The 72089-nt window shown below is 35.8% G+C and overlaps 1 protein-coding gene, 1 long non-coding RNA gene and 1 other non-coding gene across 3 annotated transcripts; 2 read left to right on the top strand and 1 right to left on the bottom strand.

The window, feature by feature from the left end:
- Nucleotides 1-28276: 28276 nt before the first annotated feature.
- On the top strand, nt 28277-28383 carry LOC133813451 (small nucleolar RNA R71). The gene has a single exon (XR_009884462.1). It is a non-coding gene; the product is annotated as a small nucleolar RNA R71 (small nucleolar RNA).
- Nucleotides 28384-33219: 4836 nt separating this feature from the next.
- LOC133793037 (probable inactive chitinase-like protein LaCIC) lies at nt 33220-35072 on the top strand. Its single transcript, XM_062230764.1, has 3 exons — nt 33220-33684; nt 33816-33969; nt 34514-35072. Exons 1-3 carry the CDS (start codon nt 33282-33284, stop codon nt 34908-34910), a joined length of 954 nt encoding a protein of 317 aa, XP_062086748.1. The 5' UTR covers nt 33220-33281; the 3' UTR covers nt 34911-35072.
- A 1706-nt stretch (nt 35073-36778) lies between these two features.
- On the bottom strand, nt 36779-37715 carry LOC133778351 (uncharacterized). Its single transcript, XR_009869097.1, has 3 exons — nt 37667-37715; nt 37048-37175; nt 36779-36915 (listed from the first exon to the last, which is right to left on the bottom strand). It is a non-coding gene; the product is annotated as an uncharacterized LOC133778351 (long non-coding RNA).
- Between the last annotated feature and the right edge of the window lie 34374 nt (nt 37716-72089).

Consider the following 72089-nt stretch of genomic DNA (forward strand, 5'->3'; position numbering starts at 1 on the left):
AATTTGAGTACTTATTCTCGTGGCATTTTAAGTTACGGTGAATTCACAGAACCAAACCAAATCAAAAGCAAGGCAAGCTACATAACTCTTAGTTGGGTAAATAGTTACAACTATGCTCGGGGGCTGGAGCGACTGTTTTTCTATACCCCAATAAGTTTATGACACACAGGCCTAATGCAAAAATTACAATTATTCTTCGAGAACCTTTGTCACCAGTTCAACGATCAGATCTCCACTCGAGACTCTCCCTGCCTGGACCGTCTCGGCAGCTAGGGCCACCCTAGTTGGTTGAGCAGCCTCGGTAGATGGGGTTGCCTCGGGTGTTGGAACCACTTGGGTAGCCTGGGTAGCTCAGAGATGTTCATTGAAGAGGAACTTATACTTCTCGAGCTCCTCGATGAAGTCCAGATTCATGCCCTGATTGTGATACTAGGCCACGTAAAAGGCGTCCTCGGCGATGGACTTGGTCTCCTGTTTGAGCTTCTCCACCTGGCACACAGCAGACCTATTCATCTCCATGGCTTGGAGGGTCTTCCTCTCGGCTAGCTCAGCCCGACCGGTAGCCTCCTTAGCCTGCTCCTGGAGTTGAGAATTCTCCAAGGCTACTCGGGCGATCTCAGTACTAGCTTTCTTGGCTTCCTCCTGGGCTCGTTTCATGTTATCCATGGTTGCCTACTTCTCCCTTTTGGTCTGCTGTAATTCCTCGAAGATTTTCTGGAGAGTCTCCTCGAGCTCCCAGGAACGTTTTCGCTCGGCCTCGAGGGCAACGTTGGCTCAGGCAAGTTCTTCCCGAGAACCCTTTGTCTTCTTCTTGAGGGAGGCAATATTGTCTTGGGACCTCTGTAGTTCATATGATTTCTCCATCATAATGTCTCCCAGGTGTTGGCAGGCTAAGGCAGACTGCAAAACAAAAAAAAAGGAAGCGACAAGACAAATGTGTTAGCTCAATAACATCTGTGTATATCGAACCCAAACACAGGAGTGAGTTAACTTACCCAGATAGAAGGGTACCAGCATGAGTCCATGAGAGATGCCTCGTTACTATCGCCAAGTTGAGAGAAACTTCGGGTGGTCAACTTGCACATGGTGGAGCTAACCCCTGAAGGAGTTTAGCGGCAAGAAGAGCAACTATGCCCCATAACTTGTCGGAGAACTGGGTCTCCAGCTCGGCTTATCCTATTAGAGGGATGATGGGCCTTTCTCGGGGTGGTTTAAGTTGTCGGAAGGCCTCGACTGTCTCGTGCAAGGCTTTGTTGCCTTCTTCCAGCCTTGCTTCAAAATGTTGAAGCATCCTGTTGTATTGCTCCAACAAATCCCTCTCGTACCTCTCAAGGTATACCAGGAGACAAACTCGGGGTGGCATCGCCTCCTTCTCCGAGTCGGGAACCAATTCTTGTTCTGGTTCTAAGACCTCCTCCGATCTTGTCTCTTGTACGCCTCATCTGACCCAGGCGAAGAGGGGATCTCCACCACTGAGGGTGCGACAACTGCAAGGGGCTCCTCAGGGGGGTGAGGAAATTCTCTGCCTTTTGGCCGAAGGGGAAGGATCGAGTTGTTCCCGAGGACATGATCCCTCTCCTTCTGAAGAGCTCAAGGGCGCTCCCAACCTTAGGTTGCACGATGCAAGACAAATGGTTATCATACATACTACACAAGGATAATATAACAAAGTAAGCTACTTGGAGCCTCACCGTGAGCTGAGCCTCGGTGCAAGCAGTGACGGGGTGTGCTATCCTATTCCTTGCATCGTAGCTAATGTTGGTGCCATCTTGGCAAAACCAGCTTGAGGTCAAGGATGTCACTCGGTCTAAGGGTACGAACCCACGGGAGGTAGGTTGCCTCCTAGGGTGGTGGAGATATGCATCCACGAGATCTTAGTCTTGGAATTCTTCCCTAGTCTAAATCCGATGTGATATTTGACCACATTGGAGGAGGGTTGGGGAAGCCCATACATAACCGGGGCTTATCCTATCACCTACTCAGGAAGCAGATGATACAACGAGAGGTGAGTTACCTGAGTTCAGGTGGGAAGCTTCCATCCCCACTTGAAGTTATGCCTCGAGCTCCTGGTCCTCTTGAGCCTCTCGCACCTCTTCTATGGCTCGAGCGTTCACCAACCTTTCCTCTGCCAATCGCCTGTGAAACTCCTTTTTGGCCAGCCCTTCTATATAGTTGATATGGTAAGACGGCAACTCCTGAGACCTTTTAGAATGGCAGTATTTGGTCAACCCCAGGTTGCTTATCCGTTGTTCGACACTGAGGAGCCCTGACCCAATGAGATTCGGCTCCGTTACCAGGACGCTAAGGTCAAAGTCTAGGTCGAGAAGAGCCTTCATCGCCTGGAGGTGATCCTTGAAGAGTTGTACGTATGGGGTTCGGCGGAAAGGACCTAGTCAAAAGAAAATTGCTAATTTTCAAATACAGAGGCCCCAACGAGGCAAAGAATGACTGTTCGGAAAGATACTCACCTACTCGGGTGAAGTCAAGAATTAATGTTGGGTTATCGCGGGTCGAGAAGTCGTCTATAAAGAAGAATGCATATTTGTAATCCCGAGCGTGATTCTCATTGTGATAAGGAGCCTTGTAGCTGAGTGATGAAGCAGAATACTTCACCAGAGAGTAGTATCCATCCCGCTTGGATCCCTTCTTCTGGGGGGTGGCCCTTAGACTGTAAAATTACAGGATCTCTGATGGTGAAGGCTCCTGCCATTTATGTTTCCAGAACAGAACATACATCCCCGTGAGCAGTCTATAGTCGTTAGGGGAGAGCTTGAAGGGGGCTATCCCCACGTACTTCAAAAATTTAAGGAAGTAATGCTTGAGGGGTAGGGTAGCCCCTGCCATCAGGTGGTCCTGGCCCTAAGCACCCAGGCCATAGACGTTGCAGTGCCCCCGCTCGGACTCCCGGCAAAGGCGAACGAGGCATTTGTTCCCAACTGAGTAATACCTCATGATCGCCTCTAAAGCCTTGGAATGTCGGAGCAGTGTGCGATAGTCTTCCGCTTCGAATGCCTCACCCTCGTATTTTTGCGAAGGGTGTGGAACGGGGGCTTCGTTCACCACCTCTACGGTAAGCCCCGAATCTTCACACCTTAAAGGCCTCACCACCGCCTGGAGGTCGGGGCTGACGGTTCGCTCCCTGTCCAGCGCTCGGGCCTCCGTCCCTGCATTGCCTTCGGAGGTATCTCACGCGCAAGCCATCTCCAAGAGTTCCTAGTCGAATAGATAAAATCCGTGTTCGTGCAGCTAGTGGATTTCCTCGAACATCTGAGACAAAAAGCCAAGCAATTAGCATTCTGACCAAAGGAAAAATGGCAAAAACACAAACGAATCTAGGAATACTACTTGAAAGGAAATTGAGAGTTTTGGGGATACGAGACTTCCCTGACACTTAGCGATGGGTTGGGGAAGGTAAACCTACTGAAATCTGGAAAATTCCCAGATTCTGGCTGCCGATCTAGGAACGCAAATTAGATAGAAAACTCGTGAAGGTCATTTCGAGAGAGCCTAATGTTAAAATATGCCTAAGACGACTTGTGAAAATGAATAACAGACTATGGAATTCTACACTAATGCCATTCCTAAACATATATCGAAAAACATCACACACCAAAGAAAATGGATTGAAGATGCTTACCCTAGATAAAACAGAGATAGGTGCTGAGGCGAGTCCTAACCTTGAAGTACTGCTTGTCGTCTGACCAAAAATAAAAAGATTCACACCAGTTGTCCAGAACTCTGGGAAGAGGTTGAAGACTAGAGAGAAGAGTGTGTTGGAAGGTCTCATGATTTTCGAATAGCTTTAATAAGAGACTTAAGGTTTTTCTGGGTTTTTTATACCTAGTAAAACATACCAGAGAGGTAATACTCCCATGACCGTCGAATGAGTAGATTTACTAGAATAATCCAACGATCAGATTTCGAAAGGCGTGGATCACAATCATTGTTTTCTTTGGGATAGGACACCTTGGGCCCAGAGTAGACATTTGGGATATTGAGGTGACCTCGAATTTAATGAACGGACTGATTGCCCCAATAATGAGGCGTGGACACATGGTTCTACTTTTAAGAGTGACATCAGCGAAAGTCCAAATGCTTACTATCTGAGGACTCTTCAAAATTTCCCTCAGTATAAAGTCTCCGCTGTCCGAGGACAAGTAGAGACTTGGGGGGCAAATGTTGTTTGTATTTTCTCACAACCAACATATGGCAGTCCCCAGTGGCTGGATGTGGTGTACGTGGACATCCTCAGGGTATGTTACTTCCTGAGGCCTGTAGTCGGAGAAATGGTCCTCCTAGGTTAGGATGCGTCTGAGGAGGACAATAGGTGCCTCGGTTAGTTACTCGCCCGATTTTCGGTCTTGGACACGGAGCTTCTCTAGCTCAGAGAGCTAAGGCAAGGAGTGTTGTGTCTCGATCGCCTCCCAGGCCCGAGGATTTAGTTCTCGGACCTGGGAGATGGAGTAACGTGTTAGGGGGTGCGGATTCCCAAAGTCAGAAGATTGTTTGACAACCTTTGTGGACGATCCGTCAACAATGTTGTCAAGGTACGATTCGACAATTCGCATGCCCACTACGCCGCCTGACACAGAAATACGTACAGCATGCCCTGACAGTCCCAGGGGCATGTTCCTCATAAAGTGGTTACCTTTCTACAGTGGGTCCTGCAAGTCTCGCCTGTGCCATAACCTCTATTCATTGCAACCCAATGCACTGAAGTGCATTGATCCCCCAATTATGGGAAGAATGGGCATTAGTTGTTTATGATTGACATTAATGACCCCAGCCACTATAAATAGGGCTAGGAGTCTCATTGTAAGGGGTTCAGTTTTTTGGCTGAGAAAAATAATTGTACTCGGAGCAATCTAAATGCTGCCTGAGAAGACATTGTAGAAGCTTGCAACCATAAGCTTGCAATCTCCCTAATACTAAAGACTCGTGGACTATGATTCTTTTATAACCTGAACCACGTAAATACCTGTGTTCGAATAGCTATTTCTTTAACCTCTTTTGTAAACGTTGATAGCGAAAAAGACAGCCAACACCACTATTTCTAGATCATCGATAGAGGCTAAATATAGAGCAATGGCCAACACCACGTGTGAATTTTTATGCTTGCTTGCATTGTTGAACGACTTCGGCATCTCTCATTTCAAACTAGCTGTATTATATTTTGACAATCATGCAACAATACACATATAAGATAACCCTATATTCCATGAACGAACTAAGCATGTCTACATTGATTGTCACATCGTTCGCGAACGAATTCAAAGTGGCCAATTGAAGTTGATACACATTCCCTCCTAACATTGTTGATATCTTAACAAAGCCTTTGTTTCCTTCTCATTTCCAAGAGTTATTGTCCAAGATGAGTCTCATCAACATGTACATCTCATCTTGAGGGGAGTCTTAGAGTTATAATTAAATTAATTATTTAGTTAATTATAATTATAGTTAGTTAGAACTAACTCTAACAAACTCTCCTCATGTAACAACTTATATATACATTACTTAGGCCGATTTGTTGGTTTTCAATCAAATTCATATTAAATAAAGGAGAAATCTTTTTTCTCTAATATTTCTCAATGGATTAATTGGCCCTTTACGAGGAATCGATTGTCTCTTTCCGAGAGGGTGTCGATTTTCGATTTTTGTTTCCTTTTGTTTTCACTACTTAAAACCTTGAAACTGTATAGCTTGGTGCAAAATGGTATTAATGTTGTAAAGTTATTTTGATTTTTTTTTTAGTTTTTTATGTGTTGTTGAATGATATATCATACCACAAAATATATATACTAAGTTGAAAAATAATATATCAACAAAACTTATAAAATTATTACTAAAAAATGTATATACTATGCTAATAAAATTATATACTATCATTAAAATGTACATACTATGATACAAAATTATATATACTAGTTAAAAAATAATATACCAACAACTCATATAAACTTTAAAAAATCAATATAACTTTAAAATAAAAATTAATTAAACAAAATTAATATATATCAACTCCTAAATAAATAAATAAATGATAGAAATTAATAATTTAAGTAATTAATAATATCAAAAAAATCATTTATCTAAAAATATTAAAGTGGAGACATTAATTTCATGATGTCATAGTTTTGGCCTATTTACTATAATCTTTCTACATAAAATCAGTTGCCACCGTCACAGCTATAAGATGGGCCTTAAGCCACCATGGCCCATTGGAGGCGGCGGCCCAAATCATGGCCGTGACGTGCGTCTTAGTGGTGTAAGTGAGGTCAACCGTCGAATGTAAAAGTCAGCCATGTGTCTACACGCGGGCGTTTCAATTGTCTTTAGAAATAAAAAAGTAAAAACGTATGATGCCTAATTAGGTAGATCTTCTCATATATTTTTCTTATGAAAATAAAGATTTGTAATGATGGGAAAACAAAACAATTGAATTAATTACGTAGAAGACAGTACTTGCCAAGTAATTTTCATTGTCTGTCATCACAATTAATTATTTGAGATAAGGCGATGAATCTCGTGACGTTCATTGGAATAGAAGTCAATTTTGCCCAACTTATAGTATATATCGTATCCATATCCAAGGTAGCCAGTCAAGCAAGGTAACGTACTAACGTTTATTTAGCTTAGTACACTTGTAAAAAGATAGTTGGTTGGAACATTTCAAATGATGGACATTGTCCAAGTGCAAGGCATCGTCAAAAAATATATTTAAAACTTTCTACTCTCAAGGGCACTAGCTTTGTACTATGGATCTGCTTTTTTAAAGGCCATATTAATTTGAGCCAATCACCTTCAAACCTTACTAGAAAAAAGTATATAATATATATATATACATTATTGTCTTTGATTTATATACTTTAAATGTCATTATATATGTCAGTCCATAATTTCAAAAAATAAAAAGAGGAGAATTTTACGTAAAGTGAAAAATAAAGAGTGTATTTGACTCCCCAACTAAAAAATTATTTTTTTGTTTTTAAAATTTAAAAATTATTTTCTAAAAACAACTAAGAGTGTTTAGCATTATGTTCATAAAACAATTTTTAAAAACAAAATTACAAAAAATAAAAAAATTTAAGAACAACCAAAAGTTATTTTTAATTGTTCTCAACAAAAATTTATCAATTTTTTTCTCACATAATCTTTTTAATTATTTTTATTTCATATCATTTTCTATCTCATTAATTTATTTATCCTCATTTTCTCTAACATCACTTTCTCTCTCATCATTTTTTATCTCATTATTTTCTCTCTTATTACTTATTATCTCGTTATTTTCTCTCTCATCACTTACTATATACTCATTTTTTCTCTCCTCATTTTTTCTATCTCCTCATTTTATCTCTCTTTTTTTTTTCTTGCATCAATTTTTTTATTCTCAATTTTTCTTCCTCAAAATTTCTCTTTTTACTTTCTCAAAATTCCTCAATTTTTCATCACTTTTTCTTTCACACTATTTTCATCTCATTATTTATTACAAACTTTTAAAATATTTTTATCTTTTAAATATATTTATTAATTTTTTATTTAAGATCTTTTTTTAAAAATAAAACTAAAAAATTATTTTTAGAAAAAATTAACCAAACACATATTGTTTTTTTAAAACTACAAAACTATTTTTCTGAAAACACAATTTTAAAAACAAAAAAACAGAAAACAATGTCAAACAAGCCCAAAATAACTTTTTCAATTTATTTTTATTGACACGAGATTTTAAACATGTTTACTGTTCATTAAAAAAATTCCAAATATATTTTATTAAAAAAATCAATTAAATTGTTTTTAAATAAAAAATAATTATTAATTACAAAAATATTTAGACATAAAATTAAGATAAAAAATTATAAACAAAAACTAAATTTAAGATACAAATAAATGCGTTCTTCAGTTAAATTCATTTATAAAACTCAGATTCAAATCCCAAAATTAAAATAAAACATCTTCTTAAATTCATCCTTAAACCCTATATTAAAAACCCATATTCAAAATCCATCTCAATATCTAGATTCATCAATCATACAAAATCCAGATTCATCAATCAATATACTTCTCAAATCTGCATCAATATTATACAACAACTTCTACTAAAAACTTGAAACCTAGCATCTTCAAATCAACAAACCAAGGCAAAAAAGAGAAGAAGATGATAAACCAAATCAACTAACTTTCTATATCTATCTTCGCATACCATGTCTTTTCTTTCTCCCAAACCATCTCTCTTTCTTGCATAGAAACTCTAAGATCAGATCTCGGCAGAGACCCATTCTCCTCACCTCGAGTGTGCCTCTGCCAGCTCTGAAGAATGTCTTCCTGACCTCGAGTGTGGCTCTGCCGTCTTTCTTATGTCGCAGCCACCGATCTGAAGGTGACACCATGTCATTGACTTGAAAAAGAAGAAAAAGGAATGCTTTATCGCAGATCTGGGTAAGAGACCGAACTCCTTCCTCCAACAACAAACCCAAAGCTACGTTATAGATTTGGGTAGGAGACCGAAGCTCCTCCATCTAGGGTCAGATGGGAAAGAAACCAAAGCTCTTCTATCTAAGATTGAATGGAGGGATATCGAAGAGCTTCAAGAAGAAAATAGAAAGGGAGGAAAGAGAAGAAAGATTGAGCTCTATTGCCATTGTTATGGAGCCATGGATCCTTGGGACCAACTGGGTTAGGCAAGAAGAAAGGGAATAGAGAGGAGAGAGAGATGAAAATAATTTGAAATAGTTTTTTTTTAATTTTTATTTTAAATAAATTTAATTTATTTTTTATTATAAAATATATTTTTAATTATTTAATTGATTCATTACTTAATAAAACTCAATGATATTTTGGTCATATTTAAAATAAGTTTGACCAAAATCAACTCCAATGTACTATTTTGATCTGTTTTACAAAATATGGAGTCTAATTTATTTAACAAAACACAGGAGCCGATCGAATATTCTTGTAAAACACAGGAACAAACTGGTATTTTTCTTAAATATTATATATAAAATGTATCTTTGTGGTAAAGATTTTTTTTCATATTTTAAAAAAAATAAAAGATTGTTTTCATATATTTTGTGTCACATTAGCATTAATCACGCATATATATATATATATGGAGGACTTCTCAATGGTTACTACCCATAGATGGGTACTAACAATTATGATGATGTAGAAACATAGTGACTTGGTACAGTAATCTCATGACTTTGTATGTTTACTCCATTATGATAATATGACAACATAGTGACTTGGTATAGTAAGTGACTTGGTAGATCTGTTAATTAAAATTATAGGAAGATATTAAACGGTTTTAGCATTAAGCCACTTATTCTAGAAACTAATATTCTATATCATGATTTATATATCTTTATCTTTATATATTATAAATGTGAGTTTAACAAAACTTGTTGTTTCCCGCTATATTAAACACTTTTTCTTATTGTTTTCTAACACTATTAGTTTTAAATTAATCTAAATAAGTTAAACATATTAAAATCATAATAATAAAGTCATCTATATAAAGTAAATAAATTAAAGAAAAAAATAAATGAGTCATAATAATTTCTAGGGGTGTTCATCGGTCAGTTTGGTTGGGTTATAACATATTTTAATCAACCCAATGTAAAATCGAGTTGCAAAATCCAACTCTAATTCGTCCAATTAAGAAAAAAAAGTTTAAACCATCCAATGTTTTATATGGTTTGATCGTGTGAACCCTCCCCAACCAATCTTATGTTTTTTTTTAAATGTTCAAAGAATTAGATTCAACAAACTAAAACTATAGTTGTAAAGACTCAAAGAAAAAAAAATATTTTTTTTAATGGGTGGGACCCACTTTAAGTGAAAAGAGTCAAATGACTCTTTCCTTTTTTTTTCTTTTTCTTTCTCTTTTCCCAACTGCTCTCTCTCTCTCTCTCTCTCTCTCTCTCTCTCTCTCTCTCTCTCTCTCTCTCTCTCTCTCTCTCTCTCTCTCTCTCTCTCTCTCTCTCTCTCTCTCTCTCTCTCTCTCCCTTTCTCTTTCTCTTCTCTCCATGGCACCACCACCACCACCACCACAAAGACCCAACCTCTGGCAACCACCATTTTTGACATGCAGCGGCTCATTGGATTAGCCTTACTCTGGCAACCTCAACCACCAAGCGGCGTCACCCAAATTGCCATCAATTGTTCGGAATAGTCAGTCAAAGTTTTGGTCCATCAACTTTGACTGTGTTTTCCGGCCAACTCCGACCACCCCTCGACGAGTGGTTGGTACATTTGGAACCAGCGTGGAGAGAGGAACAAAACCCACTAATCCATTCTAGTCAACTCACCGTTTTTCTCTGGAAAGATTTTGGGTATCTTCGCCACTTTCCGGCGATATCCTGACGAGTCTGAGCACTTTTTGGACCGATGGTTCGCATGAATATGATCTACCTGCCAATGTGTTCATTTTGATGCATGCCATGCATATATTCGCCGACATTTCTAGTACACCGCTCACTGCCGCCACCAACCGCTACTGTGCACCGCTTGGTTGAGGTTTTAGAACTTGAAATTTTAAATTTTATCATATTATATGTCGTTGGACAAGATTTTGAATAAGGAATGCAATGATGATAAACGTTTGCTCATTTGGTGCACGTAGTAAAAACGTGATATTAAAATTGGACTAAATCACTCTGGGATCATCGTTAAGCTTAGGAGCGTCGCTTTGGGCTCAGATTGAAAATTCTAAGGAGGTAGGGACTCAACTTGACTATTTGACTTATTTTACTCATATTAGATTGCATTAAACATATTCCAATTTTGATATTTATAAAAAAAATAGAAAAATTAATCAGCATGTTTTCTGATCTATTCTGAGGGCACTGAGTGCCAAATATATTTTTGTTCACTTATTTTATGCAGGTTATGATTTTTGGGTTTTATTCAAATGCAGCTATTATGCTGCCCAATTTTCTAAAATATAAAAGGAATATGTTTCTTTCTTTTCATATTTACCTTCATTTGGTTATACCGATGAGAACCATAGTGATCATGATTTGTGCATGTTGTTGTTTCACGACCTAGTCTCTGTTTCATCATTGGTAGATCAGGTGTCCACTCACCTGTGGGTGTAAAGACCTAGCATCTATATATAGGAAGTGTTCTGAGCCTCCCCCTTGTGGTGGTTATTAGGTCTGGCTACCTGGTTTAGGATGTCGGTTTTTCTATGGTGGGTAACAGGAACTAGGGATCTAGTGGACGGTGTGATGTACACTTGTAGCTATGCTCTTATGATTATTTGTGGTTTCTCTCTAGTTTGGTTTATACATGATGGTGTATGTTTTGTTTTCAAATCTAACTATGTAGGGGTTGTATTAAAATTTTGGGTCGTATGTTATTAGTTGATTTCCTACTGGGTTTTATAAGCTCACCCCTATATCTCTCTCATTCCCGGAGCCTAGCGACGCGAATGTGGATAAGGTGAATTATTGATGGAGCTAGTGTGTTTAGCCTAAATCTATTTAGTGCCATTGTCTTATCTTTTGAACATTATATATGTATTTGATTTGGAACCTAATGATCGGTATATCTGAATTAGTTATGTAATAGCTAGGACTGAGGAATGGTGGATGCTAAGTATTATTTTGGATGTTTATGACTTATTAAATTTAACTGTTTGGTGACTACATAAATGTGGGGATATTATTGTTCTATGTATTATGATAAATGATCATGCTTTTATCACTAATATTTTTATATATAATTATAGGAGTTATTCCATTATTTTGACTTATAATTATTGTACTATTTTATATAAACAAAAGGATCATTTATAAAGACTATTTTTCAACAATGGTCAAAGTTTGACCTTTGACCACCCAAGTTATGGATATTACAAATCTGCCATGACCTAAGGCTCGGGTCATGACAGAAAAACGTTATTAGAGAATCTGGTTTAAATACCTCGGAGTGTGTCACCAAATAGATTAAATTTATTTTATAATAAAGTATTTTGATCTATAAAGTCGTATGTATATAGATAGCATCCATTCCTCACTAACTTGTTATCTTTTGATATACTGACCTAAGAAAATGCCTCCGAAAGGAATGACAACAAGGAGAAGGCTTGGTGCCAATGTCCATGAGGCTGATGTTCCCTCTTTGCTAGTTGCATTCCCTATGAACCCCATTCTTGAGGCTTTAAGAGGCATCCCTTCCCAACAGATGGATCCAACTGCCCGACTGAGCCATCCATTCCAGATCTTCCATCGAATTCAAATGCCTAAGTCTAAAGGTGGACAAGATTCCATGGTGGCTGAAAGATGGTCGAGGCAGATAAAAAAGAGTTTAAACATTATGGGAACACCTAAAGAGTATCATGTTAATTTTAATGTGTCCAAGTTGAAAATGAGCGCACCAGATTGGTAGGAAGCCTTAAGTAGAATGAGAGGAACTGATGGGATGACTTGAGGAAATTTTGAGTAGGGTTTTCAAAGAACAACATTTTAACCCATCTCATAGGAGGACTTCATCAGATCATTTGATTGCTCAAGATCAATTATAGGTTGATGAGATCACAGAATGACTAGATAATGATGGATGTGAGTGAATGAATTCTACATATATTTTGTAGAGTTGACCTTTTATGTTTATCTCGGTATCATTGATCAGTCTCTTTTGATTGAAAAGTTCATGACTCGATTGAGGACTACAACACTTGATGAAACCATTACCCTAACCTTTACAGTCACGAATGAGTGTGTGATGTTAGCCTTGTGAACTAAAGTTCATTATAAGGAAAAATGATGGAAAAAGAAATATAACCAAGAAGAAGGAAAAGCCTCTAGTCAAGCCTATGCTCTTGGTGATGATGATGTATAAGGAGGAACAGGGCAAGGAGTTGTGGATGGTATGGTTCTTATCTCACACTCTTGGGCTCATGTATTATTTGATACTGGTGCATCACATTCTTGTATATCATTAATGTTTGCTAGCATGTTGGGTTTGAGTTGGGAAACTTTTAGTCCTACGTTGCAGTTGAGTGTACTTATGGGAAGGCATGGTGAAGTATCAACCATCTACAAATCGGTTTGTATTGTGTTTGAAGGGCATATGTTATTAGGAAACTTGATAGTGTTACCTATGTGACAAGTTGATGTGATTCTTCGCCTGGATTGGTTGTCTAAGTACCAAACCATTGTTGATTGCTCACGCAAAATAGTGACTCTTTTAACTCCAAGTGGAGATTTCCTTGTATATCGAGCCAGCATGAATGCAGTAAGGAAAAATCCTATCCTTAAGGCGTGTATAGGTGGGCAAAGAAACTTAGAGTGTTATGGGAGTCTATTTGCAATTGAGGATGAGTCTAGGCCTCTAGACAAGTTTCCATGGATATTAGTGGTTAATGGCTTTCCAGATGTGTTTCTTGAGGATTTTCCAAGACTACCACCTCATAGAGAGATCGATTTTTACATTGATTTGATTCTGGGACTCAACCAGTTTCTATTGCACCTTATCGCATGGCACCTGCAGAGTTGGCTGAATTGAAAAGGGAATCGGGTGAGCTAATGGATAAAGGTACATCAAGAACATTACTTCCCCATAGGAAGCTCTAGTTTTGTTTGCCAAGAAAGCTGATGGATCCTTGCAACTGTACATCGATTATAGGAAATTGAATCAGAAGAAAATTAAGAACAAGTATCCTTTGCCAAGGATAGATAAATTGTTTGATCAGATCAGAGATTCAAAGTGATTTTCCAAGATTGATTTGAGGTCAGGCAATCATTAATTGAGGATTAAGGAAGAGGATATTCCTAAAACTGCTTTCAGAACGCATTATTGACACTTTGAGATTTTGGTGATGCCATTTGGATTGACGAATGTGCCTACATCATTTATGGACCTTATGAATAGAATCTTTAGATCATCTTTGGATAAGTTTGTGGTTGTTTTTATTGATGACATTTTGGTGTATTCCAAGACACCTGAGGACCATGCAGAACATTTAACAATTGTGTTGCAAACTTTGAGAGACCATCAATTATATGATAAGAAAGAGAAATGTGATTTATGGATGACCAAGGTCAAATTCTTAGGGCATGTAATATTTTAAGAAGGCATTACTATGAATCCTGCAAAGATAGATTCTATCTTGTAGTGGGAAAGACCAAAGAACGTTACTAAGGTTCGAAGTTTTCTTGGGTTAGTAGGTTACTATCGTCGCTTTGTGGAGAACTTTTCTCGAATTTCTACGCCTTTGACAAAGCTAACAAGAAATGATTTAAAGTTCGTGTGGGATGACAGTTGCGAAGAAGCTTTCAGATAACTTAAGCAAAGATTGACTATGGCGACTGTTCTCATTGTGCCTAATAGTGATGAACCATATGTGGTATTCACTGATGCTTCTGGTACTGGTTTAGGAGGAGTTCTCATGAAAAATGGCAAGGTTGTTGCCTATGCTTCATGCCAATTGAATCCACATGATAAGAACTACCCTACACATGACTTGGAAATTGTAGCAATGATTTTTGCCTTGAAAATTTGGAGATGTTACTTATATGGGGCAAAGTTTGAATTATATTCTGATCATAAGAGTTTAAAGTATCTCTTTACTCAAAGAGACTTGAATTTGAGGCAAAGAAGATGGGTTGAGTACATGGAAGATTATGATTTCACTTTGCAATATCATCCTAGAAAAGAAAATGTGGTCGTTGATGCATTAAGTAGAAAACCTCATGGCACTTTGGCTTGCTTGGCTCTTGAGGATTGGAAAAGAACAATCACGGTGGGTGGTTATGAATTAGAGTAATATGAAGGAAAAGAGATTGTTTGTGTTTCAAACGTAGTGGTTACACCAGTGCTACTTCAGCAAGTTAAGCAATTTCAGTGGCAAGATGAAAAATTGAGACTTATCTGGAATCGAATCCGAAACAGTGATCAGTTAGATGGATGGACAGTAAATGCCGAAGGATTCTTATACCATAAGGGAAGATTGGTCGTTGCAAATATCCTTGATCTTAGAGTCTGTTATGATCGAGTCTCATAAGTCTAAATTTGCTATACATCCTGGAAGCACAAAGATGTACCAAGGCTTGAAAAGACAATACTCGTGGGAAGGTATGAAGAGAGATGTGACTAACTTTGTAGCTAAGTTTATGGTTTGCTAGCAGGTTAAAGCTGAGCACCAGAGACCTTCAGGGTTGCTTCAACCTTTACCTATACCAGAATGGAAATGGGATAAGATCACGATGGACTTTATGACGGGATTACCATTAACACCATTAAAGCATGACACTATCTGGGTGATTCTTGATCATTTGACCAAATATGCTCATTTCATTCTAGTTAGGAAGGATTATAAGGTTTATAGACTAGCTCGACTTTATGTGGGTAATATACTTCGACTGCATGGGTTTCCTTCAAACATTGTTTCTGATAGAGATCCTCGATTTACATCAAGGTTTTGGTGAGTATTGCAAAAAGCTTTAGGAACTAAACTTAACTTGAGAACCGTTCACCACCTTAAGATATATGGACAATCTGAGAGGACTATCTAAACTTTGGAGGACATGTTTCGTTCTTGTATTTTGGATTTTGGGGGTGGTTGGGGAGAACACTTGTCATTGGTGGAATTCACTTATAATAATAGCTACCAAGCCAGTATAGGCATGGCTCCTTATGAGGCCTTATATGGGAGACCATGCAGATCACCTTTGTGTTGGGCAGAACCAGATGAGCATGTCACAATTGGACCTCAAATTATCGCTAGTACCACTGAGAAGATCAAAGATATCCAAGAGAGACTTAAGGTTGTTCAAAGTCAGCAGAAGAGTTATGCCGATCTCCACCGATGAGAAGTTGAGTTTGAGGTTAGTGACTATGTCTTCTTGAAAGTTACTCCTATGCGTGGTGTGATAAGATTTGGAGTGAAGGGTAAGCTAGCCTCGAGGTATATTGGACCTTTCGAGGTTATCGAGAGGGTTCACTTATCGATTGAACTTACCAACGCAGTTGGGGCATGTTCACAATGTGTTCCATGTATTGATGTTGAGGAAGTATACTCTAGACCTATTGCGCATCATTGAGTAAGAGGCTATCCCTCTTCAGGAGGACGTGACATATGAAGAACAACCTATCATAATCTTGGCGAGAGAGTTGAAGGTGCTAAGGAACAGAGAGATTCCAGTAGTCAAGGTCTTATAGCGGAACCATAGATAAGACGAAGCTACTTGGGAGTTAGAGTCGGAGTTGTATGAGAAATATCCTCATTTGTTTAATTTCAGCTTGAGATTGTACTTTGAAAATTTCAAGGCGAAATTTCTTTAAGGAGGGAAGAATGTAAAGACTCAGAGAAAAAAAAATTAAATAATATTTTTTTAATGGGTGGGACCCACTTTAAGTGAAAAGAGTCAAATGACTATTTCTTCTTTTTTTTTTCTTTTTTCTTTCTCTTTCCCTGACTGCTCTCTCTCTCTCTATCTTCCCTTTCTCTTTCTCTTCTCTTCTTTCTCTTTTCTCTCCACGGAAACACCACCACCACCACAAAGAACCAACCTCTGGCAACCACCATTTTTGACATGCGGAGACTCATTGGATTTACCTTGCCCCGACAACCTCAACCACCAAGTGACACCGCCCAACTCGCCGTCAATTGTTCGAAATAGTCAGTCAAAGTTTTGGTCCGTCAACTTTGACTGTGTTTTCCGGCCAACTCCGACCACCCCTCGAAGAGTGGTTGCTACCTTTGGAATCAGTGTGGAGAGAGGAACAAAACCCACTAAGCCATTATGGTCAACTCGCCATTTTTCTCCGTTGAGATTTTGGGTATCTCCGCCACTTTCCGGCGACGTTTCGGCGAGTCTGAGCACTTTTTGGACTGATGGTTTGCATGAATGTGATCTACCCACCGATGTGGTCATTTTAATATATTCCATGCATGTATTTTTCGACGTTTCTGGTACACAGCTCACTGCCACCACCAACCGCTACTGTGCACCGCTTGGGAGAGGTTCTGGAACATGAAATTTTGAATATGGCCATATTATATGTCGTTGGAGAGGATTTTTAATAAGGAGTGCAATGATGATAATCGTTTGATCATTTGGTGCACGTAGGAAAAACATGATATTAAAATTGGACTAAATCACTCTGGGATCATCGTTAAGCTTAGGAGCGTCGCTTTGGGCTCAGATTGAAAATTCTAAGGAGGTAGGGACTCAAGTTGACTATTGGACTTATTTTACTCGTATTGGATTGCATTAAACATAATCCAATTTTGATATTTATAAAAAAAATTAAAATTGCAAATTAATCTGCATGTTTTCGGATCTATTCTGAGGGCACTGAGTGCCAAATATATTTTTGTTCACTTATTTATGCAGGTTATGATTTTTGGTTTTTATTCAAATGCAACTGTTATGCTGCCCAATTTTCTAAAATATAAAGGGAATATGTTTCTTTCTTTTCATGTTTACCTGTATTTGGTTATATCGATGAAAGTCATAATGATCATGATTTGTGTAGTTGTTTCACGACCCAGTCTCTGTGTCATCATAGGTAGATCAGATGTCCACTCACCTGTAGGTGTAAAGACCTAGCATCTGTAAACCGGAAGTTTCTGAGCCTCCCCCTTGTGGTGGTTATCAAGTCCGGCTACCTGGTTAAGGGTGTCGGTTTTTCTATGGTGGGTAACGGGAACTAGGGATCTAGTGGACGGTGTGATGTGCACTTGTAGCTATTCTCTTATGATTATTTGTGGTTTCTCTCTATTTTGGTTTATACATGATGGTGTATGTTTTGTTTTCAAAGCTAACCATGTAGGGGTTTTATTAAAATTTTGGGTCCTATGTTATTAGTTGCTTTCCAACTGATCTTTACAAGCTCACCCCCTATATTTCTCTCATTCCAAGGGCCTAGTGACGCGAATGTGGATAAGGTGAATTATTGATGGAGCTAGTGTGTTTAGCCTAGTTCTATTTAATGCCATTGTCTTATCTTTTGAACATTATATATGTATTTGATTTGGAACCTAATGATCGGTATATTTGAATTAGCTATGTAATAGTTAGGAATGAGGAATGATGGATGCTAAGTATTATTTTGGGTGTTTATGACTTATTAAATTTAATTGTTTGGTGACTACATAACTGTGGGATATTATTGTTCTATATATAATGATAAATGATCATGCTTTTATCACTAATATTTTTATATATAATTATAGGAGTTATTCCATTATTTTGATTTATAATTATAATACAATTTAATATAAACAAAATGATCATTTATAAAGACTATTTTCCAACAATGGCCAAAGATTGACCTTTGACCACCCAAGTTATGGATATTACAAATCTAGCACGGCCTAGGGCTTGGGTCGTGACAATAGTATTCATTTTCTAAACTTAGACATATTATTATAAATTAAAATTTTAAAACATTGTTCTAAATTCATTGTTAAACATTTAAAAGAAATACTTAATAATACATATAATATATGTAATAATATACGTGATATTTGTATGTATAAATGAAAAATAACTCTTAATCGATTTATTTGGGTTATTCGAGTTATATTGGGCGGGTCGGTATAGTTCCTAAACCACTCAATATAATAATTAGGCGGTTTGAATTTTTGTCGGGTTATTCGGGTTGCATTTTTGTTGGTTTTTTCGATTTGGTTTGGGTGGTTTATTCGGGTTTGGAAGTTTGCAAAATCTTTTGCAAACCCCTAATAATTTCTCATCACATATTTTAAAAATTCATATAAAAGTATTTAAATTACTCTATCAACTATGTTTTCAAAACTAAAACCGAAATATATTTATGTGGTTAAATTTATTTATATACATATTTTCTTATGGATTTATATATTTTTGGACCATGTGTTTTGTCTCATTACATGTTCGGGCGATGTGTTTTGATAAATTACTTTTTGGACCCTGTATTTTGGATTCTATTTGAACAATTTTACAAAACACATGTCTAAAAAGAAAATTTTCAAAACACATGATCCAAAAAAATATAAATTATTTTCTTATTTTCCATTTAGTTTGATTTTAATGAGAACTTACTTAATTTAATTATTATAACATTTAATAAATAATATATATTTTTATATATGACTTTTCGTTGGCTTTAATTTTTTTAAAAATATAAATAATTAAAATTTGATTAAATAAACTTTTTTAACTTACAGTTTAAATTTAGAATTTTTAAATATTTTTTTAATATTAAATTCATAAGTATTTTTTCTTAAAAAAATTACAAAAAAATATTTAATTTAAAACTATAATACACTATATCTTTCTATATAAAAAATGTGTATCTAAGGGATTTTTTGTTTAACGGTGTTTTATTTTAAAAAAAAATAAATTATTTTATTTTTTTATCTTTTTAAAACTACAAACAATGTTGTGGTTTAATTTGTTTTGAATATGTTTATGTCATTATTTTATAATATTTCACATAATTTATTTTATTTAAAAATTTTATGACAATTTAAAAAATATAATAAAAATAAATTAATATATTTTTTAAAATATTACTTTTTCCTAGTATATATATATGTTGTCTGTGTTTTCACTAAATGACACGTGGCACAAATTAAGAGTAGTTAGGGCTACATAGATGCTAGTTAATGTTCTCCGAAACTTGTTTAAAGCTCCCCGGACTAGTCCACATCATGACTCACCACCACCGGAGGAGTAAGTCCTCCGAAAAGCATTACCTCCCGAGAACATTGTCAAATTATACTGCTCCTAGCCTCACAACAAGATCGCCTACTCCATAATCTCCTTCGGGCTTGCGAGAACTCTCCTCCGAACCAGGAGGACAGTTCCCAAGTGTTAAGCACAGTGACCTTGGACCACAAACAACCTTTTGACACTTACTGTCACATGGATCGTGGTGTCGACTCCCTACAAGCGACAAAAAGGATATCCCATGTTGCCACCTAACATGGTAAAACGTGCAACTACCACCCTGACATTGTCAGGGGCATTTTCCCCAATAAAGTCACGGGCTGGAATTCCTCGTATTGGGCCCACCGAGATACGTTGAGGCCCACCAGCTCATTCAATAAACAAAATGTGTATTTATTTTGTAACTAACCTCTATTAAGAGATGATAATTATAATCAACTCCAATTAATAATCTTAATTGCCCCAGCTACCTATAAATAGGGCTAGGACACACATTGTAAATGATCTGAACTCTAGCTTTCAGAGTGAGTACAAATACTGCCTGAAAACCCCAAGAGAGCTTGAACCATGAAAGTTCTTCATCCTATTACAAGTGACTTGTGGACTAGAGTTAATTAATAACCTGAACCATGTAAAAATATGTGTTCTTCTTTCATTACTTTAAGCTTTTCTATTATTTAGTTATTAGCAAAAAAAACCAGTCAACAATATATATGAAAAATTATTGGGTACTAATCAATTTTAATCATTACGTTTTTTTAGTATTTTCGATATATAGATAAGTTGTAATTCTATTTTTTTTTTTACATAACTATATATAATGTAATTACAGGGGACCTCCCACAAATTTTCATGAAAATCCGGATAATTTAGGATTTCAAAATCAGAATTCAAATATCTTTTTGAATGCACCTATAAATATTAAAACAAGCACACGTGCAACAACTTATTTAAATCTTGATTTCGGTATCCTAAATTATTTAGTATTTCATGAAAATTTGTGGGAGGTCCCCAATAACTACATTATAGACTGTGATATAAAAAAAAATTAGAGTTGGAACTTATCCACGTACCAAAAACAATCACTACTATAATAGTACCCTATATATATAGCGACTACAACACATCCACTTTTTTGACAACACTGGTGCATCATTTTTCTATTTTCAGCACTTGGATAGATATAATTGGTGGACCCAAAACGGGTATGTTTAAAAATTTATACTCGCAAACGCACGAATCGTATTTATAGAATAGTTTTCGTGTAAGCACGAGATCGAACCCAAGGGAGTTGTCTAACATAAAAAAGAAAACTATTTTAAGTCAAAAGTAATAAATTCTAACCTAGTTCCAAAGATTGATGAGTTTTAATATTATGAACATGAAATAAAAGATTGAAAAATAAAGCTATTTAAGAGAATGAAAATAAACCAATAATGATTTGACAATAAGTGTTAAAAGAAAAGATTATTAAGATACTAGAATCCACAAAATGTAAGTTTAATAATATTTATTAGTATATTGATTCCCAAGTTTTAGTGATAGTTAAAATAATTTAAACTATCATTTTCCAAAAATATTATAATTTTAAGCACAATTTTCTTATAAAAAGATAGGATTTTTCTTCACTTTTCAAAATTATAATTTCAAAGCATTTAGTGTAAATCAATCTAATGAAATAACAAATAAATCAATGAACATTATTTATAATGCAAAACATAATATTTTTGTTCTAAGCATGGATGTGTACAATTTAATGACACATCTTACACAAAGAATATTATGTTTATGCACTAATGAAGAACAAAGTGTAAATATATTCTAACAATCTAAAATACAAGATATTTAAGATGAAAGAAATATATGTAGAAGAAAAATCCATAAACTTTGTTGTATTACAAGGGAAATCAACATACAACATAAATATTACCTAGTTACAAGTTGCTTCATCATGATCTTAATAATCTTATGAAAAAGATTAGAAGCACATAACTAGAGTAGAAATTACAAAATAAAAGACATACATACTTGCAAAATGCTCTTGAAAAACCCAAATGGAAGAGAGAATGGTAGAGAGAAAATGAGAGAAAAAGATGGTAACCAAAACATTAAGCACCCCAAAATGGTCTTCAAAACCCTTATTTATAGCCAAAATGAGATTATTAAAATAATCAATTTAAATTAAGTAAATTGATTAAATTAATAATAATATGGTAAATAGGGGTAAATTGTAGGAGTGATGATGATTTTGGGGTAAAAAAGTGTGTAGAAAATGGGTAAAAAGGTGGCATTTTTGTCATAGGGGACAAAATGTAATTTTATGGGCTCAAGAGGCTGATTGAAGGCAGGTGGCTGGGCTGTTTGTGCCAGGCGTGGAGCTGCTGGGCCGTACGGACGGGCTGGGGCAAGGCTGGGCCAACGTGGGCCTGCTGAAGGAGATGAGGCTGAAGAGAGCCCATGTTTGGGCTGAGTGCTGGCTGAGATGGTTGAAGAGCTGCAGGCGTACGGCTGGGGGTGTAACGTGGAAGGCAGCAGGCTGAAGAGAAGGAGCTTGTGGCTACTGGCAAGGACACGTGGCTGGAGGGAAAGAGCCAGCAGTGGAGCTGCTGAAGGCAGTGGAGTTGGGCCGACGTGGGCTTGGGCCGAATGAAGGAGATGGCTTTTTGCCACAATTTGCTTATTTTCTCTTCATAAATGCCACTTCTATAATTGATTTCCTTTAAATAAATAAAAAATGCAAATTAATTTCTATAAAATAGTACAAATTAACTTCAAATAAATATTTTCAAAATACAAATACATCTTATTAATTTAAAGAAAATATTAATTTAAACTTAATTTGTTTTGACACTTAAGTTGAATAAATATGCATCTATTTTTACAACTAAACACTCAACAATAATTCAAATAATTAAATTACAACATATTACAATATAATAACTATAAAAACATACAAATAAATATAAAATCAAAATAAACCTAATAAATTCAAAATTACTTAAAAACTTAATAAATCAATTAAAAACTCAAGAATTAAGCAACAATTAGCACATAAAAGCGGTAAAATAACTCTATTTTGTAGAGTTATCACACCCCCAAACTTAAAGTTTTGCTAGTCCTCAAGCAAAAGAGAAATTAAAATACACATATTTTTTTTTATTGGTGATTTGAAAATGATTTTCTCAAAAATTGCACAATGAAAATAAATCTCAGAAATTATTATGAATATAAGTTAAGCTTATGTAATTAATTAAATTGTCAATTTTGCTTTTAGAAAATAGGTTTTCATTAAAATTATTTTTCACTTAAACTTATAGGAAATAAGAATGTTTTTGTTATGAAAAATGTAATTTTTGTTACAAGCAAAATTGACCCTATAATTAAAAACAAAGCTTAAAAATTATTCATATTTTTAAGAGAATTAAATTCAAACTCAATTAGGATTTTTATCATTGAAAATGAAAAATATCACCAAATTTTTTTTAAAAAAAAATATATATATATATATGTTTTTTTGAATTTTTTTTTATGAAAATGAACAAATAAAAAAAAAATTAACAAAACAACAACATATAAATAAATATATTTTTTTTTTCAAACAAACATAAATAACATAAATAAAACACAAAACATAAATAACATAAATAAAACACAAACATACACAATAAAACTCGATACCCCCAAACTTAATTTAAGCATTGTCCTCAATGTGTCAAAAAAGAAATATAAATTAAAATTGACAAGAGTGTAAGGTTTAGAATGGTCGTACCTCAATATTGTGCATTGCGAAGAGAGAACAAGATACAACTAACAAAAATTAAATCACACATAAAACAACAATACAAATAAAACACAAGTTATCAAGATCAAATAGGAATCAAAGAGCATGGTAAACAGGGTCCTCAAGGAGTATCTCATCCACTTCATCAGATTTTAATTCTAAAAATGGTTTTAATTTTTGTCCCTTAACTTTAAATATATCACCATTTTTAGGATTTTCAATTTCAATAGCTCCATGTGGAAAAACAATACGAACATTGTAAGGACCGGACCACCTAGAGCGTAACTTTCCCGGGAATAAATGCAAGTGAGAGTTGTATAAAAGGACTTTCTGACCTGGATAAAAATCTTTTCTCAAAATATTTTTATCATGGTAAAATTTCATACGATCCTTATATTTTTTTGAATAGTCATAAGTATCATTCCTAATTTCATCTAGTTCATTTAGTTGAAGCTTTCGTTTCTCACCTGCTTTGTCTAAAGAAAAGTTTAACTGCTTAATTGCCCAAAAGGCTCTATGTTCTAACTCAACAGGTAAGTGGCACGCCTTCCCATACACAAGTCTGTAGGGTGACATGCCAGTGGGTGTTTTGTACGCGGTACGATACGCCCATAATGCATCAGTGAGTCTTAAGGACCAATCTTTCCTAGTTGGATTCACAGTTTTTTCTAAAATGTGCTTAACTTCCCTATTAGACACTTCAACTTGACCACTAGTTTGTGGGTGATATGGTGTTGAGACTTTATGCGTAATGCCATATTGTTTCATCAAATGTTCAAATGGCCTATTACAAAAGTGTGTACCGTTATCACTAATTATAGCACGTGGTGAACCAAAACGGGAAAATATATTTTCTTTTAAAAACCGAAGCACAACTTTGTGGTCATTAGTGTGGCATGCAATAGCTTCAACCCATTTAGACACACAATCAACTCCAACAAGTATATAAAGATTACCAAAAGAGTTAGGAAATGGTCCCATAAAATCAATGCCCCAAACATCAAATATGTCAATAATAAGAATAGGATTTAAAGGCATCATATTTCTTTTAGTTAAACCTCCTAACTTTTGGTAACGTTCACAAGCTTTACAATAAACATATGTATCATGAAAGATAGTAGGCCAATAAAAACCACATTGTAAAACTTTAGCAGCTGTTTTCTTACCACTAAAATGTCCTCCACACGCATGATCATGGCAGAAAGATATGATTTTAGATTGATCACAGTTTGGAATGCATCTTCTAATTATTTGATCAGGGCAGTATTTAACCAAGTAAGGATCATCCCAAATAAAGTTTTTCACCTCAGAATAAAATTTAGATTTATCATGCTTAGACCAATGAGATGGTATTTCTTTAGTGACCAAATAATTAACAATATCAGCATACCAAGGCAATGAAGAAATATACATCAATTGTTCATCAGGAAAAGTTTCAGTGATAGGAGTGGGATCATGTATAGTTTCAACAACTAGTCTAGATAAATGATCAGCAACAACATTTTCAGATCCTTTTTTATCACGTATTTCTAAGTCGAATTCTTGTAAAAGCAGGATCCAACGGATCAAACGAGACTTAGCATCTTTTTTTTATAAGAGATATTTTAATGCAGCATGATCAGAGTAGACAATAATTTTAGACCCTAACAGATAAGATCTAAATTTCTCTAATACAAAAACAACAGCAATCAATTCTTTTTCGGTTGTGGAGTAATTTAATTGAGCATCATTTAAAGTTTTGCTAGCATAGTAAATTACATGAGGTATTTTTTCAAGTCTTTGTCCTAAGACAGCACCTATAGCATAATCAGAAGCATCACACATTATTTCAAAAGGTATTTTCCAATCAGGAGGTCGAATAATGGGTGCAGTAGTCAACAAATTTTTTAATTTTTCAAAGGCAACATGGCAATTATTATCAAAGACAAAAGCATTTTCTTTTCCAAGTAAATGGCATAAAGGCCGAGAAATTTTGCTAAAGTCTTTTATAAATCTTCTATAAAAACCAGCATGGCCTAAGAATGATCTAATTTCTTTCACAGTTTTAGGTGGGGGAAGTTTTGAAATAAGATCAACTTTAGATTTATCAACTTCTATTCCATCAGATGAGATTACATGACCTAAAACAATCCCTTTTTTAACCATAAAATGACATTTTTCCCAGTTAAGCACAAGGTTTTTCTCTTTGCAACGAATTAAAACAAGTGAAAGATGATGCAGACATTCATCAAAGGAAGAAACAAACACAGAAAAATCATCCATAAATACTTCAAGAAATCTTTCAACCATGTCAGAAAAAATCGAAATCATACATCTTTGAAAAGTCGCAGGTGCATTACATAATCCAAAGGGCATGCGACGATATGCAAAAGTTCCAAAAGGGCATGTAAAAGTAGTCTTTTCTTGATCTTCTGGGGCGATGGGGATTTGGTTATACCCCGAATACCCATCAAGAAAGCAGTAATATGCATGGCCAGCTAATCGTTCAAGCATTTGATCAATGAAAGGTAATGGAAAATGGTCTTTTCTAGTAACATTATTCAGCTTTCTATAATCTATGCACACTCTCCACCCCGTTTGTACTCTAGTAGGGATTAATTCATTTTTCTCATTTTCAACAACTGTGATCCCAGAATTCTTAGGCACAACTTGAACTGGACTAACCCATTGACTATCAGAAATAGGGTAAATGATACCTACGTCTAACAATTTTATGACCTCTTCTCTAACTACTTCTTTCATATTTGGGTTTAATCTTCTTTGACATTCCCGAGAGGTTTTAGCATTCTCTTCTAGATGGATTCTATGCATACATATGGATGGGCTAATTCCTTTAATATCTCCAATGGTCCAACCTATGGCTTCTTTATGTTTTCTAAGGACATCTAACAACTTATCTTCTTGTTCTTTATCTAAAGCGGATGCTATGATAACAGGTAAAGTTTCAGATTCTCCTAGAAAAGCATACTTTAAATTTTCTGGTAAAGGTTTAAGGTCTAACTTTGGAGACTCAGAAATTGATTGAACATGATCTAAGGGTGAAAAAGGTTCAACTTTGGTTTCATTTAAGGGTATAGGCTCTACCAAAGAATTCACATCATCATTAGAGTCATCAACATGCAAGTTCATACCAAAGTATTTTTCACAAAAGTCAAGTAAGTCATTTCCATCATCTTCACATATGCTATCTATCATGTTAACTTCATGTATTTCCTCACACTCAACAGATTTAGCAACATTAAAAACATTCAATTCAACAGTCATATTTCCAAAAGATAATTTCAAAACACCATTACGATAATTTATGATTGCATTAGATGTAGCTAAGAATGGTCTACCTAAAATGATAGGAATTTGAGCATGCATATTTTCCACAAGTTGAGTATCAAGAACAATGAAGTCAACAGGAAAATAAAATTTATCAACTTTTATCAAAACATCCTCTATAATGCCTCTAGGAATTTTTACAGAACGATCGGCTAATTGAAGAGTTATAGAGGTAGGTTTTAGCTCACCAAGACCAAGTTGCTTATAAACAGAATAAGGCAATAAATTTACACTAGCACCCAAATCAAGTAAAGCTTTGTTAATAAAATGATCACCAATAATGCATGAAATTGTGGGACACCCAGGATCTTTATATTTAACAAGACTCTTATATTGAATAATGGAACTAGCTTGTTCAGTTAAAAACACCTTTTTAAGAACATTAGTGTTTCTTTTAACAGTACAAAGATCCTTTAAAAATTTAGAGTAGGCAGGAATTTGTTTAATGGCATCTAAGAAAGGGATATTGATACTAACTTGTTTAAAAACTTCTAAGATGTCATTATATTGACTGCCTTTTTTAATTGGAAGTAATCTTTGTGGGAATGGGGCTTTTGGAATGAAAGGATGGATTGGAGTTTCTTTGTTTGATGAGTCATTGAGATTAGAACTAGGAGGCTGACTCTTTTCTTTTTCTTTTTCGTTTTCAACCTCGGGTATGTAATCGGGTTTGACAATTTTCTTTCCAGACCTAAGAGTTGAAATTGATTTGACTTCTCCATTATGACTAGACTTTCCTATCTCATATTGACCTTTTGGATTAGGGATAGGTTGACTAGGGAATGTTCCTTTTTCTCTATCAGCTAAAGCAGTGGCGAGTTGTCCTACTTGTGTCTCGAGTTTGGTAATAGATTGAGATTGATTTTGTAGGATTTGTTGGGTGGATTGCATAAATTGTTGTAAAGTATCTTCTAAGGAAGGTTTTCTTTGTTGCGGATATGGTTGATTTTGTGGGGCATGAGCTTGGTTTTGTGTGTTGTATTGGTGCCCTTGATTCATTTGGGGTTGGTTTTGTCTCCATGAAAAGTTTGGATGGTTTCTCCAATTTGGATTGTAGGTGGACGAAAATGGGCTATCATTTGGTTTCCCATAAGAATGAAGAGCATTGGCCTCCTCAGAAAAGGCTTCTTGGTAGGAAGGGCATGATTGTGAATTATGGCAAGGACTAGAACATATAGAACAAACATCTTTTCTAGGTTGAATTGGAGAGTTTATAGTTTGGCTTATGGCTAAAGCTTCTACTTTTCTCGCTAATTTGTCTAAGGATGTTCTTAAGTCTAATTCTTCTTTTACTTCATACCTTCCTCCTCTTTTTGGTGAATTAGTTGACCTAGACCTAGGATCAAAATAATTCCATTGTTGTGAATTGACAGATAAATCTTCAAGGGCGTCCCACGCCTCTTGTCCTTGAAATTTTAAAAATTTTCCAGTATGCATAGATTGAATCATTTGACGATTAGAGGGAGTCAAACCATCATAAAAATATTTTACAAGTCTCCATTTTTCAAAACCATGATGAGGACATTTTAATAATAAATCTTTAAATCTTTCCCAACATTCATAAAACTCTTCATTATCTTTTTGAAAAAACTCGGAGATTTCTCTCCTTAGACTATCAGTTTTAGACATAGGAAAAAATTTCAGTAAGAATTTATTATAAAGTTGATCCCATGTAGTTATAGACCCCGTGGGAAGGGAATTTAACCAGGCTTTTGATTTGTCTTTTAATGAAAAAGGGAACAATCTTAGTTTGACCGACTCATCAGAAAAATTTTGAAATTTAAATGTTGAGAAAATTTCTAAGAAATCTTTGACATGCATGTAAGGATCCTCTCTATCTAACCCATAAAAAGATGGCAATAATTGAATGATTGCAGGTTTAAGATCAAAATGAGTAGCAGAAGTAGTAGGTAAAACAATGCATGAAGGAGCATTAGATGAAATAGGTGCAAAATATTCAAGCAAAGTTTTTTCAGGCACAACAGTTTCATCAACAATATTAGCAATAGGTTCCATGATGCTCAAATTTTTACTAACACTTTCAATTTCAAATAGAGATAAACGTCTTTTTACTAATCGTTTTTTCGAGTTACGTTCCCAATGATGCATACAATTTTCACAAACAAGGCAACAATGATAATCTCAAACAAGCAATTTTCTGATGTGGAAGATCAGTTAAAACCGCAACCACCGAGCATACTTAGAATTTTTAGAGATTTCACAACAATATAATTCTTATGGTTTACTTGTGCCCAGGCCTATTTGTTTCCACTTACTCGCGCACTACTAACAACTCCCCGAGGTTAATTAGTAGAGGCGGATGGGAATTTTGTTCAAATTTCCTTTAAGCAAAAATTGCTTATGTTGAAAGGACAAGATTTAGGTTTCTCTCTTTTTTTTTTCAAGTATTTTTCACAATATTACACTAAAATATTAAAGAAGACAAAGAAAAATAAGGCAAAAATTAAATAAGACTAAAATTTAGGCAAGAGTAGGGAGGCATAGCATGCCATCAACCATAACAAAATTAAGGTAAAAACTAGGAGGCACAAGTGCCATCAACTTAAACATAAGATAGAGGACTAGGAGGCAAAAATTTGCCATCAACTAGCTAGAAGGCAAAATTGCCATCAACTAGTAATTTGCGGAATTTAAATAAAATAAAAATACAACAAAATAAAGAAATAAAATTACAACAAAATTAGGAGGCACAAGTGCCATCGACTATAAAAATTTAAAAGGATAGATAGGAGGCACAAGTGCCGTCACTAAAAAAAACAATAAATATAGAAATATAAGTATATTTTTTTATGGGTGGTTGAACCGTCCCAAATTTCTTTTTATCTTTTTTTTTTTAGTTTTTATAGATATATATATTTTTTAGTTTTTTTTTTAAGTGCAAGAATTAAAATAACTAGTAGAAGAATTTACTAACCTTGAGATAATTTTCGTTTCTTTTCTCTTGCAACTCCCCGGCAACGGCGCCAAAAACTTGGTGGACCCAAAACGGGTATGTTTAAAAATTTATACTCACAAGCGCACGAATCGTATTTATAGAATAGTTTTCGTGTAAGCACGAGATCGAACCCAAGGGAGTTGTCTAACATAAAAAAGAAAACTATTTTAAGTCAAAAGTAATAAATTCTAACCTAGTTCCAAAGATTGATGAGTTTTAATATTATGAACATGAAATAAAAGATTGAAAAATAAAGCTATTTAAGAGAATGAAAATAAACCAATAATGATTTGACAATAAGTGTTAAAAGAAAAGATTATTAAGATACTAGAATCCACAAAATGTAAGTTTAATAATATTTATTAGTATATTGATTCCCAAGTTTTAGTGATAGTTAAAATAATTTAAACTATCATTTTCCAAAAATATTTATAATTTTAAGCACAATTTTCTTATAAAAAGATAGGATTTTTCTTCGCTTTTCAAAATTATAATTTCAAAGCATTTAGTGTAAATCAATCTAATGAAATAACAAATAAATCAATGAACATTATTTATAATGCAAAACATAATATTTTTGTTCTAAGCATGGATGTGTACAATTTAATGACACATCTTACACAAAGAATATTATGTTTATGCACTAATGAAGAACAAAGTGTAAATATGTTCTAACAATCTAAAATACAAGATATTTAAGATGAAAGAAATATATGTAGAAGAAAAATCCATAAACTTTGTTGTATTACAAGGGAAATCAACATACAACATAAATATTACCTAGTTACAAGTTGCTTCATCATGATCTTAATAATCTTATGAAAAAGATTAGAAGCACATAACTAGAGTAGAAATTACAAAATAAAAGACATACATACTTGCAAAATGCTCTTGAAAAACCCAAATGGAAGAGAGAATGGTAGAGAGAAAATGAGAGAAAAAGATGGTAACCAAAACATTAAGCACCCCAAAATGGTCTTCAAAACCCTTATTTATAGCCAAAATGAGATTATTAAAATAATCAATTTAAATTAAGTAAATTGATTAAATTAATAATAATATTGTAAATAGGGGTAAATTGTAGGAGTGATGATGATTTTGGGGTAAAAAAGTGTGTAGAAAATGGGTAAAAAGGTGGCATTTTTGTCATAGGGGACAAAATGTAATTTTATGGGCTCAAGAGGCTGATTGAAGGCAGGCGGCTGGGCTGTTTGTGCCAGGCGTGGAGCTGTTGGGCCGTACGGACGGGCTGGGGCAAGGCTGGGCCAACGTGGGCCTGCTGAAGGAGATGAGGCTGAAGAGAGCCCATGTTTGGGCTGAGTGCTGGCTGAGATGGTTGAAGAGCTGCAGGCGTACGGCTGGGGGTGTAACGTGGAAGGCAGCAGGCTGAAGAGAAGGAGCTTGTGGCTGCTGGCAAGGACACGTGGCTGGAGGGAAAGAGCCAGCAGTGGAGCTGCTGAAGGCAGTGGAGTTGGGCCGACGTGGGCTTGGGCCTTGGTCCAGGCTTGGGCCGAATGAAGGAGATGGCTTTTTGCCACAATTTGCTTATTTTCTCTTCATAAATGCCACTTCTATAATTGATTTCCTTTAAATAAAAAAAAATGCAAATTAATTTCTATAAAATAGTACAAATTAACTTCAAATAAATATTTTCAAAATACAAATACATCTTATTAATTTAAAGAAAATATTAATTTAAACTTAATTTGTTTTGACACTTAAGTTGAATAAATATGCATCTATTTTTACAACTAAACACTCAACAATAATTCAAATAATTAAATTACAACATATTACAATATAATAACTATAAAAACATACAAATAAATATAAAATCAAAATAAACCTAATAAATTCAAAATTACTTAAAAACTTAATAAATCAATTAAAAACTCAAGAATTAAGCAACAATTAGCACATAAAAAGCGGTAAAATAACTCTATTTTGTAGAGTTATCAATAATCCAAATTTTTTTTATATGACAATATAAATTATAGTTATTTAGAGCATCCCGCAAATTTTTAAGAAATTCTGAATAGTTTACGAAGCCGAAAAATGGTTCAAACTGTCAAACGCGTACATAAAAAAATAGGCATGCGTGCAATAAACTGTTTAAACCCTGCTTTCGGTACCATAATTTATTCAGAATTTCTTGAAAATTTGTAGGATGCTTCAGTTAGCTACAATGTACACCGTTATATAAAAAAAATTGGGATTATATCTATCCAGATGCTGAAAATAGAAAAAGGATGCATCGGTGTTGTCAAAAAATTTGACAGTTTGAATCTTATTTTCGGCTTCGTAAACTATTTAAAATTTATTGAAAATTTATTGGATGCTCTAAATAATTACAATGTTATAAAAAATTATTATATCTATGCAAGAAATATTGTCAAAAAATTAGATTTGCCATAGTGGCTCCCTGGATAAATATATATAAGTTTATACACAACAAAAGCTTATATATAAGTTCTCAGAGCACTTCCAATGGAAGAGGTAAAATGTCTAATTCTTTATAATATAGAGAAATAATTGTTAAATAGTCTTCCAATGAGTGATGTAAAATTATATTTTTTTTTACCTAAATGAACAATATTTCTTTATATGTAGTGAAACATTATTCATCAAGCTATAAATATTTTATTATTTTTTTTATAAACTTAGATACTATTATATTTAATTATTTTATTTCTTAAAATGAATAAAATATTTTTTTAAAATATAATATTTAAATGATGTAGAGAAAAAAATAGAGAAATTGATATATGATATAATGTAAAACTTTGAGGTAAATTATAAAAAATATGTTTTGGTGATATATTTTGTAATACATTTTCTCTATAATATTTAGCTAAAACTCACAAAATCACCTTCCATCAACTCATTTATATATATATTTATAATAGCTATGCATAAATTCCAATTAATCTGTATCTACATTTACATATCCTTTATATAATATTTTAATATTGTTATTTTTCTTTATAAGTTTTTTCTCTCTTATTTAGTATATGTATATTTATTATTATTATTTTTAATTATTTTATTTTACTTTAATTAATAAAATATGTTTAAAAATATAATATTTAAATGATGTAAAGAAATATATTGAGAATCACGGTATAAAAGATTAAGTAGATGTGACTGCTCTTAGTTATTATAATTTATAAAAACAAAATGAAAAGCTACGAGAATTATGAACATACGGTTAAAATGTCCAATACCATTGAAGCCGCCTCGCCACATCTCTGACTTTTCAAACCCCATATTTACCAAAGTTTTTTTCTTTATTTATTCTACGATTGGTACTAGATAAGACGAGAATTAGACAAAAGGCTCACCAAACTAGCCATGTAACTTTAATAATCCAGATGACTTTAGACTTTTTTATTTTATTTTTATTTAATAAACAAAAAGGAAAAAAAAAACTAAAACCAAAACCTCACTCTTCTAGATCCGTTCTCATTCTACATATATATAATAAGCACACACCCACTACTCAAACATCAACCATATTAAAATACCAAGAAAAAGGTATATAGTATATCTGATAAAGATGAAGTTTTGGGCATTGACAATTGTTTCCCTCTTGTTGTTCACCATACAAGGAGGATCAGCTGAGCAATGTGGAAGGCAAGCCGGGGGTGCTCTGTGCCCAGGAGGGCTGTGCTGCAGCCAATTCGGGTGGTGTGGCAACACAGACGAGTACTGCAAAGACGGTTGCCAAAGCCAATGCAAACCAAGTGCTGGGGACCTTGGTGGTATCATTTCAAGGGCCACTTTTGATGATATGCTTAAGCATCGTAATGATGGTGCTTGTCCCGCCAGAAACTTTTACACTTACGATGCTTTCATCTCCGCCGCTAAAGCTTTTCCTGGCTTCGGCACCACCGGTGACGATGCAACAAAGAAAAGGGAGATTGCGGCTTTCTTAGCCCAAACTTCCCATGAAACTACAGGTTATATATTATAAGTTCTATAGATACTGTTAATTTTTGAATTAATTAGTACACATTTGGTCGTATATATGAATATCGATTTATATATATATATATATATATAAATTGAGATGATCTTATGTTATGTGTAGGTGGATGGCCAACGGCACCTGATGGCCCATATTCTTGGGGATACTGCTTCGTCAGGGAGCGAGACCCGCCAAGTAATTACTGTGAACCTAGGCCATCTTATCCTTGTGCTTCCGGAAGGCAATACTATGGCCGTGGTCCGATGCAACTTTCCTGGTAAATTTTAATAATCTGTGAATAATGATTATATATTTAAATAATTTTGGTCAAGAATGGTGGACCCACCGGACCAAGTGGGATCATGGTATAATAATAAAGTATGTTGTATTAGATATACATACTTCTTGTAGTAAGTCAAATTTAGAAACTTTTTTAATCTTGACTGCATCAAATATTAATTTACCAAACACCGACTTTACTTTTTTACTTTTTATAATTATTTTTCATAAAAAAACTACAATTTTAACCCTAAATTATTCACATGTGAACATTTAGTATAACAAGCTAATACGACTTTTGAATATATGTTTTTTAACAGACAAATATAGTAAGGAACCTATAAAACTTTCTCTTCGGTATAAAAAGTTTGCATGTATTATGCCTATTTACTTAAATTAAGTCAAGTCATCCCTCAATTTTTAGTTAAGGTAAAGATATTAACTAATAAAGTATAATTGGTAACTGATGGTATGGTTTGCTTTACTTTACTCTTTATCTTAGTTAAATTAAATTGTCCAAACTAAACGCCAAATTCTTATAGGAATTACAACTACGGACAATGTGGACAAGCCATTGGAGTGGACCTACTAAACAGCCCAGACCTAGTGTCTACGGACCCCGTAATTTCTTTCAAGGCAGCAATCTGGTTCTGGATGACCCCACAGTCACCGAAGCCATCATGTCATGACGTCATAACCGGAAGATGGAATCCCTCGGGAGCTGATCAGAGCGCCGGTCGAGTCCCCGGCTACGGTGTGACCACGAACATCATCAACGGTGGGCTTGAGTGCGGCCAAGGCTGGAACGCTAAGGTGGAAGACCGAATTGGATTCTTTAAGAGGTACTGTGATATATTCCGGATCGGCTATGGAAATAATCTCGACTGCTACAACCAAAGGTCGTGGGTGAATGGACTCTTGCTTGACTCATCCATGTAATACGACTCGTCGTAAAATGAGGAAAACTCTTCTTGTCCGTTATTATTATGTGTCGTAAGGGTTAGTTTCCCTTACGTACGATAATGTTGTAACCTTTGTATGCGTGCGTGGAATAATGACTAAGTTTTCCTCAATAAAGATGTCGAAAATATTAATTAACAATGTTTTTGCAATATTTCCAATATTATCATGACACAAAACTGCTATATAGATATGTTGGGAAGTAAAAAAAACAACTTAAACAGCTTCAGAAATAATAAAAAAATGTAAAGAAATTTACTCGGTTGGATAAAATTATTAAATTCACAAAGAGAGATCTGTTTCACCTCAAATTTAAATATTACATAAACTTAAAACTCTCTTAATCTTTTCACCCGAAACCTAATACACCATTTACTTCTCACTCTTTCACTTTTCAAATTCACTCTCGCACTTTATACACTTTAAACTCACTTTCACTCTTCTTCAAAACCCAATCTCACACTCTATTCAAAAGTCACTCACATTTTCATACACAAATAATATATTTATAGTTACAAAACATGAGCAACAAGACACTTATTTTACACAAATTATTCATTACCCATAATTAAAAAAAAACTCTATAAATAAAAACCATGATAAATTAATTTGAGTCAATACTTAACAATCTCCTCTTTGACTCAAATTCTCTAAACTCACAACTCAAACTATCAATAAGAGTAAGCATGCATCGACTTCATACTCTCATTGAACTTCACATGAACACTTGGATCATATTCTTCAATGATCACTCCTCTTATGAGTGTTGATGCATTACACCAAATACCCCTTTCTATAGCACATGAATATAATACTAATGAAAAAGTATTATGCAAAATATTATATATGTGGCAAAGTTAATGAAAAATGCGGTAATTTTTTTGGGAGCCCGCCACTTATACATTTTTTTAGAATAATTCCTTCCAATTTCGGACTTACCCATTTTCTTCTTCGGCTAAGCACAGTATGTCTCTGAACTCAATCCTGCTTCGGTTTCCTCCATCCCTGCTTCAAATCTCAGCTCAAATCTCCTCCATCCCTCAAATCTCAGCTCAAGTCTCCTCCATCCCTCATATCTCCTCTCTCTCTCTCTCTCTCTCTCTCTCTCTCTCTCGTCTTTCTCTATCTCTCTGTCAACGGCCAGTTGTTGGGCTTCTCGGTTTCACTCCTTCTCTTCGGTCTTGGCAAGCCAGGTAAGTATATTTAGTTTTAGGTGTTATTGGAAGCATTAACCTCAAAAGTTATTAGCATTTTCAAAATTAATTATGGGTTTTGCAGATTGTTGGAAATTTTTCAATCCAAGGCCTCACTCCCTCAATCTCGGCTCAGTCGCACCTCCCTTCCTCACTTAGTCACCAACCAGTTCAAGACTTGGGTTACCTCAACTACATTAGCTTTCACCAGGTACGGTTTGGGCATATGCTGATTTGAAATATTTTCAGACTTTTTATTTGAAGCATTCATTTGATTTTGAGTTTTTTCAACTTTGTGGGTCATTGTTTGAGTGTTGAATTTATTGCTATGAGTGTTGTAGTGTTGTATTGCAATGAATCTGGGCATTGGGTCAATGAACTTGCAGTGTTGAATGAGTATTGCAGCTGAAAAAAAAAACTCTATTCATTTGGCCCCTGCTAACTAATAAAGATGACTTGATATTACATAGGCCTCAAACCCCACCTCCTCCCTTCTACCTACCCCAAACGGACACACACACAATTCATTTGAATGAATTTATTCAAGTATATGGAGAAAAGATGGTCAACACCATTCAAATTCAATAGCCTATTCTATTATGATGAGGGCAGTAATAAGCAAAGTTTAAATCATATATTCATAGTAATAAGCAGAAGCCTAGAAGTCGAACTAAATTACGGTGTTGAAGTTTAGCAACAAGCTTAACTTCATTTTTAAACTCTTCGTCACCCTGTCCTGCAGTCTTGGAGAGCCTTTTTACTGCTATATATTGTCCATTAGATAGCCTACCCTGAAGAAGCAGTACATGGAATAATATGCAAGGAGAATGAGTCAAATCTCAATCAAGATATTGATCAAATATCTTTTTGATATACAAACTTTTATTATGAACAGAAAACCACTTTCTTTGTTACGATTTTACCTTGTAAACGGCTCCACATCCACCTTCTCCAAGTTTGTTTTCATCAGAAAATTCGTCGGTTGCCTTCCTTATAGTGTCGAAGTCGAATTGCAAAGAATCATCCTAGCTGATGTCCTCTGCAGCTTTAGCTTCAATAAATACAATCGATTTTGTTATTCAATGGCACACACATGAGACGAGTCTAATATACAAGAAGCCAGAGTATATTCAGTATATACTCTGTAATTTCTATTAGAGTATAAATGTCCCCTAGAAAAAAAAAATTATTTGATAATAACATCTCAATCATCCCCGGAAAGAAAAAATTCAATTATGGAAAAAGTACCATTTAATCCCATATATTCAGAAAACGATCAAAACTTATTGTTGTATTGTGTGAAATAGGTACACTCTCTTATCCATTTTGTCAAAATTTACTAAGTCATACTTAAAATGCCTTTAAAGTAAATGTGTGTATATATTTTATCCCCAAATTTTAAGATCGAATTAGATAAATTTTGGATTTCAAAGGCTGTTTTAATATCTATTGACAAATTTTAACTAAGTTGCATATGCAGCAGGCAGTAAAGCAAATATTAATTACCAACAACAACAACAACAAAAGATAAATCAAACTTACTTTCAAGATTTTCCCTTGGCTTCCTCGTCAACTTTAAGAAAATGCATACAAGATTTTCCCTCTGCCTCAAGTTAAGGGTCATAAGCCTAGGCTTTTGTTGGGGCTTTTTAAAACAAATCTGTGACTTCATGGTTGCTTTTTGGCAACACCTACTACTTCTCATTTTTTCACTTGTGAAATCTGAAGAAAAACTAGAGAGAATGAGATTGCATAATTCATAACAGGATAAACGAACCTTGACGTTTGGAATAAAGTTTAGATTTACTGCTACCACTAATATGGCTTTAAGATTTATAGAAACAGATTGTCTTGTTTGAAACACCTCAATATAATTTGCTGCATGCTTTTTTGTAAACCTACTTCCTATGATGTTTACATTATTTTCCTCTATGATATATGCATAATCTCCTTATGCCAATATATTAGACTATTATACTTAGTCTTTCTATAGATCTTCCATGATCAAATGCTTATTATGAAAGTTAAACAAGTAAATTTATCGATATTGATGTTTGATATTAGTATCAAATTACTTTTTGGGCCATTTTTTCTCTCTGGTGACAGTAACCCATTTGTGTTTATCTTCATGTTAAGAGGAAGGATTGTTATTTGCACTTAATGTTTTCATAATGCTCCGTCATGTTTATTGTTTTAAGCTATTATGTATTGTTCCCATAAATCCTTCAATGGTTTGACTGTTTAAATGTCAGAATGCTCAATTTTTTTGTTTTTTGTTTTTCTTTCTTCTATTTTTGACTTCACTGGATTGCTCATGTTGTAGGTTTAAACGATTGACTGGTCGAAATGAAGTAGTTGTGTCTGCTCGAGACTATAAGTTTTATTCTCCAAGACATAAATTTAGGCGTGTTGCTTCAAGTTCTGTGTCTAACATCCCTGGTTTACCTGTAAGCATTAATAGAATTTGTCACATGATCATAGGAAACTAAAAGCCACTTAATTAGTTTACATGTGTATATGTATATATATGTGTATATTTCTTAATCGAATTTGATGGTTAGTTTCATTCATCTGATCTTAAGAAATTACCAACCACTTTGAAGATAAGATACTACCATGTAGAATGGCTTCACACACATCTTTATGTTCAGCTCTAACGATTTAACCCTGCCAAATAAACTATTTTGACCTTCAACTGATAAGAAGTAATTTTATGAATTTTATGGTTCTTTTGTATCATTTAATTTTAATTTTGTATTAATCTTTTAGGTATTGATTATATTCTTTAGGTTGTGGATCGAATTGGCAAGGAGCATTGCAAAGTTAATTTGCAAGAGGTACGGAATTATGTTCTTTTAACTCTTATTATTAATATCTTAAAAATGTTAGAGGATTTTGAATATCTTAAATATTCATCAATAGAGAAGTAGGTTATGAGATTAAAATTGTGTGCTGCGGTGATAACGAAAGTTTGAAAACTTGTGTGTATTAGAGAAGTAGGTTCTGGAAAATTTGTTTGTGTGCTGTGGTGATATAAGGAAGAAAACTTATTGTGTGTTGTTTGAATTTTTTGACTTGATATTGATAGATGGTTAGGTAAGCTTTTATATGTATAGATTAGATTTTTCATTACATGTATAGATTAGATTTTTCATTTACTCATATTGTTTTCATTATTTCCATATATGTATAGATTAGATTTTTCAGCCATAAACAATTATATGTATAATCAAAGATAAAAACAAGTTATACTAATATATAACCAGCCAAAATTATTCCTTAGTGCAAAACCAAGTGGGATGCTACCATAAATTTTTAAATTATATTTTAAGAGAATCAAGGCTTAAATGCCACTATAGACTTAATTGCTACAAATAAATAAGTAATTAATAATATATAAATATATGTTTACCTTGACATATAATTCAAATTTAGCAAGGATGGCTGCAACAGTCATGCCAATGATATAAAACAGAACATCCCACCACACATTTAGAAAAACAGAATATAGACCCAATGAACAACCAAAAGAGAAAAAGGGTCTTCTCAATTCATATTTTTTGTTACAAATGATAAAAAACTAGGTGAAAAACAGAGAAAAGAAATATAAAAGGACACTATTTAAAAGTAAATAAAATCCACAAAGCTACTTAATGAGTAAGGGAATTGACATTGAACTGATACATGTATTGTGAAGAATATCCATGTTTAGAAGTTGGAACAGACCTTGTGGTGTTATTCATAGATTTATGTAATCTGTAATAGGAATATTAGATTCAAACCTGTGAGTTTGTGAAACATAAAAATAAAAAAAGTGCTAGCATGTGATGTAGTTGTGGTAACTGTGTTTAGAGTTATGTGTAAGATAGTGACTTAAGACTTGTGTTTCCTAACTTGAATATAAATAGACTTCATTTTATTACCTTTATCACATCAGTTTAAAGTACTCACAAAAGTAAAGGTAATCGAAGAAGACACTACTACAAATATGTTTGTATTTTTGCATTATCCACTGATGAACACTAGAGAATTATGTCCAAAGAGTCTAGGCATAAATAAAACAATTGTAAATGTTTCCATTACCTAAAACAGATTGCTCATGTAATCACCAATAATGTCATTAGATACAGAAGATTTAGGCAATAATAAGTCATTTAAAAGTCCTCCTGAGATGGGAAAGATTGAATATAATATGTTAATAAAGAAGAAAGCTTTACCAATGTCTCCAGTTTGGAAGTTCTGCAACAACACTCTTCTAGTATTTAATAATCATCCATTTGTCTAACTGTTGTTCGAGCTTTAATATAGCGAGTTCCAAATACTTCACTGGAGCATTTTCTATACATGGGATCCTTATTTTTCATCAAAAGACTTCTTTTTTCCATATTAGATGTAATTTCAGTTTAGAGAGCTGATGAAAACACTGCAAACCAAGTCTACATTCACAGTGATACTTCCAACTTCTCACACTCCAAAGCCTTTGAAAGACACCCACTAGCTTTAGCAGTCTGAAAAATGTGATGGCAAATATTTTATGCAATCTGATATGGTCCTTTGATATTATCAGTGTACTGCAAAGCTGTATAAGAACTGATCTTAGCTTATATATCTCAGTTTTTTTACGCTACTAACTCGTGAATCTACTTGAGCATTCTGGAAATCTTTGTTTTCATGACACAATAATCATAGACACGTGACTTCCCAATGTAGTAGTTGAAGAGAGTAATTACATATATATAATATAATGATAAAAATGTTTTCCCCTCAACTTCACAGTTTAGTGGTTACAGTTTAACTAAAACCAACATTTTGATATTTTAGAAAAAAATTCGTTTCTATTGCAGCAAAAAAAAAAAACAAAAGGCTTATCAGCAAACTGGAATGATGGTTTGAGAAGAAGTTACAAGTAAAACAAGAGAGTGAAAGAGCTATTAACAATAAAGACAACTTTTTCATTCATGAGGAATATAGTTTGAGAAAGTTAAAAGACTTCTTAAGAACATGGAATTGAGACTAGGAAAATAAAATCGTTTGATCTTATAAACTTGAACATTACGTGTCTTTCCAAATAATATACCATAAAAAAACCCTTAATAAAGAAAATGGTTCAGTTTTTTCCCTAAACAAAAAGGTCTCTTCAGACAACCCTGTCAAGAAAGTGATGCTGACTTAAGTCCAAAGGTCTAGACCTTGTCAAAAGTAATATTATATTTAATTAACTCCTATGATGAGCCACCAATTATATATAATACCATTCATTATTTATTTTTATTACATTGATTATCCTAAATCTCAAGTTCTTCCTGTAAGAATTATAGAGCAATAAAATTATTACATATTAAAACAATGTCAACTGTAACTTCTTAGCCACACCAATCAATGATTCAAATTCTATGTTCTCAGCTTTTCTAAGAGCCAACATAAAAAAAGAAAACACATGATATAAGAGACAGAGATGCTATAATAAAATCAAAACATATGCAAAAGTAGTTCAAAGCAATTAGAAAAATGTGATGCCTGCTTATGTTTCTCAAATATGGTAGTTCCCAGATAAACAACAACTATGAATGGAAACAAAAAAGACACACCCATGCAAAATGTACTATCAAGATTCTCACCATGACTAGACAAAATATATAATGGTCTCCCAAAATTCTCACCAATCTCGATCACTACCATTGCCTAAGAGTACCCCAAGCATTTAGTCACTCCCATGATCAGTAGAGATTCACTTGAAAGAAAAAACAAAAAACCCCAACTCCATAACTAGTATTATACACACTATAGCTTAAGGTATGAGATAAGTGAATAGAACATAAATCAATGCTAACAGTTTTTCTTTCAAACTAATAACTTAGAAGTGGCTAAGGATCACACCAATTCCTTAATTAGAAGACCAGTGATCACAAAAGAATAATACTTTTTTAAAAAATCCCAAATTCGAATTCTTTTTCCTCAATGAAAAAATAGCATAAAGTTACAAATAGCAGAAATGTCACTACAATTTGCCAGAGGCAACTTTAAGAACATAGACACTAACCAACAAGAATATAGTTTAGCATAAAAAAAAAACAAAACGTTACACCTATATGTGGGTGCCGCTTACCATTTTCTTCGCAATGCCAATTATAATATAGTCCGAGTCACGTTTAGATGAGTGTTCTAAATCTAGTTTCAACTTGAAAAGCATAATATGCATATAGATAACCAAAAGATCTGTCCAATCCTAAAACTACGGTGGGGTGATGCCCACTAAGTACTAAGCAAAATAATTCAGTAATCAATTCTTCAGCAAAGAACAAAATGTACAAATTAAGATGCCATATAAAAAATCATTGCCCACTTGAAGACATATAGTAGATACATAAAATGAAACATGAAGACATAAAAATCATTGCATCCAAAGCATAAGTTGAAAATTCCATAAAATTCAATAAATATAATAGAGTTTTACAATGTCAAAAATATAAACCAACTCTAGAGCAAACATGCCCACTTGAAACAATGACCCATTCACTTTGTTTTATTCAATTCCACCAAGGCATGGAATGGAGAGACATGAAATTCTCTTTTAAGATGACCTGAAATTCAACCAAGGCATGTTTTCTTTTTAAAACATGTGTGTTAATGACCTTGTCATGACCCTGAAATTACAATCGCAAATAATGTGATTGTCTTGTCTAACAGTTGTTAAACCCAGAAAAAAACAATATTTTATTAAGAGAACAACATCAAATTCAAATTCATTGGAGATGGATAAAAGTTGGATCCATCTTAACAGGTTAGTAAACAAAATCATATAGTTTATTTTGGGTATAAGTTTAAGTGTCAGTGCTTGATTATTGAAGTATGCTCTAAAATTGTAGAGCAACGGTGGAATATGAGCAAAAAGCTAGGGAGTTTGTTAAGACAGCCATGACAAATCTCGGATTTCTAGCCAAGATTCTTTGTCCATGCAACAAATGTCACAATCTAAGACATCAACTTTCAGATGAAGTTGTCGAACACTTAGTTTTGTGGGGCATGGACCAATCTTACAAAACATGGTTTCATCATGGGGTAGATCCAATTCAAAGCAGCACGACAACACACAAGTTTTGAATATGATTTATTTCAGGCAGCGGGAGTATTTTCAAGTAACGTCAATGATTTTGGTGACGATAACAATGATGTTGATTTTTAGAGTCTATTAGCAGATGCTGAATCTCCATTGTATGAAGGTTGTTCAAAGTATACAAAAATTCCGTCTATCGTTGGGCTGTATAATCTAAAAACAAAGCATGGAATCTCAGATGTTGGAGATGATCAAAGAAATGTTGCCGAAAGATAATCTCCTACTGACATCAATGTATGCAGTTAAAAAGTTTCTAAAGATGTTTGATTTGAGCTATAAGCATATCCATGCTTGTGTCAACGATTGTTGATTGTATACAAAAGATAATGCTGATGCCCAAGTATGTCCCACTTGTCAATATCCAAGATGGAAGCAAAATGAACAGACAAAAGAGATTCTACAAGGGCAGCCTGCCAAATTGTTGAGATATTTTCCTATTATACCAAGGTTTCAAAGGATGTTTAGAAAAGAAGAGACGACTTTAAGCTTAAAATGGCATTCAACCAATAAAAGAAGAGACGAGAAAATGCGGCACCCGGTAGATTCAAAGGTTTTGGATGTAGTTTATGAGAGATGGCCATATTTTCAACTTGAACCTAACAACCTTCGATTAGGACTTGCTGCTGATGGGATCAATCCTTACAAAAATATGAGTTCCATGTATAGTTGTTGGCCTATAATGCTCGTTGTATATAATCTGCCACCTGCATTGTGCATGAAGGATGAATTTACCTTTCTATCTATGTTGGTTCCTGGACCTAAACAACCCGGGAATGACATAGATGTTTACTTAGAGCCCTTAATAGATGAGTTACTTGAATTATGGAATAGTGTTTATACATATGATATTTCTATAAAGATGTATTTTAATTTAAAGGCCATGTTGCTATGGACCATAAATGATTTTCCAGCTTATGGAAACTTAGCTGGATGTGCGACTAAAGGGAAGTATGGTTGTCCTGTTTGTGGCGAGCACTCAAATGTTGTTTGGTTGAAGCATAGCAAAAAGATGTCCTTTTGCAATCATATTCGATTTCTACCACAAGAACACCGTTATAGAAAGAAGAAATATACAACAGCTAGGGCAAGGGAAAGAGCGCCACAATGTCCAATTATATTTACAGGTGTTGAAGTAGCTGAGCAGTTAAGCAAAGTGACTAATGAATTTGGAAAGGGAAAAAAGAGGAGTCATGGTATAGACACAGAAAAAATCTGGAAGAAGCAGTCTATTTTTTTTTAGGCTGCCTTATTGGGAAATATTAGTTGTTCATCATAACCTTGATGTTATGCATGTTGAAAAGAATGTTTGTGAAAGCATACTTAACACATTGCTCGATTGCAAAGGAAAATCTAAAGATCACTACAACTCGAGATTAGATTTGACAGAGATGGGCGTTATGCCTCATCTCCATCCGTATGAAGAAAATGGTGTTACTCGTCTTCCTGCTGTAGCTTACACTCTATCAAAATATGATAAGAAGTTGCTTTGTGAGAGATTATTTAACATGAAATTGCCTTATGGATATAGCTCTAACATTAGAAACTGTGTAGATTTGGAGAAACAGAAGCTGACAGGACTTAAGTCTCATGATTGTCATGTGATTATGCAACAACTATTGTCTATTGCTATAAGGGGTTTAATGGAAGAAGGTTGTAGAGAGACAATTCTTTGACTCTCTAAGTTTTTCCATGGATTGTGTCAACGTGTGGTTGATAAGGAGGAAATTATGAAATTGGAACTAGAAGCCTTTGAAATTCTTTATAAACTAGAAGAATATTTCCCTCCTTCTTTCTTTGATCCAATGATTCACTTGGTTTTTCATTTAGCATGAGAAGTTAGACTTTGTGGTACGGTGCAATTTCGATGGATGTACCATTTTGAGAGATATATGAAAGTATTGAAAGGATTTGTAGCAAATTATGCACGGCCAGAAGGATGTATTGCAAATCGCTATCTTGCTATTGAATGTGTATGCTTTTGTGAAACATTTTTAAAGAAAAATGATAATCAAGATAGTACATTACTAGAAGAAAATCCACTATCAGCAGCAGAGTGCTTTGAACTTGACCGATTGAACTTGGTTGTAGCGTATCGGTATGTGTTGTTTAACTCAGATATTGTAAAACCATTTCTCAATGTCCATATGGATGAGCTGAAAAAAAGGCACTCAAATCTGAATAACAATCAAACTTTGTTGTGGAGTCGACATTCTGAAGGGTTCCCGTTATGGTTTTATGAAAAGGTTGTATTCTATTGCCAAGATAAAAGTTTATGTTTTGTTTTAGTGTACAAATTTCTTACAAGTATATTTTTATTTTCAGATTTCTAACTTGAACAAAGTAGGTGACATGTTAGCTCAATTGGCTGAAGGTCCAAGTCGCGGTGTCACTTCCTATAAAGGGTACATGCTTAATGGAATTCGATTCCATAAAAAAGGAGCTGAAAAAACAACTCAAAACAGCGGTGTATACTTGGAAGCACATGAGAGTGGGCAATTGAATGATAAAGAAGAGTATTTTGGTGTTATCAAGGATATAATTATGCTCGATTATCGTACTTTTAAGGTGCCATTGTTTTGGTACGATTGGGCAAATATTCGAATGGGTGTTAAGAAGTCGGAGTTCTATACGCTTGTAAATTTTAATATAGGACAAGCTCAATCCATTAGGGATCCATTTGTATTAGCTTCACAAGTGAAAAAAGCTTTTTATGCAAGGGAGAATGAGTAAAGTAATTGGTATATAGCTTTAAAGGATTCAAATAGAGGGTGTTTTGGACTTGAATCTAATGAAGAAAATTGAGTTTCTTGTTGTTTCTTATGTACTTTGAATGAAACAAATCTGCTTACCCTTTTTGTATGTAATTTTGGTGTATTATTACTCTTTTGTTGAATGAAACAAATCTGGTTTTATTACTCTCTATGGTGTGCTTTATGATTTTATTTTAATTTGAATGAAATAATTATGGTTTTATGGTTTTGGTGTATGTTTATTACTCTTTGGTGATCCGCATTTCTGATTTATATTCTTATGTTATCTTTCTTTTTATATTGCAGCAATTTCAACTTGAAAAATGAGTACATTACGAAGATCTCCAAAAAAACACCTTCCTCCAGGTGCTTTATGCAATTTTTTGGCCAAAAAGCGATAAGCATCATTGAAGACTCAAGCTGATTGTGACGATATGTTGCTTGGAAGCCCTATTTTAAAGAAAAAGAATGCTCTTCGTAGGTTTTCTGCACCTGTTAGAGTTGTAATTGACTCACCACCTGCTCTTAGTACTAGAGCAGGAACTCGTCGTATGGTCTATAATACAGAGCCAGATCCAAATGATGATGTAGAAGACATGGAGATGTCACTTGGAAGTTAAAAAACTAAAAGATCTCTTAATTATGAAGTAGATAAGGTAGTTGATAGTGTTTGTGAAAAGGGAGTAAGGGAGGAACATGAAGAGATAGTTGATGAGGAAAGGGTTGGTGCAGAATTTGAAGAAGGGGCTACTGAACAATGTGAAGAAGTGGTTGAGATAGAACTTGAACAACCTCTTACAAAATCTGTTAGATTACAAAAAACAAATGATGAGGCAAATCAAACTGAGATTGAAGAATTACCTCAAGATGTAGATGCGAATGTAATGAACTTAGCCAAGAAGACAAGGGGAAAAAAATCTATTGGCAAATCTTACCAAGAGGAACAATGACTTAAGGATAATAAATTGGAATGAAAAAGGGCAACCAGTTAGTACTAACTCAGTGCAATTTTCTTCTTTTGTGGGCGCTCTTGTTCGAGAGGTTGTTCCTTACACTATTTCAGATTGGAGGAAAGTTTCACCAATTATGAGAGATGTTCTTTGGGCATCTATTCAGGTAGAATTATAAGTTTTATGACTGTATTTTTTTTTATATATATTCAGCTCTACACTTAAACATATAATATATTATTCTATATTCTATTGTAGGCACAATATGACTTACATGATGATTGGCAAAAAAAGATGTGCTTTGAAATGATGGCAGAACTATGGAGAGCTGGGAAATCTAGACTTCTAAAGGATATTATCAATGCAAAAAATGAGAGTCAACGACTAGCCTTAAAGCCGGATTGCATAAAAAGTGATGTAGAATGGAGAACATTTGTTGCCAAAAAAATTAGTAAAGAACATTTGTTAAGAAATATGATGTAAGAAGTGATGTTGCTGCCTCTTTTATCTCTGTTGGTGTTAAATTAAATATAGTTATGCCTCTTTTACTTATTTATTAAATAGGATATAAGGGCCAAATACCAAGAGAGAAGAAAGAAAGCTGTTCCACACACCTTAAGTCGAAGAGGATATGCTCGAACAATCGATGATATGGTAATAATTAAGTTTTATACTGTTTGTATTTTTGCTTCCATTATTGTAGTCTCTATTTTATAATCTCTATTGTTGTATTGTGTAGAAAAAAGAAAACGAGGATGTTAAAATATCTAAAATCGATGCTTTTCGGAGAGCCCATACCAAGAAGAATGGTGAACCTGTAAACCCAACGGCATCTGATATTTTTGTGAGTATTACTCATTTAATTTTTGGGAATTTATATTTATTTTCCATAATGCATACATTAGTTATACTAATTTATATGCAGGGTTCATTGAATGAGATTCTCCATGAAGACCCAAAATCTGGAACTACAGACAACGCTTATGAGGATGCCTTGACAAAATAGTTTGGTAACCCAAAATCTGGTCATTTAATCGGACACAAAAGATTCTTAACAAGGTAGAAGCTAACTATTGTTAATATGTGTAATAGCAAGATCTCCAAGTTAGAAGAAGAGCAACAGAATATGTAGCTTAAAATGACTGAAATGATGAATCTACTTAAAGAACACTTGGTGGTAATTCTATCTTGCACTTATAAACCTTAGTTTTCTTTTCTTCCAATGAAACTTATCTTGGTTTTATATTTAGGTTGATGGTAAAGTGACACCAAGCAAAGGACAGTCTCGCAATGTACCGCAGTCAAACAATATTCAGTCCCCTAAGGTCAATTATCAAAGTTGTTATTGTTTTAAATTTTCATTTTAGAAGAACAAATACAGAAACTAATATATTGTCTTTAAAATCAAATTTGGTAGAGTATTGCACTAGAAAAAATACATAACTTAACAGAAGGGAAGAATGCTTGCTACTTGCTTGACTGGGCAGATGTAATTGTTGCTGAAGGTCGTTGGGATTCTAGTGATCCAAAGATAACTATACATGGAAAGCCTCTTGGACCAGACTTTATGCGAGTATGGGTTGATGTTGATATTGTACCAGAATCTTACTTTTTTCGTCCTAATAATGCGATGCTTACAATATAAGAAGCAGTTGGTTCCACAGTTGCATGGCCTTCTAAAAAAGTTATTCCAAGAGGTACATTTTCATACTCAAAAGAGAACCAATGTCTTATAATTTAGTGTTTGGTTTCTTTGTTTGCTTTGGTGTAGTTGTGAATTAATTATTTTGTATGTGGTGTCCTCTCTTGGATATAATTTGCATAACATTTTTCTTGAAGTAATTTGTGATGCTAGATAATAACAATAAAATATTTCTTTGTTTATTTTGCAGATGTGACAAGCGAAATAGAAAATGATACTTAATTTTGAAGGCTTTGTGTTGGGCAGCTATAGAATATTTTGTGTTGAAAGTACTAACTTTTCAATATGTTGAATATTTAAGACTACTTGAATACTTAAAGAACATTTTGTTGTTGATAACAGTGTTGAATGTTTTAAACTAATTTGTGGATTGTTAATACAATGTTGAATGTTTTTACTTTTTGTTATTTGAAAATCAAGTTCATTTGATGATGCTAGTATATATTAGAAAACTAATTTTAATTATATAAAAAAAATTAAAATATAACAGAATAAATTAGTGTTATATAAATGAATATATAATGAGAATTTAAACTTATCTAAATATTAAAATAATACGAAAATTGTGTTATAATATCTATTATAATAACACTTTTTATGCAAAGAATTTTTTTATGCAAACTTCATTATATAACACAAAAAATGTGTTACACTAAAGTGTAGTATAACACAAATTTATAAGTATTGAAATGTGTTATATAATCGACTATAAATAATATAATTAAACACTTATCTATTTATTAAAATAACACAGAAAGTGTGTTATCGTTGACAGTATAATAACACATCAGTATAACAATGTTAAAGTATTATGTAAAGTACCTGACCTACGATAACATAGTCAGTCATAACACATCAAAAAGTGTTATGGTATGTTTTGATAACACATTTTTGGTGTTATTAAAAACATTTTTTCTTGTAGTGATGTCTTCATTCTTTTAACAACCTTTGACTGCAGTCGAAGTCTTCACCACCTTGTTGTATTCTTTCACTCTTACAACACTAGATGATGACCTCTTATGACTTGTCTCCGCCATCACAACTCCATGTAAGCTAGTCTTCTCGTCTAGTTTATACAAATTCCACTCATTTTGACCCTTCATGACTACCAAGTCACCTTTCTTAATAGTCATTACACCATCTTTTGCAAAATAGTCACATCCTAGAGTGTCCAAGACTCTTAGAGAGACTAAGCTCCTCCTCATTCTAGGAATATGTCTAATATCAGTCAATGTTCTCACAACACCACCAAACATCTTCACCTTAACAACTCCTATTCCAACAACTTTAGAGCTAGAACCATCATACACCTTATAAGTATCAAAACCCTCTTTATATGAGCACATATGGAACGAACAACCAGAATCTAAAATCCAAGAGCCAGAAAAAATTTCATTAGTTATGACAGACAGAACATCAGTATCACTTTCAATACCTGCATCAGCAACACTAGTGGAATCTGAAGTCACTCGTTGCACTCTTGATTTCTCATTGCTTCAAGATGCTTGGTTAATTCTTCACAATTCTGCCTCACATGTCCTCTATTGTAACAAATAACATTCCACTTCTCTCCAAGAGCACGATTGACGGTGATTATCTCTTCTATCATTATGCCTTCCACTTGACTAACTTCTACCACAATTTAATTCTGACCTTGTCACAAGAGCTTGATCAGTATAAGAAGAATTGTTTGGTTCTTTGATACACTCTGTCTCCAAAAGAGAAATTGACACCTTATCGACAGTTAAAGTAGTCTTTCCAACTAAGAGTGTAGTCACCAGCGTCTCATACGATTTTGGGAGAAAGGCCAACAAAATAATAGCTTTATCTTCTTCATCAATTTTGACATCTACACTTAACAATTGAGTTATGCACTTATTAAATTTATTTATATGGTCCCTAACATCTTCCCCTTCAATCATCATCAACTTATTGTTGGGAAAACTTATACACGATCTTGTTTATTTTCATGTAAATCTTATATTAAACAAATTAATATAAGACAACCTAGAACATGTGTTCTATAATTGAATTTAAACATAGATAATGTTAAGAGCACTTACATTATACGCATCGGAATGTATTAGTCCTTCCTTCAGTTTCTCTAACTCTTGAATCTTTTTTGTCGCAAGGTATCACCAAGAAACTGAACCGATCTTCAAATTTCTTCACAGTCTTCCAAAGTATCCTTAGAATCAGTTAGACTAGAGTGAGAAATTATCAACACATGAGATAGATACAAAGAGAAGAGAATATTGAGGCTTAGAAAAGGACTTATGCTGTAGAGAGAATCTAAAACCTAGAGCATCAAGAACATATATTATGATCTTCTTAGATTTACCACTTAGATCGTTTGTCAGATCGTCTTTCAAAAATCCTATTTCAATTCTCACTTAGCATTCCTTTTATAGGCTCAATTAGGTAATTTATTTTAATTAAAAAATCAATAAAATAATAGATAATATCAGCCATTAGGTCGAAATTCTCATGGCCTTTAGGTCCGTGAAATTTCCTATTTAATTATAAGTCCGTTGGACTTAAAATCAAGACTTGTATTATTTTCTATTGATTTAATTAATTTAATAATTATTTAAATCCTTTATCAAATTCATTTTTATAATTTGAACATGATTTAAACTTATTTATTAATTTAGACGCCGATTTGTCTTAATTAATAAATCTGTCGTAAAATCTCTTTTCTTCTCTAAATTGTATAACTTTGTCAAACTATCCGAAATTGATATGGTCAACTTTGATAATTCTAATTGATAATTAAATCAATTAATTGAGAATATCTAGATGATTTTATCCAAGGTACAGTGGGGACCATGGGCCTATGAAATCAAACTCCAATAAGTTATCATAAATTTACTAACTTATTAATTCCCCATGACTCCACTAAAGACTCAGAATTGCACTCTTGAATTCAAAGAACGTGTTGATATGTGAAATTGGCTAATGGTCGTATGTAAAGTATATGCCACCTTTTCAATGAAATTAATATAATATACGATAGAGTACAAATATCTTAAATAAACACATAGAAATTTTATAGTGATTCAACCCTGTTCTGATGAACAGTAATAACCTAATCCACTTAGTAATTGGTATTGAATCACTCGATAGCCAATTACACGGATGAACTGAAATATTCACTCGTCACCAATTTTCCCAAAGTTTCTCCCCAGAAAAACTCTCTCTCAAAATCGTTTAAAGCATATGGCTCGAGATGGTCCTAGCAAGCAGATTGGCGAAAAAGTCACGGTGGGGATTTATACTCGACTCGAGGGAGCCTCGGGGGGTATTTTTGGGAATTTAGAAAATATATTGGGGATTATTAGACAATGGGAAAAATAAATGGTACTTAATTGGATGAAGAGATTTAATTGGCAAATATTAGGAACAATGGAATAATTAGCAGGAATTGGGAGTAAAATGACCATTTTACCCCTAGGGGCCATTTAAGGATTAGAAAACCATGGAGGGTAAAATAGTCATTTCATAGTAAGGTTATGTTCTGAACTAATTGGAATAAAGCAAAAAGAGGTAGAACCTCCCTGCTCTTTCTCTCACATGTGCACTTCACTCTCATCCTCTTCTCTTATACGATTTCTTCCTCTTCTCTCTTGAGGTTGATGGGTGTTTGAAGAATTAGAGGACCAAGCTAAGGAAAAACCAGCTGGGACCTAGGCTGATTGTTGGCTGAGAAGTCTTGAGGAAACTGAAGAAATGATACAGGAAGTTCAGCTCTTACGAGAGTCTAGCTCATGAATTAAAGGTTGCTGCTGAGGATTTAACAGCTATTTGAGGTAAGCTTTAATCTCTGAACTTATTGAAGGTTTTTGATTGATTAGGGAAGAGCTAAACTGGTTTTGATGGATGAATTTATGTTGACTTGGAGCAATAGTTTCAGTATAATTGCTAGGTTTTTGTGCTCAAAATTTATGATTTATAGATTCAAAATTGTAGCTAAGTTTAATTGAGATTGGGTGGTTTGTTGGTAGAAAATTTTCGGTGAAAGCTTAGAAGTTCTTGGCTGGGAAAAAGAAGAGAAAACCCATAATTTTTCAGGTCGAAGGGGGCGCGCCGCGACCTAGACAGGGGGCGCCGCGGCGCATGTGGCCCTTCTGGCTTGTGATGCTCTCTGACTTGGGGACGTGCCGCGACTTGCCTGGACATGTCGCGACCCATCTCCCCTTTGGCTTGGGAGCTTGCTCTTCGACTTGGGGCAAGTCGTGACTCGCCTGGGTAGTTTGGTCTTGGAAGTAATTCAAGTGTTGTTAGGGCTTGGGGGTTTGAACCTAGATGCTCGGGACAATTTCTATTACCTAGTTTAGTAGAAATTGAGATCAGAGGCTAGTTTTTGTTCCCTAGGTATTTTATTCCTGATTGGAAGTTGATGGATATTAATGGCCCTTGTGACTAGGTTTATCGCCATGGCTTGAGGCTAAAGACTGTGCTCGGAATCAGTTCACCTTCTCCACTCGGAATCAAAGGTAAGAAAACTGCACCCAGTTGTGTGGCTATGTTGGGACTAAGAGTTCCCTATACTTGTATGCAATGTTGTATGATGGTATTATGCCATGTGAGCATAAAATAAATGGCCTAAGAGTCCCGGAATTAATATTTACGCACAGGACGTGGCTCGGCCACTGGTAGCTGAGATTAATTAAATAATCACTGAGCTTGGCCTAACCAAGCCAGAGTCAGTGGGTTGAACAATGGGCTCAGCCTAAGTGAGCCGAAGACAGTGGGTTAAATAGAGGGTGCGACCTAAGGGCATCGACCCTAGTTATTGTATGATATGTTTACTGTTGTTAGTCTAATGATTATGGCATGTTAAAGACCTGGTTAAATGAGTGTTGATTTGTCAATTATTATCGCTGATTATGTGAATGTTGTGGACTGCTGAATATCTTGTTATGCTTTGTGAATTATTTGGTTATCGATATTGATTATGCTATGATGTGATAGTTTTCTTGTTGGGTCTCAGCTCATGGGTGCTATGTGGTGCAGGTAAAGGCAAGGGTAAGATGAATCAACCATGGGTTGGAGAGCTCTAGGGGCGAGGTGTAGATTGTTAGTTGCTTGACCGCTATGGTCGAGGGATTGTGCAGGGATGGAAACCTAAAACTTGTATTTTGACATTAGAGTGACTTTGCTTATTTATAACACTTGGAAAATTTGTAAATATGTCTTCTAAGCCATGTTTTGGGATCCCATGTACTAAATTTTTATTTTAATGAAGATTATCTGTTTATGACCAAAATATTTTAAACTTAACCTATTTCTGACTTTAGGTTCACATTTTTATTTAAATGACTTGGTTAGCAAGTCTTGCACTATTTTTAACACACAGTGTAACGGTCTTGGTTATCGAGGGCGTTACAACTTGGTATCAAAGCGGTCTGGGTTTAAGGGTTCCTGAAGATTGGCTGGACATGTACACTCCTCGCTAAAGACAAGCTCGACTTAGGGTTTTGTAATTGAATACATGAAATTATATGCTTAAGTGCTTGAATGAAAAATATGAATGTATTAAGTGGTATGATTAATAGGAAGTATGATACTGATAGAGCCTAGCCCTTGACTGTTGTGTGATGAAATTGAGGCGTGCTGATTAGCATTACTATTGTATGTGGATGAATATTTGGATAATGGTTCGTATACTAGTTGCATATGGTGAATTGTTTAAATTGAGGTTATATGTTTTATTTGCTTGTTGGGTTATGAAAGCATGGTAAGTATGAATGTACTTGGTAGCAATGAAATTTGATAATTAATGCATAATATTATAGATTGGTGTTTATAATGCTTTATGTGTGCATGATTATTGTGGTTGCTTGGACCTGGCCGTGGGATGGTTTTGGGTATGAACATCAGGGCTGAGGGGTTTAGTCAGTGATGGCGGATGGATTTAGATTGTTTGCACTCAGAATGGTTAAGTGGACCTGGTATTGTTATAGTGAGGGTTGCATATGATAGTTGGGGTTGGAATCCTTCATCTGCCCTTGAAGGTCGCAGCAGACGTTCACTAGTATATGAGTAAGCTGTGGGTCTGATAGAGGAGACTAGATGGGTGAATATCAGAATTTTCTGGGGAAAGAGCTGCTTTGTATATCGTGACAGTAGGGTTACCAGTGTTGGTTTAATTTGAAGATATAGACATATAAGAGTACTATATGGAAGGCTTATAGAAGGCATTATCCTCTAGTTTTGAGGAAGGTTTGGATTTGCCTAAGAATTGATTGATGGATGGGCATAGCTAATCCCATCCTTGATTACATAAAGATGATAAGTCGTGACAGAGTGGTTGCGCTAAGTAGTTGTGGCAGAAGGATGCCCAGAAGTGGTACTCAGATCCAAAATGTTATCATAATGGGCTGGCAGGAGTTCAGGCAGGGATTTGATAAAAGAGATTACTATGAAGTAGTTGGAGTTGCGGAGACTGATGAGTTTATGAACTTGATTTAAGATGATAAGACAATGACAGAATATGACAATAAGTTAGTAGGTTGGTTAATCTGCTTCAGAAATTGATACAAGCGGATGTAGTCGGAAATGATGACTCATTTAAGGATTAAACTCTGGGATGGCCCAGAGCATCAAGGTTGCTCCAGTGCATGAGATTTTCATTTGTGCTTGGGCAGTAGGGAGGGCCATGTTACTTAAGGTATATGGAATGAGGTGTAGAGCGTGAATGTTGTAGAGCAAGTAATGCAGATGACGGTATTCCCATTTGTGGGATTTAGTATAGGCAGATGCACAATAATCGAAATAGAACGACCCCTGACAGTTTTATGGCTCCTAGTTTTGACAGGAAGGGGTCTAGTTTACGGGATAGCTGTTAGGTTAGTATTAAGACCTATTAAAGTTATTTAGTATGCATCTGAAGCAAGAGACGCCATCTGGAAAGACGTCAGGTAAGGGCACATTTTCTACATGGAATGGTTTAGTATGTTAGAACGGATTGCCCAGGATTAGAGAATGGGAGACTGGAATGCCTTGTTACATTTGAATCCAAAGGCTAGTTCCTCAGAGGTGACGTGATGGTTCTCGTTCTTGGTTATATAACAAGCTGAAAAGAGTTCGATGTTGTGTATCTCCCATGAGAGATTCAGATATAAAGTTTATGTCTTATGGATATTGTACAAGGGGTTTGAGATATTAGTGTTTGTGGGGGATGAATTAAAAACTTCTAAGAGAAGAGTTGAAACACAACTAATAAAGAGGTTCGTAGTGAAAGTAATTGAGCTCGTCATATGAGAGCCTTGTTATGAGCCTGAGTGAGAGCTAATTTGTTAGATAAGAGACAACCATGGATTGTAGGGGGCATCACTCGAAGTACATTAGTTGGATTGAATGGAAACTGAGTTAGTCAGTAGGGATTCAGATGGGTATGTAAGGAGTTTTTGGGTACACTTCAGAACTGGGCTATGGATGGATGCAATATTAGAGACATTATGAAGAATGGTATTGGTTTGGCAGAAAGAATTATTGATTCAAATGAAGAATTATTTGACTTAGGGATGGATTAGATGGAGCATCGTGTAACGATCCGGATTTTTCAAGACTCGATAATGCGGAAATATAAATGTTTTCATTTAACAAAATGTCTCAAAAACCCATAGAAAAAAAAACTTTTTAAAAAGTCGTATGGCCATACTTAACATTTAGTTACAAACATGTTTTATAAAGATTAGAGTGAGCCTAGTTTAGGAAAATTACACAACATTTCCAAAAATAAAAAGGCTTCCCAAAAGGTCGGTCCACATGTACATTTGCAAGGAAGACTCCAGCGCTCACTGCTCTGCCTTGCCCTTGCTCTTACCTACAACATGAAACAACTAGGTAAGCGAAAACGCTTAGTAAGATCAACTTTCAAACAAAGCATGTAGAGAATTAGGGTTCCGGACCCATCCGGACCCTACACAATCAATTTCAAGAACGCTAAAGCGTCCTGGCAAACTTATGGTCATGCCTGATAACCAATGATAAATTAATTCGTAACTAGATAAAAATCCTGCACTCAGAAAAATCCCAGAACAAGCAGATATATCATATCACAGCTAATTCTTATCAACAATTATATCCCTGCACTCAGAAAATCCCAGAGCAAGCAGATATATTATATCACAACTATATCTTACCAACAATTATCTCCCTGCACTCAGAAAATCCCAGAGCAAGCAGATATATTATATCACAATATAATTCGAGACCAACGCTCGACAATTTCCAACAATTCATGCGTAACGCGCCCTCCAACATAATTGCTAATCTTTAAAAGAGAACCGAGTCTCCACACTAAGATCTAGCCAATAAATATTCTCATCAAGGGTAACTATCGTGTTACCTAGGGCATCTCTACTTATTCAAGAGTGTAATCCAATTTACACGGTTTTACGGAGACTTCTATGTTAATCAGTGGTGCTGGTGAGCAGCTGCCCCTAGGGTGTTCAACCTCACTCAATCTTGGCAACCCCTAGTATCTCTAGGCACTCTCACGGAATGGCCAATATTCACGGCTGCTATCCGGGAATAACTTATCAGAGCACTTGCTCGGATTCTAACCGTCCAATGATTAAGTAAGCATGAGGGCCCCTAGGTCCCATTTATCTTGGCGCCCCTAGGTTTAACCAGCTTATCCTCATCTCATGGCCACTCGTCGCGGTAATGAACCGGACATAAATAAAATCAAGCAGTGTGACGGGGATCAACCGTCTAGGATATGACGGACTTCTACCGTTCATATTTTCTAAATCAGCACTCACTAGACTAACGTCTCTAAGCAACTTTCTATGAAAGTCTATATATATGCATGTATCCCTATACTAACATACAAGACAATAATCATTTCATGTTGCAGCCATACAATATAAGTTGACTTACTTGGAGTCCTTAGCGCTCAGCAAGTTTTCACCCTCCAACGTTCAGTCCAGTTACGCTTAGCCAATACTGTAGTTATCCATACAGTATACTCGGATTAATTATGGCACTCATAATTCATTATTATTATTTTGGGCAGTTTGGTCATTTTAATAAAAGTCATTTGTAAGGATTTACAATCCTTATTTGGTTTTAAACCTATTAAGGAAAGTTATACAAAATATTCGAGACTAAACCCTAAGTCTCGGGGAGACCTATCCTAAGGTCTCGATACCTAGGCTTCGGTATCACAATGGTATTTCCCCACAACCCGCTAAAAATCTTATTCTTTCATGGTATCACTATTAACCCGCACTTTCGACTAGTCGGTTAAAATATGTAAGATTTTAGCCGGTATTATATCCAGAAAATACAAATAAATTCCTTAATTATTTTTAAAGAAAATAAACTCTTTAAATTTTCCTTTTATTTTTCTTAAGGTTTTAATATCTAAAAACCGTTTTAAGAAAATTGCCTAATTTGTCTTAATTAGGAAAACCGTTATAAATTTCTCATCTTGACTAATTAATTTTCCAAAAGCAATTAATCAATTTTTACTTACTAGAAAAATAATTCATTTAATTGTTTTCTCAAAATATAGGGTTTTAAACCCTCTTTTAATTTATTAACTATTAATAAATTAAATCTCTTATTTTTAGAAAGAATAAAAACTCTTTAATAAAAATAATTCATTTAAACTCAAAGGGTTAATTTTAGTGAAAATATGATTTCAAGACTTACCATTTTATATCTTGAAATAAACAAAATTTTACTTTTTACCTTATGTTCCAAAATCTCATTTTTACACTAAGTGTGAAAAACCTATTTTTCACATTTTTAACTACATACTTCGTTAGTTCATAACTTGAAATTTACTTACCCAATTGTTACCAAAATTTCCCAATTCCATTTTTGTTATGCCATTTAGGTCTTTGAAAAATCTTAGGTCAAAATGAGCATTTTTGATTGGTGAAATCATTTTCCAACAATGAGGTAAAAATGACCTTATTTTCAAGTCCTTATTTTTCCCAAACTTTGACAGTTAATAACTTTCAAACCGTTCAATATTTTCTTACCAAATTTTACAGTGGAATAATAGGTTATGCCAGTAATATGTCCACAAAATTTTATAAAAAACTGGGTTCATTTTCCCTATACAGTGGCTGTCCAAACTTGGTTCCGAAAATAAGAATACGAAAAAAAACAGTTTTTTACCTAAACTTTGAAATAGCATAACTTACTCATTTCTAAACATTTTTTTGTGTTTCAAAAGCTCAATTTTATGTACTCAATCTCAAAAACATCACAGTACAATTTAATTTTACAAAAACAATATACAGTGGCTGCTTGACCCCTTGGAAGTCACAGCTCAAAACATGTTTTGTTTTAGGGTATCCTACAAAACCCTTAGGGGTTTTGGTTCCCATTTTCAAAAATCAATACACATGCATCATAAAAATTATTAAACAACTACCATAACCTTATTACATCACCAACAAGAAACTTTAAGCATTAGATATACAAAATAATGCTTAAAACTAAAAACCCTACAACAAAATCATCAAAAGTAAACTTTTTACCTCTTTGGTGTTCTTGCTTAAGGTTTGGACCTTCCTATTAGCTTTGGCTCCTCCAAAACCTTTCAAAAACCCTAACCAACTTCCCCCAACAACATAGTTAATTAGCTATTTGAAACTCTAAGCTTAAAACTTTACAAAAGCCTAGATTAGTGAAGGTTTACCTTAGGGAAAATATTTCCTAGACCAAGACTTAGCCTCAAAGTTTCCTTGGTGTTCTTGGGCTTGAAAAATGGAGAGAACACTTTGAGAGGTCTTAAAAAAAAGATGATAGTGAATGAGAGATGGAGAGTGGTCGGTTCTTAGTGTGGGAATTGCTCACAATACTCTTCAAAATATCACAAGGTACTTGAGTGCTTTTCTACCCACTTGCCCACTTGACCTCTTAATTAAATGGCATTTAAATTTTATAAAATTTGGGTTCACACCACTCTAAAACACCACATGGCCGGCCACCCTTTGCCATATATGATCATTTCATTTTTTTTTTTAATAAAGGTTTCATAAGAAGAAAAGTCCAAATTGGCTTTTGACACCTTTTTCACTTTTATTAAGTTTTAATCACCAAACTTAACATTAGTTGATTAAACTAAATGTCTCTCACATTTAATTTAATTAATCACATAATAAAATTTAACCTAAGGTCCATTCATGGAATAAAATTCCCCATTTCGGTAAAATTAGGCATTTAACACAAAATGCCCTAAAATTTCCATTTTCTTTTAGGTTTATTATTTTTGACCAAACTTTAACTTTTATGAATGTATTTTATGCCCAAAATATAATTGCCATGATTTTTCATTTTATTTTCCGAGATTTTTACCCGATCAGGGTTTTTGTGTCGGTCCAGGACCGAAAGTCTTATCTTGACTTTTAAAATCACAAAATTCATTTTTTTTGGCTAGCAATAACTCATGGAATACTTACAAACAAAATATAATATTATTTAAAATAATATTCTTAACCCGGGGGAAAAATCCCGACCCGAGTCGTTTAAAGGTACCCGAAAACGTAGGACGTTACACATCGTATCGTGGTAATCGTTGACATCGCATATTAAGGATGAAGAGTTTAAATGCCCAGTTACAAGACAGGACAATGCCTTCAAGAATTGATCTTCGATCTAGTTATTACTAGTTGAGGATCAAGGAAAGAGACATTTCAGGAATTATTACTTGTACCAGTTGGGTGTGATGGATTATTAGTAAAGGTTCTTAATTGATTTAAACTTCAGCAACACAGGTAAGTTCGATAAGCAGAAAGTACAGGAACGATACGAATGAGTCACATCCAGGTTCATTAGGGACGTGTTGGACTACTCCTCAGTTAGAAGCGGAATGCGAACAACTACTACACTGGTGATGTTAAGACTGAAGAAACAGGATCACAGGTAAGTCTCCAGAAGGTGTCAGTTTCAATCTCGACGAGGGTATTTAAGGTAATGCTATAGGAAGAGAAGGAATCAGGTATGAAGAGATTCAATCTGAAGCCACAGATAAGTTACTAAAGAACGTCTGAAGGATAGGAAGCACAACGAGACTCGTGAACACGTCATCTACTACATAAGTATATTCAAAGGCCGCTCCGCCAAAGATTGGAATGACAGAAGAACTTAAAATTAGACTAAATGGACAACTTCATATCAGATTTTCAGAGGACAGAATAAGGATTGGTTAGCACCATGTTGTATAGGAATCTGCATGTAATGGATGGATACGGAGGGGTAACGTGAAGGACCTTATTTTTGTTAAGACATGAAACTGTGAGCGGTGCATCAAAGGCTAAGACGTGCCTAGACATAGACTGACGAGATCATGGTTTGTGCCTCGCGGGAGGTGAAAGAATGGGAACATGGCTGATATACATGGAACATTAAGTTAACGATGAATGCATAGCGTAAGGGATTCGAGCGCTCAGTCATTTGTAATAAAGATAACCCTAAGACCAAAATTCAGTGAGGCTTAATGGATGATTCATGTTAGAAACTCTTGACTATACAAGGAGAAAATTTAATTGGAAGCGGACCTCTTACCTTGGAAGATTTGTGTCAGTTGGATAGGATGCCACGGATTACAGTAAGGTCAGACAGGGTAACGATTGGGATTAGCATAGTACTTGTGATTTGTTATGGACAGATATATCTTTTGGACAATGGAATCTAGAGTGAGGATCTTGTGGACATGGTGAAAAACCCTGCCAGTATAATATGAGTTAAGATATAAAGATTGAATGAGTGATCCTATGGAATTTGGTGTGGAGATGACAATCCTAAATGAACATTGTACTACCTTCTTAAGCATATGATAGTCAGGAAGTTTAAGTGGATGATAAGGTTTAAAATTCATATTTGGAAGGTAAAATGGTATAGTAGTGGCTTGTAGGAGTGGACCACAATAGACTACAAGTGAGATGATTGGACATGGAAGGTCGCAACTCAGCAGAATGAGTTAACACATTTTGATTCGTGTGAACGGGTGACGTGGCGTGATAATTGATAGTGCTGGGTTGAGACCCTTTAGTTTTCCAAGTTTTGGAAAGAAATTAGAGAACAAAGGGAATAAGGTTGGAACCTGGAATTATTGGTTGACTACAGATAGTATGGAAATTTGAAGACTTAATGGTTATTCTAAGGGATTATGCGTTGAATGTGCAAATGCTTGGGATATTAAGGAAAGTATAGTCCCTTGATGAAATAGTCACAGTGATGAATGCTGGATTACAACTAAGGTGACATGGCATAAGATATGGTAAGATAGAAAGCAAGAGGTACTGGTTCTAAGGAAAGAAATGAAAGGAAATGAGTATTTTGGCTCAATATTGGTTTTTTATTTTTTTTGGGGGGGGGGGGGGACCAATGAAGCTGTTAGAATTATTAGGGTAGAAGTATCTGCCTATTTGAAAGGACATAAGAGTTCGCAAGTTATAAACTTTGGAAAACGAAGTTCCAGGATGAGATGAGAGATTTGTATTTCTCCAAGTATTGCAGACAAGAAAGAGTATGATATTCTGGGGAAGAAAAGGGAGTTTTAGCTTCCGATTCGATAAGAATTCTAAGATTGTACCAAAGTTTAGGCCGGGGGCCTACAAGCTAAGCTTACCCTGGTATGGGTGATGGCTTATGAGTATTAATGGCATCAATGACAAGATGGAAAAATGATCGCTGATGAGATAAGTAGACCCTGGGGTTTCAGCAGATTTGTTGTGCAAGGAGGGGTTAATGAAATTATAGTTATAAGATAAGATCTTAAGGAACAAGATTGTCACTCTAGTAAGAGTGTTATTGAAAGATAAAAGGTAAAGAGTTGGGCTCTAGAATTATGGTCAGAGGTATGGGATTTATTACCTGATGCGTTCGAATAAATTTCGAGGACGATATTGTTATAAGGAGGGGATAGTTATATAACGACCCAAAATTACTGATAAGGCTTAAGGGCCTTGATTAGTGTGCTGGGAGGGCATAATTGGTATTTATGTGAATTAATGATAAAATTCATGATTATGTGGCATTCATGATTATATGTATATGATTAAATGCATGTTTATGAGTATTAGATATGCATGTGGGCCCTGTTTAGCTTGTAAGGGCATATTTGTAATTTTGGCCCGTTGAAGGCAAAAATTTAATTATGTGATAAATTGTTGAGATCACATTATTATGTGGATATATTTGTAGCATATGGCTTGAGAAGGTCCTAGCAAGCAGATTGGCGAAATAGTCACGACGGGGATTTATACCCGGCTTAGGGGAGCCTGGGGGTATTTTTGGGAATTCAGAAAAAATATTGGGGATTATTAGACATTGGGAAAAATAAATGGTACCTAATTGGATGATGGAATTTAATTGGAAAATATTAGGAACATTGGAAGAATTAGTGGGAATTGGGAGTAAAATGACCCTTTTACCCCTAGGGGCCATTTGAGGATTAAAAAAACATGGAGGGTAAAATAGTCATTTCATAGTAAGGTTATGTTCTGAACTAATTGGAATAAAGCAGAAAGAGGTAGAACCTCCCTGCTCTTTCTCTTACACGTACACTTCTCTCTCACCCTCTTCTCTTATACGATTTCTTCCTCTTCTCTCTTGAGGTTGATGGGTGTTTGAAGAACTAGAGGACCAAGCTAAGGAAAAACCAGCTGGGACCTACGCTGATTGTTGGCTGAGAAGTCTTGAGGAAACTGAAGCAATCATACAGGAAGTTCAGCTAGGATCTTAGGAGAGTTCAGCTCATGAATTGAAGGTTATGGCTGAGGATTTAACATCTATTTGAGGCAAGCTTTAATCACTGAACTTGTTGAAGGTTTTTGATTGATTAGGGAAGAGTTAGACTGGTTTTGAGGGATGAATTTCTGTTAACTTGGAACAATAGTTTCAGTATAATTTCTAGGATTTTGTGCTCAAAATTTATGATTTAGATATTCAACCTCGTAGTTAAGTTTAATTGAGATTGGGTGGTTTGTTGGTAGAAAATTGTAGGTGAAAGCATAGAAGTTCTTGGCTGGGAAAAAGAAGAGAAAACCCAGAATTTTCCGGGTCGATGGGGGCGTGCCGTGTCACGGGCCGGCTATTTAGGTACTCCAAGTAGACAGAACATGCGACACTTGCAGAGACTTTAAGCTAGCAAGTTAGCATACAACACACACCTGTAGGCAAACAAACTAAGTGGTTAGCCACATACACATCTCGGACATGCAACGGGCAATAACGAAGTTTGAGCAAGCACAAAGCAAGTCATTCCTTGGAACGTCCACACAACACAAAGAACACAACAAGGCACGTGGCACGCAATGGCCCAACGTAGATAACAAACAAGTAACACATAGGCAACAAGGGAGCATACTAGGGCAAGTATGGATAAACATCGTTTTATTAATATATAGCCTTGATAGGGCAAGGGAGTACACAGCTTTGGCCCCTATCTGCTGATGGTCATGGTGCTTCCCTAAGTCACCAGGTCACCTCCCCCTAAGGAGCCTTCTAGGGATACAAGGTCTTCCCAGTAACATATATAATTTTTGTCTAGGAGACATATGCATAATTACAAAGCTACCACTACCCTATTCCATGAGGTTGCTTGGTGCAAGACTTGACTAATGATCAAGCACCAAGGCATGCTCACTTACAAAATGGCCCCATGTGGGTGTGCCAAAGGGGCAGCACGCCACACTCTCCCCCACTCAATTCTTCGGCGTCCTCGACGAAGTAGCTTGTAGATCTTCAAACTTTCGTGTGAGCTTCTTCAAGTCTTCCGCCCTCTCCCAGTTGATCTCATCGTCTGCGAGCCCCTTCCATTTTACCAGATACTCTTTATGCTTTTTACGGTCAGTGGTGACCGTCCTTTCCGCCAGGATTTCTTCAGGTTGATGCTTGCTCCTTGGCTGAATGATGACTCCTCCTCTGGTTGACTGGTTACGCTCTGGATTTGCTGGTTCTTCAGATACAACTTCAAGTTGTTGACGTGAAGGATTGGGTGTATCTTCATCCATGCTGGTAGGTCGACTTTGTAGGAAGTTAGGCAAAATTTTGAGATGATTGAGACCGGACCCTCGTACTTGCGAACGAGTCTGGTGTCTTTGTCTCCTCGAAATCTCAACTGTTTGGGCCTTAGCTTGATTAACACTAAGTCACCTGATTTGAACTCCAGTGGTCTGTGCTTCTGATCTGCCCACTTCTTCATTCTTCTTGATGCTTTTTCTAAATAAGCGCGGGAAATCTCTATCGTTTTCTTCCAGTCTTTTGTGAAGTGAAAGGCTCGCGGGTTCTGACTACGGTATTCGTCCACTGTGTGGGGGAAACAGTGGCTGCTTTCCATTAAAAACTTCAAAAGGGCTCTTATTCGATGAAGAACTATTTTGAGAGTTGAAGCAAAATTGAGCTACATCGAGTAGTTGCGGCCAATTCTTCTGATTGGCATTGACAAAGTGGCGCAAGTACTCCTCCAACATCCCTTTGAATCTTTCTGTCTGCCCATCTGTCTGTGGATGGTAGCTCAAGGATATGTTCAATTGTGACCCCAAGAGACTGAATAGTTCAAAAAAAAGGTCCCAGTGAATCTTCCATCTCGGTCACTAACAATGTTCTAGGGCACTCCCCAATATTTGACAATATGCTTGAAGAATTGTCGTGCTGTCTCCTCTGCCGAACAGTACTTCGACACTGGGATGAATGTTGTGTACTTCGAGAATCTGTCCACGACCACCAAGATCACACTTAAATCCCCTGTCTTTGGTAGGCTGGTTATAAATTCAAGCGACACACTCTCCCATGGTCAGCTTAGGACTCGCAATGACTCCAACATCCTAGGTGTCTTGTTCCTATCGACCTTGTCTTGCTGACAGATGAGACAGGTCTTGGTGTACTCCACTACATCATCTTGCATTTGTGGCCAGTAGTATCCCTGCTTCAAAAGGGCATGCGTTCTCTGCCACCCTGGATGACCTGCCCACAAGGTGTCATGACACTCGCTTATTAATGTCTTCCGCAAATATCCAGCTTTTGGAACATACAAGCGACCCTCTTTGGCCCACAGAAGATCATTCTCCACCCAGAACTGGCGAGTCTTGCCTTCTTTTATGTGCTTCAAGATGGTTCTGACAACCGGGTCTTTCTCCAGGTTTACTTTGATGCGCTCCTTGAGTGGAGTGTTCACCACGCTAGCCAAAAAACTAGCCAAGATCTTTAGAGTCGCTAGTTCTACTTTGCGACTTAAGGCGTCAGCTGCCTGGTTCAAGCGTTGTGCCCTATGCTCAAAACGGAAGTCGAATTCCGTTACGAACTCCTGCCATCGAGCCTGCTTAGGGGTCAGTTTCGGCTGAGTAAGGAAATGACTAACCGCTGCATTATCCTTCTTCACCACAAACTTCGACCCCACAAATAATGTCTCCACACTCGCAAGCAATGGATAACTACGAGGAGTTCCTTCTCCTGGGCAATATACCGCCTCTCAGCTTCAGACAACTTGCGACTCTCATATGCTACCGGGTGGTCTTCTTGTACTAGTACCCCTCCCAAAGCATAATCTGAGGCATCTGTCTGTACTTCAAAGGGCTTGCGAACATCTGGCAAGGGAAGAACAAGATCCTCCATCATGGCTTCCTTCAAAATCCTGAATGCTTCAGCACACTTGTCAGTCCACGCCCAAGTCACACCCTTTTTCAGCAGCTCGGTCAAGGGTGTCGCTCTTCTTGAGTAGCCGTCTACAAATTTCCTATAGTAGTTGGCTAGGCCCAAGAAAGAGCGGAGTTCTTTAACGTTTGTGGGGGCTTTCCATTCTTGGATTGACCTCACCTTCTCCAGATCCATACGAATTCGGCCACGTTCCACAATGTGGCCTAGGAACTTGATGCTCTCCTGTGCAAATGAGCATTTCTTGCGCTTCACATATAGCTGGTTCTCTCTCAACTTCTGAAACACTTGAGCCAAGTGTTCTTGATGCTCTTCAATTGTGGCGCTATAAACCACGATATCATTCAAGTACACCACCACGAACTTATCTAGATACTCATGGAATACTTGGTTCATCAGTGTGCAGAAAGTGGCGGGTGCATTTGTCAACCTAAAAGACATTACTCGAAACTCAAATGCCCCATATCGAGTAACACACGTTGTCTTTGGTTCATCCCCATCTGCGATCCTCACCTGATAATAGCCCGATCTCAAGTCCAACTTTGTGAAGTATTTTGCTGCACTTAGCTGGTCGAACATATCAGCGATCAGAGGGATGGGGTAGGTGTTGCGAACTGTCACCTTGTTGAGAGCCCTATAATCAATGCACAGTCTCAAGCTCCCATCGTGCTTCTTCTGGAGTAGCACAGGTGCGCCAAATGGCGCCTTTGACGGTCTGATGAAACCTGCCTCCAATAACTCTTTTAGTCGTTTCCTCAACTCTTCTAGCTCAAGGGGTGCCATTTTGTAAGGCGCTTTTGTTGGAGGTTTTGCTCCCAGCACCAGTTCTATCTGGTGATCAATCCCCCTCATTGGTGGAAGGCTTTGGGGAGTTTATCTGGCATCACGTCCCCATACATCTTCAAGACCCTCGTAATTTCTAGTGGAACAATCTCTTCCACTGCTTCTTCGAACACGGTGGGTACCGCTACATAAGTGGGCTCTTGCTTCTTCACACCCTTCTTGAACTGTAAAGCTGATAGAAGCTTCACACCAGGGGGTGGTTTCACCTTTGCAGGCACCATTGAAGGAGTCTCTCCCATTATGAGCAAACTCCTAGTGGCAGGAATTGGAATGGCACCTTTCTCGGTTAGGAAGTCCATTCCCAAAACCACATCGAAGTCGTCCATATGGACCACCACTAAGTCAGTCTGCCCTTCCCATGTGTCGATTCTAACTTTTACACCTTTAGCCATGCCAGTTGTTGCCAAGGCCTTGGATTTGACGGCTTTCATACGGCCTGCATCTTTCTTTAGTTTTAGTCCCAGTCGGTTAGCATCTTTCTCCAGTTTTATTCCATACCTATTGGCCCTGTTGCAGGGGCATTCCCAACCACTCGCATGGTTAGGTTTACCTTTGTATTTAGCTCAGCCATTTCTTCTCTGAGCACGCCAACTGTTTCCCTGCAGTCTTCCGTAGTGTCATTTATGGAAACTTGTTGTTCCTTTAGCATGCGCTCCACCGCCGCAATGCGCTCTTCCCATCGAGGGGAAACAGAAGTACTTGTTGGAGTGTTTCTTTGCTCCAACACGATTATTCTGGATAGGAGAACATCGTTTTCCTTCTCTAGCGCAACTATGCGATTGCTTGCATCTGACGATCCAGAGTTATGACTTGCAGAGGAAAGATCCCTGACCCTTTCGTCCAGGCCATCTAGTGACAGTTAGTTATGACATGCTTCTCAAGTGCTTCGATCCTCCAAGTGTTGCTCAACATTAGTGTGTTTTGCCAAGCTCTCTCTAACCTGGCTCTGATACTAACTGTCACGGGCAGGCTATTTGGGTACTCCAAGTAGACGGAATGTGCGGCACTTGCAGACACTTCAAGCTAGCAAGTCATCCTACAACACACGCCTGCAGCCAAACAAACTCAGTGGTTAGCCACATATGCATCTCGGACATGCAATGGGCAATAATGAAGTATGAGCAAGCACAAAGCAAGTCATTCCTTGGAATGTCCACACAACACAAAGCACACAACAAGGCACGTGGCACGCAATGGCCCAACGAAGATAACAAACAAGTAACACATAGGCAACAAGGGAGCATACAAGGGCAAGTATGGATAAACATCATTTTATTAATATATAGCCTTGATAGGGAAAGGGAGTACACAGCTTTGGCCCCTATCTGCTGATGGCCATGGTGCTTCCCTAAGTCACTAGGTCACCTCCCCCTAAGGAGCCTTCTAGGGATACAAGGTCTTCCCAATAACATATATGATTTTTGTTTGGGAGCCATATGCATAATTAGAAAACTGCCACTACCCTATCCCATGAGGTTGCTTGGTGCAAGACTTGACTAATGATCAAGCACCAAGGCATGCTCACTTACAAAATGGCCCCATGTGGGTGCGCCAAAGGGGCAGCACGCCACACGCCGCAGTGCGTGTGGCCTTTCTAGCCTGGGATGCTCTCAGACTTGGGGGGGGCGCCACGACTTGCCTGGCCAAGTCGCGACCCACCTCCCCATTGGCTTGGGAACTTTCTGTCTGACTTGGGGCAAGTCGCGACTTGCTAAGCCAAGTCGCGACTCGTCTGGGTAGTTTGGTCTTGGAAGTAATTCAAGTGTTGTTAGGGCTCGGGGGTTCGAATCTAGGGGCTCGGGAAAAATTCTATTACTCGATTTAGTAGAAATTGAGATTCCAGAGGCTAGTTTTTGTTCCCTAGGTATTTTATTTCTGATTGGAAGTTGATGGATATTAATGGCCCTTGTGACTAGGTTTATCGCCATGGCTTGAGGCTAAAGACTGTGCTCGGAATCAGTTCACCTTCTCCACTCGGAATCAAAGGTAAGAAAACTACACCCAGTTGTGTGGCTATGTTGGGACTAAGAGTTCCCTATACTTGTATGGAATGTTGTATGATGGTATTATGCCATGTGAGCATGAAATAAACGACCTAAGAGTGCCGAGATTAATATTTGCGCACAGGACACGGCTTGGCCACTGGTAGCTGAGGTTAATTAAATAATCACTGAGCTTGGCCTAAGCGGGCCAGAGTTAGAGAGTTGAACACTGGGCTCGACCTAAGTGAACAAAAAGCAGTGGGTTAAATAGAGGGTGTGGCCTAAGGGTGTTGACCCTAGTTATTGTATGATATGTTTACTGTTTTTAATCTGATGATTATGGCATGTTAAATACCTAGTTAAAAGACTATTGATTTGTCAATTATTATCGCTAATTATGTGAATGTTGTGGACTGCTGAATATCTGGTTATGCTTCGTGAATTATTTGGTTATCGATATTGATTGTACTATGATGTCATAGTTTTCATGTTGGACCTCGGTTCACGGGTGCTATGTGGTGCAGGTAAAGGCAAGGGTAAGATGAATCAACCATGGGTTGGAGAGCTCTGGGGGCGAGGTGTACATTTTCAGTTGCTCGACCGCCACGGTTGAGGGATTGTGCGGGGACGGAAACCTAAAATTGTATTTTTCCATTAGAGTGGCTTTACTTATTTATAACACTTGGAAATTTTGTAAATATGTCTTCTAAACCTTGTTTTGGGATCCCATGTACTAAATTTTTATTTTAATGAAAATTATCTGTTTATGACCAAAATCTTTTAAATGTAATCTGTTTCTGACTTTAGGTTCACATTTTTATTTAAATGACTTTGTTAGCAAGTCTTGCACTATTTTAAACACAGTGTAACGGTCTTGGTTATCCAGGGCGTTACAAATAGGGTGGGCCGACAACCCATTTGGCTCTTGAGTAGGTCAGGCCGACCACCCCTAGGGGTTTTGGCCTGATCGACTTCTCTATAGGTCCTGGACTTATCTTCTTTGCTCATCGGTCTTTTTTCAATACTTCGTTGTTTTTCCCTGATTTGTGATGCCATGTGACACTTTCTAATTCGCCACGTCATCCCTGGATTTTTTAGGGATACCATTTGCCCCCCCCCCCCCCCCCTCGTAATGTGTTCAACATTACGGTAAACTTGATCTAGCCCGAGAAATATTTCGTAGCAGTACTTTAACAGCAAAGTCCCTCGGGACATTACATAGTACTTTTATTAACTATCGATTTCAAGGATAATTGTAATTCCTAAAAATAATTATATATTTTCAAAGAAAATTAATTTCCTAAAAATCTAGTATATTTTCAAGGAAATTTGAAATCCTAAAAATATAATATATGTTTCAAGGATATTAATTCCTAAAAATACAAGATATTTTCAAGGAATTTGAATTCCTAAAAATATAAGATATTTTTCAAGGAATTTGAATTTTTAACCATACCAGATATTTTTCAAGGATTTTGAATTCCTAAAAATATGGTTAGCCTGAGAGGCTATAACTAGGCCCCCACTCATCAAACTCCTAGCTCATGTGCCTCCTTCAGGAAATTCTGAGTTGTGGAATTCTCCAATTCTTCATCAACTCTGTGTATCTCCTATTTGGTAAGTATTATTTCCCAATTTTTACATCTTTGATGAATCTATCTAAATCTCCTTGTTTTGTTTTATTTTGATCCAAAATAATTGACTTGTTTAAATAAAAAACTGTTCTTAATAAAAAATTGGCTTGTTCCTTGCCTCTTTTTGTGTGATGCTTATGGTTTAGATGCCTATAAGCAGGCCAGCCTTTAGATTCATTAGCCTGGGCGATTTCCAGGCTTAGGAAATTAGGGTTGGGCTATTTCTAGGGTTCCCCATCTAGCCATAGGTGATTTCCAAGTCTTCAAATTCCCTCATAGGCCGACCATCCTAGGTTTTCCTTAGCCTGGGCGCTTTCTAGGTTTAGGGAATAAGGGTTTAGGCCGACTACTCCTAGGGTTTTCTTAGCTGGGCGATTTCCAAGCCTATGTGCCCTATGATTGATGATTTCCAGGGTTTCACAACCTAGGTGTAGGCGATTTCCAGGGTTTCAAATCCTCAGTTTTGGTTGACCCTAGATCCTCCTTGTGTTGCACCATTTTTTTATGAGACTTGAACCCTAGCCTTTTTGCAATTTTCTAGAGCTTAGATTCTCAAGGTGGTCGGCCTAAGGTGATAGGCCAACCACGTTAGCTCCTATTTATCTCCTTGATGCGCCAAAGTGTTCTCCAATCCCTAGGGTGGTCGGCCTAAGCCTAGGATGACCACCTAGTCTTCTATTTTCCACATTATTGGGTCTCCAATATCCTAGGGTGGTCGGCCTAGGCCTAGGCTGAGCACCTAGATCCTTTCTTTTGCATTTTGTAAGCTCAGGGACTTAGGGTGGTCAGCCTAGGCTTAGTTCCACTAGGCCAACCCCTACTTTGAGACTTCGATCAATTTTTCCAAGTCGAGGGTCCTATGGTGGTTGGCCTAAGCTTAGTCTCACTTGGCCAACCCCCTATATAGATTTTTCTCTTAATTTATTCATTTTTTGCTCCTCAGTAATAGACATGCCCCCAGCTACTGGCCTATCTGGTCTGTGGTAGGGAGCTTCGTTCTGTCGATATACTAACTTTTCTCTTTGTTTTTCTTTGTTGCAGATGTCCAGCTCCTCTTCGTTAGATAAGTCTGTAAGCGAGTGTACTCCACAGGAGTTCTTGGAAAGGGTGAAAAGGATTTTCGCTCGCTCATCTGAATATTTGTTCGGTGAGGAAGACTTCTTGAAAAGGTATAGCCCAATGCGATAGTAAAATAGACAACTCGAAAACCCTTCGAAGATATTCCTCAGATTTCCAGGCACATCACTCAGGGCTCTTTGCTTGGATCTTCGCAGCTCTCTTCTCAGCATAGTACTCCTCGTGGCTCTCAGGGCACATTTCAGCGAAGTCACTCTTCTTAGTGGAGTCTGTCCGGTCAGCGGG

Source organism: Humulus lupulus, chromosome 1 (genome assembly GCF_963169125.1).
Source record: "Humulus lupulus chromosome 1, drHumLupu1.1, whole genome shotgun sequence".
NCBI classification, from domain to species: Eukaryota; Viridiplantae; Streptophyta; class Magnoliopsida; order Rosales; family Cannabaceae; genus Humulus; species Humulus lupulus.

What these genes read in the sequence shown, in the direction of transcription:
- LOC133793037 (XM_062230764.1), top strand. Translation starts at nt 33,282, where the DNA reads ATGAAGTTTTGGGCATTGACAATTGTTTCCCTCTTGTTGTTCACCATA. An exon ending in AACTTCCCATGAAACTACAG is followed by an intron (nt 33,685 to 33,815) that starts GTTATATATTAT and finishes TGTTATGTGTAG; the next exon opens with GTGGATGGCCAACGGCACCT. An exon ending in GGTCCGATGCAACTTTCCTG is followed by an intron (nt 33,970 to 34,513) that starts GTAAATTTTAAT and finishes AAATTCTTATAG; the next exon opens with GAATTACAACTACGGACAAT.